The 72,089-nt window shown below is 46.0% G+C and overlaps 1 protein-coding gene across 1 annotated transcript; it reads right to left on the reverse strand.

Annotated features, from left to right (window-relative positions):
- Positions 1-12,823: 12,823 nt before the first annotated feature.
- On the reverse strand, positions 12,824-35,264 carry LOC142463650 (uncharacterized). Its single transcript, XM_075566615.1, has 3 exons — positions 35,192-35,264; positions 34,362-34,828; positions 12,824-12,931 (listed from the first exon to the last, which is right to left on the reverse strand). Exons 1-3 carry the CDS (start codon positions 35,238-35,240, stop codon positions 12,824-12,826), a joined length of 624 nt encoding a protein of 207 aa, XP_075422730.1. The 5' UTR covers positions 35,241-35,264.
- Positions 35,265-72,089: the final 36,825 nt, after the last annotated feature.

Here is a 72,089-nt window from a genome sequence, read left to right on the forward strand (position 1 = left end):
CTGGCTACAGGCAGGGCTTGCGGACCCCCTGGCTGCAGGCAGGGCTTGCGGACCCCCTGGCTGCAGGCAGGGCTTGCGGACCCCCTGGCTGCAGACAGGGCTTGCGGACCCCCTGGTTACCTGGCTGCAGGCATGGCTTGCGGACCCTCTGGCTGCAGGCAGGGCTTGCGGACCCTCTGGCTGCAGGCAGGGCTTGCGGACCCCCTGGCTGCAGGCAGGGCTTGCGGACCCCCCGGTTACCTGGCTGCAGGCAGGGCTTGCGGGTGGGAGGGAGGGTGGGGGGGAGGGAGACAGGGTGAGACAGGGAGGGAGGGAGACAGGGAGGGAGGGAGGGAGACAGGGAGGGAGGGTGGGAGACAGGGTGAGACAGGGGGGGAGGGAGGGAGACAGGGTGAGACAGGGAGGGAGACAGGGTGAGACAGGGTGGGAGGGAGACAGGGTGGGAGGGAGACAGGGTGGGAGGGAGGGAGACATGGTGAGACAGGGTGAGACAGGGTGGGAGGGAGGGAGACAGGGTGAGACAGGGAGGGAGGGAGGGAGACAGGATGAGACAGGGAGGGAGGGAGACAGGGTGAGACAGGAGGGGAGGGAGACAGGGTGAGACAGGGAGGGAGACAGGGTGAGACAGGGTGGGAGGGAAGGAGACAGGGTGAGACAGGGTGGGAGGGAGGGAGACAGGGTGAGACAGGGTGGGAGGGAGGGAGACAGGGGGAGACAGGGAGGGAGGGAGGGAGACAGGGTGAGACAGGGAGGGAGGGAGGGAGGGAGGGAGACAGGGTGAGACAGGAGGGGAGGGAGACAGGGTGAGACAGGGAGGGAGACAGGGTGAGAGGGAGACAGGGTGAGACTTGGGAGGGAGACAGGGTGGGAGGGAGGGAGACAGGGTGAGACAGGGTGGGAGGGAGGGAGACAGGGTGAGACAGGGTGGGGGGAGGGAGACAGGGTGAGACATGGTGGGAGGGAGGGAGACAGGGTGAGACAGGGTGGGAGGGAGGGAGAGGGAGGGAGGGAGAGGGAGGGAGACAGGGTGAGACAGGGTGGGAGGGAGGGAGACAGGGTGAGACAGGGTGGGAGGGAGGGAGATAGGGTGGGAGGGAGGGAGACAGGGTGAGACAGGGTGGGAGGGAGGGAGACAGGGTGAGACAGGGTGGGAGGGAGGGAGACAGGGTGAGACAGGGTGGGAGGGAGGGAGACAGGGTGAGACAGGGTAAGACAGGGTGGGTGGGAGGGAGGGAGACAGGGTGAGACAGGGAGGGAGGGAGACAGGCAGGGAGGGTGGGAGACAGGGTGAGACAGGGTGAGACAGGGTGGGAGGGAGGGAGACAGGGTGAGACAGGGAGGGAGGGAGGGAGACAGGATGAGACAGGGAGGGAGGGAGACAGGGTGAGACAGGAGGGGAGGGAGACAGGGTGAGACAGGGAGGGAGACAGGGTGAGACAGGGTGGGAGGGAGGGAGACAGGGTGAGACAGGGTGGGAGGGAGGGAGACAGGGTGAGACAGGGTGGGAGGGAGGGAGACAGGGGGAGACAGGGAGGGAGGGAGGGAGACAGGGTGAGACAGGGAGGGAGGGAGGGAGACAGGGTGAGACAGGAGGGGAGGGAGACAGGGTGAGACAGGGAGGGAGACAGGGTGAGAGGGAGACAGGGTGAGACTTGGGAGGGAGACAGGGTGGGAGGGAGGGAGACAGGGTGAGACAGGGTGGGAGGGAGGGAGACAGGGTGAGACAGGGTGGGGGGAGGGAGACAGGGTGAGACATGGTGGGAGGGAGGGAGACAGGGTGAGACAGGGTGGGAGGGAGGGAGAGGGAGGGAGGGAGAGGGAGGGAGGGAGACAGGGTGAGACAGGGTGGGAGGGAGGGAGACAGGGTGAGACAGGGTGGGAGGGAGATAGGGTGGGAGGGAGACAGGGTGAGACAGGGTGGGAGGGAGGGAGACAGGGTGAGACAGGGTGGGAGGGAGGGAGACAGGGTGAGACAGGGTGGGAGGGAGGGAGACAGGGTGAGACAGGGTAAGACAGGGTGGGTGGGAGGGAGGGAGACAGGGTGAGACAGGGAGGGAGGGAGACAGGCAGGGAGGGTGGGAGACAGGGTGAGACAGGGGGGGAGGGAGGGAGGGAGACAGGGTGAGACAGGGAGGGAGACAGGGTGAGACAGGGTGGGAGGGAGACAGGGTGGGAGGGAGGGAGACATGGTGAGACAGGGTGAGACAGGGTGGGAGGGAGGGAGACAGGGTGAGACAGGGAGGGAGGTAGGGAGACAGGGTGAGACAGGGAGGGAGGGAGGGAGACAGGGTGAGACAGGAGGGGAGGGAGACAGGGTGAGACACGGAGGGAGACAGGGTGAGACAGGGTGGGAGGGAGGGAGACAGTGTGAGACAGGGTGGGAGGGAGGGAGACAGGGGGAGACAGGGAGGGAGGGAGGGAGACAGGGTGAGACAGGGAGGGAGGGAGGGAGACAGGGTGAGACAGGAGGGGAGGGAGACAGGGTGAGACAGGGAGGGAGACAGGGTGAGACAGGGTGGGAGGGAGACAGGGTGAGACAGGGTGGGAGGGAGACAGGGTGAGACAGGGTGGGAGCGAGGGAGACAGGGTGAGACTTGGGAGGGAGACAGGGTGGGAGGGAGGGAGACAGGGTGAGACAGGGTGGGGGGGAGGGAGACAGGGTGAGACAGGGTGGGAGGGAGACAGGGTGAGACAGGGTGAGACAGGGTGGGAGGGAGGGAGACAGGGTGAGACAGGGTGGGAGGGAGGGAGACAGGGTGGGAGGGAGGGAGACCGGGTGGGAGGGGGTGAGATAGGGTGAGACAGGGTGGGAAGGAGGGAGACAGGGTGAGACAGGGTGAGACAGGGTGGGAGGGAGGGAGACAGGGTGAGACAGGATGGGAGGGAGGGAGACAGGGTGAGACAGGGTGGGAGGGAGGGAGACATGAGACAGGGAGGGAGGGTGAGACAGGGTGGGAGGGAGGGAGACAGGGTGAGACAGGGATGAGACAGGGTGGGAGGGTGAGACAGGATGGGAGGGTGAGACAGGGTGGGAGGGAGACAGGGTGGGAGGGAGGGAGGAAGACAGGGAGGGAGGGAGGAAGACAGGGTGGGAGGAAGACAGGATGGGAGGGAGGAAGACAGGGTGGGAGGGTGGAAGACAGGGTGGGAGGAAGACAGGGTGGGTGGGTGGGAGTGTGGGAGGTAGACAGGGTGGGGGGGAGACAGGGTGGGAGGGTGGGAGGGAGGGAGACAGGGTGGGAGGGTGGGAGGGAGACAGGTTAGGAGGGAGGGAGACAGGGTGGGAGGGTGGGAGGGAGACAGGGTGGGAGGGAGGTTTGACAGGGTGGGAGGGAGGGAGACAGGGTGGGAGGATGGGAGGGAGGGAGGGAGACAGGGTGGGAGGGAGGGAGACAGGGTGGGAGGGTGGGAGGGAGGGAGACAGGGTGGGAGGGAGGGAGACAGGTGGGAGGGAGGGAGACAGGGTGGGAGGGAGACGGGGTGAGACAGGGTGGGGAGGGTGGGGGAGACAGGGAGTGAGAGAGACACACACCCACTTACACACACACACCCCCACTGATACACACACACACACCCCCCTTCACTGATTGTCAGGGCGTGCCCACCACAAACGAGACGGGACCGCGGTGCTGAGGTGGGATAGGATATAACGCCACCCACAGCCACGAGGGCATGTCTTGAGAGTAGAGTGGTCTGGAAGTCCGGATCGGGGCAGGAGAGGTACGGATGGTAGAGGTTGCTGTTTGCCAAGTCCGGTGTTAGAGAGAGGGACGTTGTCGTTTACCGTTTGCCGGGATCGGGATGCCAGAGATGCGGAGAGTCGTGTTGCCGTATGCCGAGTTCGGGATGCCAGAGGTGCGGATAGACGTAGCGGAAGCCGGTTCGGTACATGAGGAAGACTGCAAAACAAGACAGGACAAGACAGGACTAGGGAGGCAGAGAGTGATGAGAACAACTGGTTCTATGCTCAGCCAACGAGTCATTGAGACTGTAAGGTATATATAGGAGAGAGTGTCCAATGGCAGCGCAGCAAGGTGGGAGTGTGTGGAAGAGCCAGGCTACGGTAGGGATAGGTCCAGAATGAGTCCCAGGGGAGGAGCCATAAAGTGTAAAACATACTGGACACCTAACAAGCTCCTATTGAACCCCCAAAATGACCACAACATATATATAAGCATATGAGTGTCACAGAGGAGTGCTACTGAGCATGGCAATATATATTTTAAAACCAGAGACAGAACATAAAACACAGACAAAGCTCAGTTATTAGCACATCCAATGAGACTCATACACGGTACAGTGCCTAAATATATATGTATAAATATCTAATAAGTAAAATGGTCTTTTAGTTTGACATTTTTAGCCAAAATTGTTGTATGCCCCTGAGCCAACGCCAAGGCAGACCACATATTGTGGTATGTGGTCTGCCTTGGCATTGGCTCAGGGGCTTACAACAATTTTGGCCAAAAATGTCAAACTAAAAGACCATTTTACTTATTAGATATTTATACATATATATTTAGTCACTGTACCGTGTATGAGTCTCACTGGATGTGCTAATAACTGAGCTTTGTCTGTGTTTTATGTTCTGTCTCTGGTTTTAAAATATATATTGCCATGCTCAGCAGCACTCCTCTGTGACACTCATATGCTTATATATATGTTGTGGTCATTTTGGGGGTTCAATAGGAGCTTGTTAGGTGTCCAGTATGTTTTACAATTCTTGTCCAGCTAGTCATGGCTGATTGGAGGGTGGCAACCTCCTTCCTAATTTAAGCTCACCCCCTCCCACATTTAAATGGTTATGGGCTCACTCCATAGCATCTTCCACTCAGGGGAACTTGCCTGCTTGCAGTTTGGCTGTGACATCTCTAATATAGAGTGCTTTTCCTGTTAATGTACAGGTTAATAAAAGCTTCAGTCAGACTCAGAATTTTGCAACTAATATTGACAGATTTACTATAAATCATTCTTCCTGTTATTACACAGGTTATTAAGAATTTATATTAGCGTTAGGGACCCCTGATATGTGGTCTGCCTTGGCGTTGGCTCAGGGGCTTACAACAATTTTGGCCAAAAATGTCAAACTAAAAGACCATTTTACTTATTAGATATTTATACATATATATTTAGGCACTGTACCGTGTATGAGTCTCACTGGATGTGCTAATAACTGAGCTTTGTCTGTGTTTTATGTTCTGTCTCTGGTTTTAAAATTTAAGAGGAGCCATAAAGCCCAGTAGTAAGACTGCATTTGATTGCAGCAATGGTTTGAGGTGCTGTGCCTTTAAGGGGTTTGTGCGGCTTCGTGTGGCCGCACCTCCGTGTAGCTGCGCTTGCGGGCGCGTGACCGGGCGTAGCCGTCGGCTCAACAGTAGAAGAGGAGTATTGGCGTGCGCGCGCCCACGTGGAGCTGTGAACGGCGTTCCGGAGAGAGGCTGCCTGCGTGCCACGGGGGGACACGGCGGAGCTGCAGGTGAGTGAGGAGCACGCAGAGGGTGGCGTGACTCACAGACCCTTACAGTACCCCCCCCCCCCTTCAGGGGCGACCTCCGGGCGTCCATGACATGGCTTGGAGGGATTCTTACGATGGAAAGCCTGGACGAGTCGAGGCACGTGGAGATCCCGGTGTGGAATCCAGGAACGTTCCTCTGGTCCAAACCCCCTCCAGTGGACCAGGTATTGTACTCCTCCTCTGGAAATCCTAGAATCCAGGATAGACTGAACCTCGTACTCCTGTTGACCTTGGATCAGAAGAGGAAGTGGAGGAGACGTGGTCTTAGAAAAGCGAGGACTCTGGAATGCTGGTTTAAGCAAAGAAACATGAAAGACTGAAGGAATCTTCATCGAGGGTGGAAGGCGCAGACGATAAGCCACAGGATTAATCCTCCTGACCACAGGAAAGGGACCGAGGAACTTAGGTGCTAGCTTCATGGTAGGAACCTTTAGTCGGATATTCCTGGAAGAAAGCCAAACCCTGTCTCCTGGGACGAATTCCGGAACCGGGCGTCGAAGACGGTCTTCCTGGAGTTTCTGTCTCCCTGTAGCCACCTTTAAGTTCTCCTGAATCCTCGTCCATAAGTCTTTCAGCCGGGAGATGCGCTTGTCAACCGCTGGTACTCCTGAGGATAGAGGAGAGAAGGGTAGACGGGAAGGATGAAAGCCACAATTTATGAAGAAGGGAGATTCTTGAGTGGAGTCATTGCGAAGGGAGTTAAGAGCAAACTCAGCCCAAGGAAGTAGATCCACCCAATCATCCTGTGTATCGGTTATGAAACACCGAAGGTATTGTTCCAAGTTTTGGTTGGCCCTCTCCGTCTGCCCATTGGTCTCTGGGTGGTATCCCGAGGAGAATTGAAGTGAAATACCCATTTTTCGGGAAAAGGCTCGCAAAAATCTTGACACAAATTGGCACCGACGATCAGAGACGATGGTTGAAGGTACTCCGTGAAGACGAAAAATCTCCTGGATGAAAACATCCGCAAGCCTGGAGGAATTTGGAAGACCCCTCAAGGGGACAAGGTGAGTCTGTTTGGAAAAACGATCAATTACCACAAGAATTGTATTCTTTCCTTTGGAGTCTGGGAGCTCTACAATGAAGTCCATAGAATTATGGTTCCAGGGACGGTCTGGAATGGGTAAGGGAAGAAGAAGGCCTGCTGGTCTGACCCGGGGTACTTTGTTGCGAGCGCACGTGCCACACGCTTTAACAAACTCCTCCACATCCTTAGCCCTCTCTGGCCACCAGAAGGTACGTTGAACAAGGTCGTTGGTTTTCCGTATCCCTGGATGTCCTGCTGATTTGGAGGAATGGCACCACTCGAGAATCCTTTTGCGGTGTTGGGGTGCTGTGTAGAGTCTTCCCTCCGGGACCTTGAGCCCCCTCGGAGCTTGTGATTGCTCGGATCGAATCTTGTCCAAAATATCAAAGGAGTTGGTGGACAGAATTCATCTAGAGGGAATAATTGTCTCTAGCTGTTCTTCAGACTTGTCCTCTGCCAGGAACTGTCGAGACAGAGCGTCCGCCTTTAGATTTTTGGAGCCAGGAATAAAGGAGATAAGAAAATTGAATCGTGAAAAAAATAGTGCCCAGCGGGCTTGTCGAGAGCTGAAACGACGTGCCCCTTCTAAGTAGAGAAGGTTCTTATGGTGTGTGAGTATGGTTATAGGTGTCTCCGTACCCTCTAAGAAGTGTCTCCACTCTTCTAATGCCAACTTGATCGCCAAAAGCTCCCGGTTCCCGACATCGTAATTCCGTTCTGCGGACGAAAATTTCTTCGAGAAGAAGGCACATGGGTGTAGTCTGGCTAAGGGAGAGGTCCTTTGGGATAAAACAGCCCCAGCCCCGATGTCAGAGGCATCTACCTCCAAGGTAAATGGAAGTTTCGGATCTGGGTGGGTGAGGATAGGGGCAGACACAAAAGCCTTTTTCAGAAGATCAAATGCCCGTATGTCGGTCTCAGACCATGATGAAGGATCTGCACCCTTCTTCGTGAGAGCAGTTATGGGAGACACCGTAGAAGAAAAATTGCGAATTAAGCGGCGATAATAGTTTGCAAAACCTAGAAAGTGTTGCACGGCTTTGAGAGTGGTCGGACGGGGCCAGTCCAAAATAGCCTTAAGTTTCTCTGGATCCATATTCAATCGATAGTCAGAGATAGCGTATCCCAAAAAAGCACAGACTTGAGATGGAACTGACATTTCTCCAACTTCGCAAAGAGATGGTTCTCCCGGAGGCGTAACAGCACTTGTTGAACGTGTTTGATGTGTTCTTGAGGGGACTTAGAAAAGATTAGGATGTTATCTAGGTAGACAATAAGAAATGTGTTAAGAATGTCCCGAAAAATCTTATTGACGAAATCCTGGAAAACTGCTGGTGCGTTGCACAAACCGAACGGCATGACCAGGTATTCATAGTGGCTGTCATGGGTGTTAAAAGAAGTCTTCCATTCGTCCCCCTCACGTATCCTTACTAAATTGTAGGCACCTCTTAAATCCAATTTAGAAAAGATAGTTGCTCCCTGAAGACGGTTGAAGAGTTCCGGTATCAAGGGCAGTGGGTAGTGGTTCTTGCGTGTGATGTTATTCAAACCCCGGTAGTCTATGCATGGACGAAGAGAACCGTCCTTCTTTTTGACAAAAAAGAAGCCTGCTCCGACTGGAGAAGAAGACTTTCGGATGAAACACCTCTCTAAATTCTCAGCAATGTAAGTGTTCATGGCTTTAGTCTTTGGGAGAGAGAGAGGATAGGATCGTCCTCTGGGAAGAGGTGCCCCGGGTAGTAAGTCAATAGGGCAGTCGAAAGGACGGTGCGGAGGTAGAACCTCGGAACGTGCTTTGTCGAACACATCACGGAATTCCCAGTACACAGAAGGTAGGGAGTCGACCTTCTCTGGCAGGGTAGACAACCCACCAATCTTCTGGAAAATCCTGGTACATGTCATGGCACAAGGAGCACCCCACTGGATGGGTTCCCGATCCGTCCAGTCAATGCGAGGATTATGGAGTTGAAGCCAAGGAAGGCCCAAAATCAGCTCAACCGAGGGAGTGTGGATAACATCGAGGGTAATGATCTCCATATGAACGTCGATGTACTGCAGTAGGAGATGCACCGTCTGGAGCATGATGAATGCCGGCTGTAGAGGTCAACCGTCAATGGCCTCCAGACCTACTGGCATCTTCTTACTGATAAATGGAATATTGTTCCGTCTAGCAAAAGTCATAACGATGAAATTGCCTGCGGAACCGGAATCAATGAACGCACGTGCTTGAGTGTGAAACCCCTCTCCAGACAGTGTTATAGGCAACATTATCCTGGTGGGAAGGACGTCTTTGACGATGGGAGAAAGTGTCAGTATTCCCAACGAAACTCTTCGGGATTTCATTGGGAATTGGCGTTTCCCGGCTTGTGGGGACACTGGGGTAATATGTGACCGGAATTGCCACAGTACAAGCAGAGACCAGCATTGCGCCGACGTTATTTTCCGGCAGCAGACAGCTTGTTACCTCCCAACTGCATTGGTTCCGGGGCATCCCCAGAAGGGGGTGTAGGCGCCATGAACGATGGAGCAAGATGCCTTGAAACCCGTTGACGGTAACGAGAACGTTCAGTTCTCCACTCCTGCAGACGCTGGTCCACTCGAACACACAGCCTGATCAAATCCTCTAGGTCAGTGGGACGTTCCCGCGCTGCGAGCTCATCCTTTAGTGATTCTGACAGACCTTACCAAAACGCTGAAGATAGAGCTTCATTATTCCATCCCACAGCATACCGGGCGACGGGTCGATCTCCCTGGGTTATGTGATGAAGAGACGATGCTGCCGTTAATTGCCGTGCAGGGGTATCGAAGACTCTTCGGACCTCCTCGACGAAGAGATCGATGTCCTGTGTGAGAGGACCATGTTGTTCCCAGATGGGAGAAGCCCATGCCAGCGCCTCGTCGATGAGAAGAGCCAAGATATAGCCGGCCCTGGAGACAGAAGAGACAAAACGAGAGGGCGAGAGTCGAAATTGAATGAGGCATTGGTTAAGGAAGCCCCTACATCCTTGGGGATCCCCGGCATAGTGTTTGGGGGCCGGAATACAAGGTTCCAAAGCAAACGGAGGTGCTGGAAAGGCGGTTGCGGAAGCTGTGGAAGCCACGGGTGAGGGTTGCCGACTGAGAGTTCGGACTTGAACGGTAAGGGAATGAACGCTTTGCTGTAACGTATCCATTCGCCTATCAGCTTGTTCCAGATAAGTCTCTAGCCTGGTGAAGAGATTTGTATGAGCATTTAAAGTACGCTCCACCTCAGCGGGGTCCATGTTTGTAGGGCTGAGCATAATGTCGGGGCGTGCTCACCACAAACGAGACGGGACCGCGGTGCTGAGCTGGGATAGGATATAATGCCACCCACAGCCACGAGGGCACATCTTGAGAGTAGAGTGGTCTGGAAGTCCGGATCAGGGCAGGAGAGGTACGGATGGTAGAGGGTGCTGTTTGCCAAGTCCGGTGTTAGAGAGAGGGACGTTGTCGTTTACCGTTTGCCGGGATCGGGATGCCAGAGATGCGGAGAGTCGTGTTGCCGTATGCCGAGTTCGGGATGCCAGAGGTGCGGGTAGACGTAGCGGAATTCGGTTCGGTACACGAGGAAGACTGCAAAACAAGACAGGACAAGACAGGACTAGGGAGGCAGAGAGTGATGAGAACAACTGGTTCTATGCTCAGCCAATGAGTCAGTGAGACTGTAAGGTATATATAGGAGAGAGGTTACGGCAGGGATAGGTCCAGAATGAGTCCCAGGGGAGGAGCCATAAAGCCCAACAGTAGAAGAGGAGTATTGGCGTGCGCGCGCGCGCACCCACGTGGAGCTGTGAACGGCGTTCCGGAGAGAGGCTGCCTGCGTGCCACGGGGGGACCCGGCAGAGCTACAGGTGAGTGAGGAGCACGCCGAGGGCGGCATGACTCCCAGACCCTTACACTGATACACACACACACACCCCCACTGATACACACACACACACACACACACACACACACACACACCCTCTGATACACACACACACCCCCACTGATACACACACACACACACACACACACCCTCTGATACAAACCCCCCACCACTGATACACACACACACACCCACTGATACACACCCCCCCCACTGATACACACCCCCACACCCCCACTGATACACACACACACCCACTGATACACACACACACCCCCACTGATACACACACACCCCCACTGATACACACACACACCCACTGACACACACACACACACACACACACACAGACACACACTGACACACATACACCCACTGACACCCACACACCCACTGACACACACACACACACACACACCCACTGACACACACACACACACACAGATACACACAGATACACACTGTGGACGGACGTTAACAGAGGTACGCAATTAGGAGGCTTTATAATGTGAAATTATAATAAGGCTTTATTGTGCCTTTTCCTTTTTATTAGGAAAACATCCAAACAAGGGGGGGGGGGGGGGGAACAAAGCTTCCGTTCACTTGGGAGTATTTCTAGTGAAAACACTATGCAATCAATTCACATCTCCCTAGTCAAGCATTTCTCCCCAGCCCCAAACATAGCATGCAATAAGCAGATATAAGCAGTCTCTTAAGAATAAAAGTCTTATCTGTTTGTAAGCTTCTCTGCTCTCCTGGATCCGCACCCATGCGTGCACAGAAAATATCAGCATCCAGGTTTTAGAAGTCTTATTTGGTCCTTGTGGTTTGGAGGGAAAATCTTTACTGTCCCTGCTTCAGCTCCCTTATCTTCAGGGTTTGTCAGCATACAGGTTTAGAAGTTTTCCCTGTGTCTTGAAAGCAGCTCTGCTATCTTTTGGCAGAGCTCAAGACAAGTGTGTCTCCAAGTTCAGCTCAGGTGTCAGCTAAAGAGTTCTCACTTCCTGTTTCAAAAGACAGGCTTTCTAAGCCATCTAATCAGGCAGTGTTTAGTAATTAACTACCAGAGGTTAACCACCACACTGCTGGATTAAAGGCACATTACTTAAAAGGGATAAGTCCCCTGTTACACACACACACACACACACACACACACACACACACACACACACACACACACACACACACACACACACACACACACACACACACACACACACACACACACACACACTCACACACACACACACACACACACACACACACACACACACACACACACACACTGATACACACACACACACACTGACACACACACACACACACACACACACTGAAACACACACACACTGATACACACACACACACACACACTGATACACACACACACACACACACTGATACACACACACACACACAGATACACCCCGCCTCCCCCTGCACCGCCCGAGACCGCGCAGCAACCACTGCCCGCCCCCGAGCCCATCTCCCACACCAAGGGGATGGGGGGAAGTGAGCGCCGGGGGGCAAAGCTGTGAGCGATGGGGGGCAAAGCTGTGAGCGATGGGGGACAAAGCTGTGAGCGCCGGGGGGGAGGGCAAAGGTGGGAGCGCCGGGGGGCAAAGGTGGGAGCGCCGATGGGGTAAAGGTGGGTGCGCCGGGGGGCAAAGGTGGGAGCGCCGTGGGGCAAAGGTGGGAGCGCCGATGGGGAATTGGTGGGAGTGCCGGGCGGGGCAATGGTGGGAGCGCTGGGGCCAAAGGTACAAGGTGGTACAAAGGTAGGTGCACCCCCGCTACCACCTCCTATTACCCCCCCTGGCTGGGACCCGGGACAGAAGGGGGACACTCACCGCGAACAAAGGAGCCGGGAGCGGGAAGACATGTGTGCTCTGCACAAAGCATAAGTCACGCCCCCGGCTTCCTCTGACCTGCCTGCAACCAATCCCCTGCGGGCCGGCCGGCATTCTAAGTCCCGCCCCGGGCATCATCATTCATCCAATCCCATGTGATGGAGGGGGGGGGACTCTCTGGAAGGATTCCACCCGTATTCCTGGGGCTCAGAGATGGAGGCGCTGCACCATTAAATGAGATGGAGGCATTCACCCCAGAATTCCCTGATGAAGAAACCTTACGGTTTCGAAACGCGTAGGATAGTGCTCTATTAGACTCTCTGCCCCCACATATACTGATCCGGCCACCGGAGTAGAACTCTGACGTGACGCGACGCGAGTTGGAGTGACGTCACACCCCGAAGTGCCAGTGAGGTGGGGAGAAGGAGAGAGACCAGCCGTCGCGAGGACCGCGGGACACGGCCGTTCCCCAGTGAGCCACTTGTGGCTGGACACTGTTCACCTTCACCGGGGACATTTAAAGGACTCCTTATCTACCCATTCTAAATCTGGGACTTATCCACGGACTCCAGTAACAGCAGATGACTGCTGATCCGGTCCACAGTGTGATGCAAGATCTCTGCTGAAAACATCTGATCCGGGTCGCAGTGCTGGTGGATGGGTAACATATCCCATAAATGTCTAACTGAATTTTTATTGATGTACGCACAATAATTACCCCATTTATTTGTCGTTTTAATATATCTTTAATGCACTATGAGCGTTGTGCGCTGTGTCTTTTGTGTTTTTGTCTAACGTTTTAGGAGGTGCCCTGAGCCATCCCCGGTACCACAGCTGCAGACGCTCCAATCTGAATATTAGGTCACGTAATATACCTTTAATATCACTGTATTATCACTTCACGTGTGTGGTATTGTTTAATAGTTGCGCACTTTCTGTTCACTTTTATTCACCCCAGAAACCTGATCCTGTCATCCCCCATACCATCGCGGGAGACTCAGGCCCCCCTGTTGCCAGCAGGTATGCACCACACTCAGACACGTAGCCAGACCCTAGTACAGAGGAGGGGGCCCGATCTGCGATTGGCCCAGGGAAGGGGGGCTACATTGGGAATGGATGTTATTTTTCTTCATATTACTGGGTATCCTCAAAGCTAATGATATGCCAAAATGACGTCCATTAGCAAAACTACAATTGTTTCTTTACTTTTTCTGCTTGATGAATAGGGTGACCAGATTTCGAAAATGAAAAACCGGGACACCTTAAAAAATAATTTATTAAACAAATTACATCACGTGACACCCCCCGTTGCCGTGACAACAAGACACTCTGATGCCCCTGCAGTGTTAGTGTGTATAGAGGTGGGGGCTTTGCTTGGGCCCTTCAACTCTTACAGCCAGGGCATTATTGGCCAGGAATGCCCAGTTCGGAGGGGATTACTACTTCAAAATGTATTTGATTCGTAACAACATCAAAAAACTCTAATACCAATAACTAACAACCACAGACAATGGTAATCTAAACCATCAAATAAAATGTCTACGGCCCTTGTTCAAGCATGTTTGCGGTACTTACCAGATAAATCAGTGCCTGCAATCCACGACTGTATCCGCCTCTCCGAACGTCTGTAAGCAATCCAGCGTTCCTGGTGTGTGGCTGAAGAGGTGAGGGACTCCCTCCTCTCAAACGGAAAAGAAGAGCAAAAAATAGAGTTGGAACATACCTATCATACAGGGATGAGAGAGAGAGACACAGAGAGAGAGAGACAGAGAATGAGAGAGAGACAGAGAGAGGGACATAGGGAGAGAGAGAAACAGAGAGAGAGAGACACAGAGAGAGAGAGAGAGAGAGACAAAAGTAATGTACTGTATAACCATTATACCGTACCCCTAGTATTCGTGTAATCATTGTCCCACACCCCCTATTACTCACGCTTTGGCAATACTGAAATGTTCTTTTGACATGCCAATAAAGCTGATTTGATTTGAGAGACACAGAGACACACAGAGAGAGACAGAGACACAGAGACACAGAGACACACACAGAGACACAGAGACACACAGAGAGAGACAGAGACACAGAGAGAGAGAGACACAGGGGCCTATTCAGTAAGCGTCGATAAGGCTGCGTCTATAGTATTTCAGACGGGGGGAAGGCGCACACACGCTGCAATACACTTGCTGAAGCCTGAGCTTTTTATGGCTTTGCAGGGTATGCAGCGGGCGCGATTTAGGGGCGTGGCAATGAATATTTTGAGGCGTGGCAATAACGTTCCGGCGCGGACGTCACTTCCCTACCTCACATCCCAATCCACCGGCATTTTTTCAGATGCAGCATCTGAAGCACTTGCAGACAAGAAGAAAAATGCACATAATGCATTTCCAGATATTAAAATATAGTAATTTATTTATTAATAAAACAAGAAATAACCGAGGGGGATCCAACCCCACCTCAGTACTTTCTTCTCGTTGCTATTGCCACACTATCCGTCTTGATGCGACCAAGACGAGACACCGGATTTACAGAGTGGAATCACAACTGCATACTACAGATTGCCGGAGGACCACACTGCGAGGGGCGCAGCCTATCGAGTTTCCCGGTCATCGTCCAAAGTCTGGAGCTGCGGAGGGACCTCCGGATTGCCATGGAGCACGAGCCTGTCTCATACAATGCTTTTACCAAACGGGCGTTTGTGAGTTTGTTATTTTTATCTTGTCCAGGAAATGAAATTGTTAAACCGAATTTACACATGGAGCGGGCGCTTTCACTTCTTTTTTTTGTTTAGATATCTATCGAGGAGGTGGTTGTTTCCCCGAAGAGAGCTGCCCGGGCTCCAGAGGATGGCCGAACTGGATCCTTTTATGACTGAGTTATAACATAGCTATTAGAGATAGGTTTCTGGACTTTTATTGTGTTTAGGCATAGTGTTTATTATTATTTTATTACAGCTACTTTTTAGTAATTGCACTGTTATTAATTCTGGCCACTAAATCTCACTGTCATTATAATCTCTCTCTAGCCACAATCAAATTGCTATATCAGCTATATTATTTATTGGTTATACCAGGGGAGCACAAACTTTTGCAGCTCGCCCCCCTGCCTTCCCTCTGCTGGTGCTCGCGCCCCCCCCCCCCTTACCTTGATGCGGCGTCACGTGACCTGCAGCGGCATTTGACGAGGGTGACGTCACATGACCCCACGGCGTAATTTAACATACTGTGCTATATGTATGCACACACAGCTGTCTCTTACACATACAAATACTGTTTTTCCATCCGTATACACCAATAGGGACCACAAAGTATCCACACACACTTTTAGTTGTGCTACAAACTCTCACATTTCCACACCCACCCACACCATTTGTATCCACTCCCACGCCACACACACCTTTTTTAAAGCACTGTATATACTGTGGGCTCTCCATTCATTTTCATTCACACTGATACACATACACACTCTTTCATCACTTGCTTTCAGGAACCCTTTGACACCTCTAGCCATAAAACACATCCTCACTGGGGGAAGGACCAGCACAGATAACATTCCAAGAGACACTGTTTTTAAGTATACCTTTTGCTTGCTTTATTCATTGTAACATCGCCGGAAGAAGAGATCAGTGTATCTCGAAAGCTCGCACAAATAAAAGCATTTCGTTAGCCACAGAACGGTATCATCTATTTATTTTTTGATTATTGAAGCTCGGCTAACTAATATATATATATTGCGCGCGCGCACACACACACACATATAACATTTTATCCAACTTTTTCATTTATCATTTGTAGAGAAAATGAACATTGTCGCCAGAAGCGCTATTTTTCAAAATGTAACATCTCTACTAGTGTAAAATGATACTTTATATAAAGCAGGTTATGGGACCCAGTATAAAATGACCATACCGTCTCTTATCACATCCCAGTATATGGATATCTTCTATTATCACAAGCTGCTAACATGTGACAGGGCTCGGTCTGAGCCCAGAATGTGACATACTGAACATTCTCATTCTAAATTTCAAAAAATATTGTGTTGATTTCTGACATGACTGCCGTGGTTACAGCTCATCCACTCTGTTCTACTGCATGTCACCACTTTCTGCCACAACCAGCTGACGGTGGATCTGCAAGGAGTTCAACGCTCATTGGCATCAAATCTGTGGCTTGGTTGACGTATCATTTCTCCAGCTTTTTATTGTATTGTTTCTAAATAGATAATATTTATTTAGTTGAATATTTATTTAGTTTAATAGATATTTATTTAGTTGAATAGATTATATTTCTTAGTTTAATAAGTTATATTTCTTAGTTTAATAAGTTATATTTGTTAGTTAAATAGATTATATTAACTAGTATTTAAGTCTCCCCCTCAGTGCCCCATTAGGACCCGTGCACATATTTCACATCTTTTCGGAGTCGCTTATTTTTTAGACCCTCGGAGCCGAAACCTAAAGGGGTCAGCTAAGAAAGTTCGGATCAAGAGGAGCCGCACAGCTTAAAGACAGAACATTTCCAAGGGAGATGGAGACAATTTGGGTAAGATCTGATTAAAGGACAACCTTTGGGTAAGGAAAGGGTGATGGGGGAGTGTAAGAGGGGGGTGAGAGAGCAAGGTGGTGTGTCAGATTGGGGCAGAGCAAGAGAACGCAAAAATGATGGGGATTTGCTGCACACCAAAAAAAAACAATAAGTAGTGATACTTTTACCGGTGCCCCTTCGTCTCAGGGAAGACCGGCATTTCGTCCAATGTATACAATATGATTGATGGAAAAGGGCACACGGATTTGAATAAAAAAAGATAATTTATTGTGCCACAGACTACAATGTTTTGGCTCCTGGCCTTTATTTTACTGGCTTTAGTGTGTTTAGCCACTTTACCTGAGAAAGGCCAGCAGGCCGAAATGTTGTAGCCTATGGCAGTGCAAGAGAAAACAGGTTGGGGGGGTGGGTTCTCGCAAGGTCGCCGACCCATGGGTGAGTGTCCCCGGTGGAAACTAGTCCTGGACCCCGGGAAAGCTGTCTGTGGCCCATACAAGCTGAGTAACATGTAGAAAGGACACGTATGTTCAGAATGAGTTAATTACTGTGGAGAAAAACCTCGCTCAAAAAAAACCCCTAGGTGGTATTAGCGTGCTGCCAAGGGAGTGTACATATAGGATTGGAGGTATGTGCCTAAAGGAGGCACCAAAAGATCCCTTTTGAAAGGCGCACAGCAAAACCTTATAGTATAATATGGTCAGGGGTGAATAAATGTGTGCATAAAAATAAAAAAGTTTTATTAAATGTCTTTATTAAAAATCTTTATACAAATGGTATTGGAAATACCCTACACTGTACATACCTATAGCGAAAACCTGACCCGTTTTCAGTGCAGAATCCCACTATATTTTGAGGAAGCATACACACCTCTCCTGCCTAAGACCCAGCACTTAACCCTTTGGAGCTGGATATCCAATCCATTATAACTATATCTGGCAGTCACTACATGTGCTAAGAGGAAAACATTTAAAACAGCAACACTGATATGAAGCATTGACTAAGACTGCTACACTAACTGTTTTCCTCTTTGTATCAGTGTATTTGCTCCAAGTTTATAAGTAAAACTTTGAATTTCCTCCGTAGTGTTTTACACCTTACCTGACTATTTTTGCTCCAATGTACATAGTGTTGATCAATACACTGCGCTATATGCGCAGCAAATAATCCTGCAAAAAATAAAAATAGCACAACTCTGCAGAAATTTCAGTTATCAACTGCCAGTAGTAAATATATAGCATTGTTCATCATTGGTAGCTACTAGGGTACCTGAGTAGTACTATAGACTCTCCTAGTCTATTTTATCTATGTTATACACATTACACCACACAATACCATTTGTATAAAGATTTTTAATAAAGACATTTAATAAAACTTTTTTATTTTTATGCACACATTTATTCACCCCTGACCATATTATACTATAAGGTTTTGCTGTGCGCCTTTCAAAAGGGATCTTTTGGTGCCTCCTTTAGGCACATACCTCCAATCCTTCAGAATGAGTTAGCATGGTATTTTGAGAGGCATCATAGCAGGTCAGTGCAAGTCAGTGCAGAGCCCTGCAGGGTCAGTCAATATGAGGAAGGGTCCGATGGAGGAGTTGGAGGGTCCCAGAATATCTCTTAAAGCATGGGTGTGCAAATCGAGGGGTGCGACATTTTCTTGGGGAGGAGGGGCTCGGCGCTTACAGTGGCCCCTCGCTCTTCCCCACAGCATTTAAATTAAATGCCGGAAATCGCACACAAGGCCTCTGTAAGTTCCCTTTCCTTGTCTCCGGCGGCTTCTGGCGACAGCAGCGTGGCGTCACATGATGTGGCATTGCCATAGCAACGTGATATCACATGACGTCGTTACATCAGAACGTCGGAGACAAGGTGGGGAGGGTGGAGGGGGGAGCAGGGAAAAAGGTTGCGCAACCCTGTCTTAAAGCATTGTCTTGCATGCAGATCAGAGGCGAAGAATGGATATGGATATCCGATGTGAAGGAGGAAATAACACTGAGAACAATACCGCTAAGACCGATAAGGTTTCGAGTGAAGAAGGTGAGTGATGAAATAGAATGTCACTGTGTAACTCTTCCCATTACCTGCAACTTCATGCAAAGAAATAGCAACGCTTGTTTTTAACGCATTAAGCGCCTAATGGGGAATTCAACTGCTGCGAGGTTAAGGGAGTTACTCACCAAACTCAGCGACGTTTCAGTGCCTTTGTGATAACTCCCCCAGGACATGCTTGGAAACCAGAGGTAACTCAATGTATTTTTGATAAATACAGTAGAAACATGACCTTCTGGGGAGGGGTATATAATGGGTACTGGGCCTGGTTAGGTGGGTATAACGGCTACTGGGCCTGGTGAGTTGGGTATAACGGGTACTGGGCCTGGGGAGGGGCGTATAGCAGGGTACTGGGCCTTGGGAGGGTTGTATAACTGGGTACTGGGCCTTGGGAGGGGTGTATAACAGGATACTGGGCCTTGGGAGGGGTGTAAAACAGGATACTGGGCCTTGGGAGGGGTGTATAACAGGGTACTGGGCCTGGGGAGGGGCGTTTAACAGGGTACTGGGCCTTGGGAGGGGTGTATAACAGGGAACTGGGCCTTGGAAGGGTTGTATAACTGGGTACTGGGCCTGGGGAGGTGGGTATAACGGGTATTTGCCCTGTGGAGGGCAGTATAATGTGGTATTGCGGAGGGGGTATAAGTGGCACAGGAGCTCTTGCGATACAGAGTATCACTGTCCCTGGTTACAAACACTTCATGTCTCCTGCAGGTCAGGACACGCATGAAGGTGGTGCCCTTTGTGCCACCAGACGACGAGGCGGGCTACGAGGCGGACGATGAGGCATACGACAAAGCGGGCGTCAAGTGGAACAATGAGGTGGGCTACAAGAAGGCCGATGAGGCAGACGTGGTGTACGATGACCAAGGAGCATACGACAGGTGTGGCCGGATCTGCTGCTTCACCTTTTTTAGGCGGAGGAGGAGACCCCGGGAGCAGGTAGGAGAATACGAGAGGTGCGGACAGATCTGCTGCTTCACCTTTTTAAGGCGGAGAAGAAGCCAGGAGCAGGTAGCAGAGGAGCCAGGGCGTAGATACAGGGGTATTCTAGGGGCCCTGAGAAGTTGGTTTGACCGCAGGAGAGGCAGATAAGATCAGGAAGGCTGCGGGAGGGGCAGGTACTAGAGGGAGATAGGGATATTGGGCGTGAGAGGGTGAGAGAGAGAACAAGGAGCAGGGCCGGAGCACGGGTTTCATGCGCCCGAGGCGAAACTTAACATTTGTGCCCCAGTTGTATAAAAAATAATAAGATAAATAAAATAATAAAATAAACAGTGGCGTAGCTATCGGGGCTGCAGGGGGTGCGACCACACCCCAGCGCGACGCAAAATAAAAACAAAAGGCGCCAAAATACTGGATAAAACAAAGAATAATAATTTCAAAAAAAGATAAATAAATTAGAAATAATAAGAGGAAAAAATAATAATGATTATTAACGCGCCCCTAGGACCTCTGCGCGCTAGGCGACCGCCTAATGGCCGGCCTGCCCTGCGAGGTATGCGGGAGGAAAAGGGGTGAATGGGATAGATATGCAGGGGGATGGGGGAGCAGGTGAGTTATACACAGGGGCACAAGGGCCCCATCACCCGCATCTCTATATACTGAGTGTGCCCCTGTGTATAACAACGCTGATCTGTGCTGCTCCATCTGATCTCACTGCGCAGTGATCCAGGGACCATCCGATCGCCATTTAATGGGGTCAGGAAGGAATTTTTTTCCCCCATTGCACAGCAGGGGTTATGTTTCGCCTTCCTCTGGATCACAGCAACAAACTGCCCTTTGTGCATGACTTATCAGTGAGATCTTTATACACCCTGCATTGGTCTTCACTCCTTTGCTGCCAGAGGGGCCTGCAGTGCATTGCTCTGCGTGTTACTATATTGCTCTGCAATGTGCTGCAGGCCCCTACCAGCAGAGAGATTCATTATTTCAATAAAATACTCTCTTTAATCCAACCTATGTGTAGTGTCTTTTCTATCCGTTGTATCTATTGCTAACAGCTCAGTGATTCTTTCCCAGGTCGCTGCACTAGTGTCACACTGCCAAGCCGGGTGTGAGGGAGATTTATAGGGTCACATATACACTTCTGCCAAAACACGAGTGCAAACAGGAAGCCCCTCTGATCTCATATCTTTTATTACACAAAACGGTATCTAAAAAGGTAAAAAGAACATACATGGGATTCTGCTACAAATATCTCTCTAATTACAAACCAATTAGCAAATCATTCAGATTAGAGTCGAGCGAAAAGAAAGGGTTAGGTATCTCATGTACAGTATATGCAGTGCAGGCTGTTCTGCAGCATTACATGCAGGGGACAACGTTTAGGAGATATAAGTAATGCTGATCTCAGAGCTGACCGGCTGACCGACTAACCTGCTCTTCTGGCTGACCGGCTGACCTGCTCTTCTGGCTGACCGGCTTCCCTTCTTCCAGCTAACTGACCTGAATTGTGGCCCCTGTATCTCCCAATTAAACGTTTTATTGGCATATTCTTGTTTGACTCATTTTATACAGACATTTTCTATATATTCATTGTGGGATTTGATAACATCTGTAATATCTCTCAGAATATCACATTCTGTACGTTTGTGTTGGATATTTTTCCATTCTCAATTTACTTAATATTAGTTTTTGGCTTCAATTATTTATATCGAGCCCAAAATACCTTTATACAGAATGCTGTTCCCTTTATCCAACAAATGCTGCTTCATTAAAGCCCATGGGTGGCACTTTATGCATTCTCAGACTTTTAGGCAACATCCCTAACTTCCAAAATTGGGATAAAATCTGTGCATATTTAAATGGTTAATTTTTCCATTTCTCCATTGTGACAAAATATCATTTTTCTCACTCAGACTACAAAATCCCTCCCCAAATATATCCGTTTCACATAAAAGTGTGTGCGCGTCTCCTTCCGCCTAACTGGCACGTCGTCCTTACGGGCGCCACTCCTTGTAACTCCACGCTGCCCTCCAGTGGTAAAAGAAATAAGATACATTTACTGTACTCGTCTGGCAGCTGCTCCCGTATAAGGTGGGTAACTCTGTATTAGGGGTCTTGGTAGAGTATATTTTATACTTATGTCAGATAGATGAGAAAATAATATTCCTAACGGGTTATTGTGAGAGGCCTTAGATCTTATCCTATATGCACGCAGCCCTCGCCTCTCTGACCTTGAACACGTACTTCAATCTGATTTTTTGAGACTTGAAACTGGATTTCCCAAAACAAACTGATTTTAAACACTGACAAGACTGTAACAATGGTATTTGGGACCAGAGCTAAATTGCTAAATCTGCCAATGACAGAGCTTCAGATAAAAACCAGCTCTAATACCATCCTAGCCCCTGTTACTTGTTTGAAATATCTGGGCATATAGTTCAACTCCCATTTAACATTTGGGTTGCACATTGATACCCTGACATCCAAATCCTATGCCAAACTAGGTGTACTTTACAGGAACAAATCCTCCCTAAGGCCCTCAAGCAGTAAGCAGCGATAAGCCACTTATCACCAGCTTATCGCCAAAAAAGCCTACAGTGATTCAGTAAGCCCAGAGAAGTTGGCGATTAGAGCAAAAATAACTGTGTTTTTTTGCCGGAAAATAAATAAATAAATAAATAAAATCGGCAGACGCGCGGTGATAAGTCACTTTTCAGCACTGATCGCCAGTTTTTCAAACACGCTCAATTCTATAAGCCCTGATCAGCTTATTGCGGCTGATCGCCACTTTAAAATTGCTCTTTCTTCTCCAAATTGTCCCGCCACAAAAGTTGGCAAGAAGGTGGGGTGAAGCTGTGATGAAAATAAAATGCATGTGTTCCAGAGCTGATATCCATTAATATCAGCACCAGAGACCCCCGGCATGAATCCGATGCATAAAAAATGAATTTACAGGCAACTTCATTACCGCCAAGGCAATGAAGGGGTTATACACCCGTGCCAGGCTTATTGTGGGTAGCGGGGGTGGGTGAAGGTGGTATTTGGCCCTGGGTGGGTGTTTAGGCCTTGCCAGGGGGTTGCGGGATGACTTAACCTCTTCTTTAACTTCGCGGTTAATACCGCTAAGGTAATGAAGGGGTTAACCCCTCCCGCTACCCCACCACCCGGTAGGCCTAAACACCCATCCTTGGGGCCAATATCCCGTTCACCCACCCCACTACCCACAATAAACAAAAATACACATAACAGCCCCACTGGCCACCTCCTAGGTCCCTAATAAACCATTACAATATTCATAAAACCATTATTTTGTTTACACCCAGGATTATTACATGGGATTAGGGCTGTGTTATTGAGTGAGGGGTTGTATGTTTGTATTCGTAGGGACAGGCAAGGCCGGAGCCAGATGGGTTTCTCCTGCCTCTGTCCTCCCTGTCTCCTGACCCTTCCTGTAGCCGGACAAAGAAGAAGAAGCCGGCACACGGTCTTACTCAAAGGAGGTTTAATATGCCATAAAGTCCAACGTTTCGGCAGTCAAATACTGCCTATCTCAAGGTGAAGGCTGCCAAACACACGAAAACAGTCACAATATATACCAACCCCCTGATACTCACCCCTCCCCGCTCTGCCACATAACCAGGATGTTGACGCCCCCTAGTGACGTCAGAGCTACCATATGGCGCCCCCTAGTGACGTCAGACGTCTAGGTCTAAATCCCTGGCAATACAGCATAGAGCTGTCTTGGAGGACTGCAGCCACAGCCACACCTCTCCCCAGACTGAACACTCCCCCATGATGACGTCAGCATGACCCGGCCGCCAGGGGGGGGAAGAGGGGGGGGGCGTGCACCAATCAAGACTGTACTCACAGGGCTGGACAAAGATGTATCCGTCGCCATGGGATCAGTGTCAGAGCAGGGAGGATTGAGACACTCCTATAAATCACCCTGAAAGTGTAAATAAACCACACACCAAAATATTAATTAAGCATATGTGCACAAAACTAATACAGCAATATACTATTAAAAACAGGTGCCTGTATACTGCTGATGACATCAGTATAATCCTGCAAAGTTACAGAGAAATGCCACATAAGAATATGCAGTACATCGGTATTTAGAATAAACTAGTGTTTATACCTAGTCAGAAATGGGTACACACAGCCGGGGGGTGGGGGGGGGGGAAGGGGAAGGGAGGGAAGGGAAGGGGGAGGGAGGGGGGGAAGGGGGAGGGAGGGGAAGGGGGAGGGAGGGAGGGGAAAAAAAGAAGGGGAAAAAACACACAAAAAGGATAATCTTCCCAATAGGTAAGTGCAGAGCCCATGGATGGTGCAAGATCAAATATGCCTGTAGAAAGACAAAAAATTACCTTCTATTAAGGAAGCATTTTAAATCCTGTTGCTCATTAAGACCCATACCGTTGCTGGTATTTAAAGCATGTAACCAGAATGCTTCACGTCTCAATAAGAAAGTCTCCCTATCTGGAGTGCCTTGTCTAGGTGCTACTGACTCAATACCCATGATGCGTAAAGAGGCTGCATTATGATTGTGTTCCACACAGTGTTGCACAAGAATAGAGGTATCCGTACCTTTTCGAATTACACTTTTATGGTCAATGAACCTTGTCTTTAACATTCTTATGGTCTTACCCACATAAAGAAGACCACATGGACCCTTTATTACGTACACTACATATTCAGATCTACATGTGATTCTATTTTTGATTTTTATGATCCTCCCGCTGTGGGGGTGACTGAATTGACTACCGGTAGTCAGACTGTTACAGACCGAGCAGCTCATGCATCTAAAGTTACCCGGTCTGCCACCCTCCAGAAGATGAGGAGTTCTGTAGTTACCCTCATTATCTGCATGTATCAGGCTATCCGCCAGATTCCTCCCTCTTTTGAATGCCACCATTGGTGGTACACAGCAACTTTCAGATAATATATCATCATTTTGCAGAATATGCCAGTGTTTAAGACTGGTAGATTTAATAAAACCACCAGCTTGACTGTACGTAGTAAGCAGGAAGGAAAAGACTTGGAGCACAACTATGAAAAAACGAGAACTGGAGGCTAATAGAAAAAATAACAAATTATTTATTGGGACATAACTAATTAAAAAGAGAAACCTCTCGCATGGTGCGCTTTATCAAAGAGTAGTTTCACTGGTCTTAATCAAACTCTTATATGGTCTACACCCTCAAAAGCACCGCCCACCTGTGTCCAGGTAAACACTAACCCCCAGGACACAAATTCCCTGTGAAATGAAACACAGGAAAGGGGCATAATGCTCAGAGGGAAGGGATCCACATAGAGTGAATAAACAGATAAAAAATTAATAAAAAAGACCAATCACATACAAAAGAAATATCAATAACACATATATATCAACTGTGGAAACATAAACATACACATGTCCAAATCTATAGTGAATATTCAATGTATATTTAACCCATTGATTTGTTAATTTTAATATCATAAGATGGCATATGAATGGTATATCATATCAAACTCCTAGACACAATAGATATGGTTTAAAGGACATATGTAAAACACAATATTATTCTAGAAAAAAGTAAATATATAGTTAGAAAAAGGAAAACAAATAATAAATAATAAAGAAGAATAGATGCCAAAAGAAAATGTAGGACAATTGAATTAATTAATAAATATATATCTTATTTGATCACTAGAAAGCAGAAAAAAATGACAATAATAAAAAACTTAATAAACAGACAATCATTATTATCATCGTGAGACGGAAGCATAGCAAGAATACTCATACAAAATGTTCATAAAAAATGTTTTAGATCCCATTCTGTATTAATTCCTGCAGGGGATAATGTATCCAAAGAATGGATCCAAAACATCTCCCGCTGGTTGAGGAGCTTTAATCTATCACCCCCTCTCATGGGCATGGACACCAGTTCTACAGCAGAAAAATGAAAATTTGATAGACCTCCTGAAGGACAGTCAGTAAAATGTTTTGAAACTGGTAACATTAAATCTTTTCTTTTAATGGAACGTATATGCTCCATGATTCTGTTTTTAACAGGGCGTATAGTGCGGCCCACGTACCCTTGGCCACAGCCACAGGTAAGAAAGTATATGACAAATTGTGAGTCACAATTAATAAAGGATGGGATCCTATAGTTCTTTTTAGAATAAATAGTCTTAATAGACTTAGGGCCTCATGCAGTAAGCGTTGATAAGGGAAATATGGCCATGTTATAGCCAAAATTGGGTTTGAGATTCAGTAAGCGCCGATAAGTGCTTCATATCGCCAGGTTTCGGAGCCGATAATTTGGTTATGGCCAGTCGCCTGCCGATAAGCCTGTTTTCGACACTGATCGCCACTTTTTTAAATCGGCTGGATTCAACAAAAAAAAACAGCTTATCGGGGCTGATCGGCACTACGAAATTGAGATGTTATGGCCGATTTCTCCCGCCAACTAAAGTTGGCATTTTGGACGGGAGAACGATCGCTAAGGCTGCCGGAACGGCACTTAGAAAAAAAAAATCTTCTGTACATCAATGGAAGTCAATGGAGCGGGGACGTATAACAGTATAGTACTGTTTACGTTTCATTGCTCACAATACAAGGGGGATTTGCATTACAGTGTGGGGGCATTCCCTGCATTGTGTCACAGCTGACGTGTCTTATTTGCATAACATTCGACTTTTACATGTTTTCAGCATTTGCGGGTCACATTACTCATCATGTGATGATGTGGCAAGGGAAAATACTATACTACACTCTTAAAGGAGAACCTCACATCATATCACACATTTTACTCAACTCAGCGACAATTATTTACATGATGTCACACATGTCACACATGTCACTCATACACAGTATATTCATCTTCCTTTACATTACACAATGCTTGTAATGTGACACGCATCTTTAAACGTTCATGTACATCTGTCTTCTCATGTTTACATATACTTTTGGGTCCTCCCTATTTTCATGACGTCACTTATTGGACGCTCAATCACATTGCATGTTTACATTGTAACCGTTGCATTACAAGCACTTCAACCTAACTTATACACACATGTACAGTAATTCATCATTGGGACACCTTGTAAACTCATTCTATACCAACTATCCTCCTTACACAAATGCATGCATATGCACACGACTATTCATTGTTGCCAACATGTCACAATAACATGGATAATTACACATGTTACACAAAACTTTTCCCACGTCAATCTCAGCCTTTTTGTCTCATTACATGACTGACTCTTGCGTTCACAAGTGTTACATGCATTGCACATGCAACTATTTATTTGCAAGCAATCTTTGTACAAAGCTTCACGTCACATCATTGCCAAATATCATCATTCCCTGCAGAATACACACAACAAATACTTAGAACAACAAGTGCACACAGCTTGCCACAGAAGTACTTTATTATGTTAATGTAACACCTTGCATTTTACTATGTCACCTGACATCATCACATACCTATTTAAAGGACGCACATTACCTGCTCATTCACAGCTACTCATTTCAAAATGTTGCGAATGTTTAGGAGACGCAGGAACATTCTTTTCTATGACATGCTTGATGATCAAGAGAATCATATAGGGCAAGGTAGGGACACACCGAGGGACAGTGACAGTGACGCGGATACGACAGGGACAGGGAGAGGGACAGGCCGAGGGACAGGTAGAGGGACAGGAGATCAGAGGAGAAGACAGAGGAGACAACTTGTGCCTCGTCCGCGTCTGTACAGGGAGAGAACCCTGTTAGATGGGATGAGTGAGGAGGAGATTGTAAGTCGCTATCGTTTGAGTTCAGCAGCAATCTTAGCTCTTTATGAGGAGATAAGGGGGGATTTAGATTTTTTCACAGCCAGAGGTCGTGCAGTCCCTGGGCTTGTTAAAATGCTGTGCTCATTACATTATCTTGCTTCCGCGTCATACCAGACAACTGTGGGCATAGTGGGCGGGGTCTCGCAATCTACATTCTCGCGGGCCTTGACCCAGTTTCTCTATGCACTCAATAGACGCGCTAGGAATTATATTCATTTTCCTACAGAGGCGACAGAGTGGCTGGAAGTCAGGACTGGCTTTTATAATATAGCAGGGATACCATCTGTGCTGGGTGCAATCGATTGCACACATGTTGCTTTGATTGCACCTAGTCAGAGTGAGCATGTGTACCGCAATCGGAAGCACTACCATTCACTCAATGTACAGGTGGTATGTGATGCGACGATGAGGATAATGCATGTGGTACCCAAGTTCCCTGGTTCCAGTCACGATTCCTCTATCCTGAGGAACTCTTCAGTCTTCCATGCGTTCGAAGAGGGACATTTTGAACCTGGTTGGCTGCTGGGTGAGTACATATTTACATGTTCTAACACAAAACACATGTTGATTTAGGAATGTTGGCATTGTACAATTTGATCACTAATGTCAGCTTATGTGTGCTCCATTCATTATAGGTGACTCAGGATACGGAATTAGGCCGTGGCTCTTGACTCCGGTGCTAAACCCTCAAACTGAAGCAGAGGACAGGTACAATGCAGCCCATATATCTACAAGATCTGTTATAGAGAGGACATTTGGCCTACTCAAGACCAGGTTTAGGTGTCTGGACAGAACTGGTGGGGCTCTTCTATACAAGCCTCAAAAAGTGTCTGATATTATCCTTGCCTGTTGCATTTTGCACAATGTTGCACTCAGGCACAATGTACAGTCAGACCTAGCTGAGGCTTTGGTAGACGAGCATCCCACCCATGTAGCTGCTGAAAATGAACAAACAGCCAGTGGTGGCCAGACACGACAGAATCTCATCAATTCATTTTTTTCTTGTAAGTACAAACTCATATGTTCCTAGTACTACTTTTATAGTTTAATTATGTTATATTAACAATAATGTTTCTTTATATAACCTTCTGTTAGGACACAGATGAATATGGGTTGCACACCTTTCTTTTCTCTGCTGTGTGCACAAAGGGATGTGGCACCGGTATGTTATTGTTGCACAGGTTATATAATCCCTCTTCAATTGTACTTTAGTTGTGTGTATGTGAATACAACTTGGGTAACAAAGCAATAATATTGTAGCATTGTGTTATTCCTTATGCTAAGACAAAACACATATTATGCCCATAATCATTCATGCTTCTAGTATGCTTACATACAATGTTATTGGTGCAGTGTAACATGTACATCCATATGATGTGTACACCAGGCTGATTTACATTTTGAATGTCATGAAATATACATGGTGTTGTACATTTAACACCAAATACACACTTTGCTGTGTTGTTTACGGTACTGAAGATGGCATGTCAATGTTTGCAATTTATATATTGTTCCTTTGCATTATAGGTATATCTCCAGTATGACTGATCATGGTATGTATATTTGCTGACATCTCTCATAAGATGTGGCTACCTCAATCTTCCTATAATTATTGGAACTAAAAACCCAACATATTGGTTTAAACACAAATGTTACATATATGTACTTTCTGTATCATGTATATGCATTTAGCTACTCTTGAGCTTTCATGTGCATTGTATTACAAAATGATTACTCACATTTCATCACATTTTATGTATGTTTCCTTATAATTTCCATTAATGTAATATAGAGGTGGTTGGAGAAAAGGGGATAACTGTACTTATTTGTTTACTTACGGGAGCACATTCATCACTAGCATAGACACACTTTTTAAGACAACTGTTTGTGTCTCTATCAATTGGTGTAGGATCCATGTATAACACCGACAAATGATAACACCAGCTTTATTATGGTAGCTTATATCATCATATTGACTATACTATGTATTTCTAAACGATTAATAAACACAGTAAACTATAGTTAGTTAGGTTAATGAAATATACACAGAAACGTACTTCATAACATGATGGTGATGTCATATTCAGAACATCATGCATTGGAGGGGACCATAACATCTGGCCAGTAACATTATTTGCTACAGTCCCAAACCATTTTATCTACATACCCATGTAACAAGAGATTTTAAAAATAAATGGCTACTTGGTTGTAAGTGTCCTTTACATTGGGAGAAGGAGTGGCTCACTGAGTAAAGACACACACTGGCACTGATAGTTTGAAGCAGGGGAGTCTGGTTCAATTCCCGGTGTGGGCTCCTTGTGACCTTGGCCAAGTCACTTTATCTCCCTGTGCCTCATGCGGCAAAAAAACATTTGTACGTTCCACGGGCCAGGGACCTCAGGCTGAAACATGTGTCTGTAAATCGCTGCGTACAACTAGCAGCCCTATACATGAACATGCTCATATTATTATTATTATTGTTACATAGTTTCGACAGTCATACGTTCCATTACATATTAGAATACACAAATGTGTTAGCAGAGTGGGAATGGTTGTTATATATAAAACACACCATGTCATAAAATGTTAGTAGTCATTAAAGAACACTCAATAAAAATTCATGAGGCACTCTTTTGCAACATCATTATGTTAATTAAGTGCTTATGCAATATAGGCATAAGGGTATCACATTTTTAATTGTTTGTTAATAAGCGCTGCAAGCAATATAAAATTAGTTCCATATGTAGTATAGTAGTCGGTGGCTCCTCCTCACAATCATCTCATATAAAGGTAGACTCTTCTGAAATCATACATTGATCCGATTGTATCTTCCCCGACATCTCTGAAATACAGCAAACACATGATGGTCAAAGATGGCACCTTACTAGATATGCATCCGTGACAACGCGTTACGCAGCTCTATATGATTGTGTAGATACACACGTCACTCACTTATATGTTAGAAGTAAAACTGTTCATCAGTATGTAATGTTTCTTTAAATTTGTAGCAGGCATAACTATGTATAAGAAGTGAACGTTGCCTGTATACTGAAAGATGTGCGCGCACATCTTTGTGTGCGCACGCACTTCACGCTTGGCTCCACTAACTGTTAGCGCATGCGCAAAACAAAGCGTACGTTGTGCGTTCAATACATGTTGAAAATACCAGTAAACATAACATCTTTATTTCAAATACAATGAAGACGAAACTACATTCGTTCTAAACGAGTACATCTGTATTCTTTTTAAACAGACGTGTTTGAACAGAAAGCACGGCCGATAACACAATGCGCAAATGCAATACGTGTGACGTCATGTTAAGCCAGCGTGAAACGCACGCTAACACTCCTCCCACTCAATTAACATTCGGCTAACGCCCAGGGTACGCCTACAAACACTGAGCCGCACGCATCACACACTGCAGTTACCGTTACTATAACAAAACATGACAGCCAATAGGCTTTGAGGCGCGCACGTCGCTTGGGGGCGGGACTTACATCACTAATCCTTTTTAAGGACGCCTTGGCCCATGACAAGGGTCCCACGTCATACGTGGTGGACCCGGTTTTCAATGTTGTAGATGTTGCATGATAACAAAACAGGTATGTGTTAGAGTAATGGTAAAATGTTGCTAATATGTTTAAAGGGATAGGAAAGTACGTATATTTATTCCGTCAGCAATGTGTACTACTCTTTCAGGTCCTACTATATTGTATTAGGAAACAATTTGTTTGTGATCGCTACATGTTATGCAGTCTGCAATGTTACGCTGTATCCACGCATTGAAAGTGAAAATGGTGGTTACAAAAAAAAAAAAAATTTAAACGCAGAGTCAACGCATAACGATTGTTATATTTACCATTCTTCTAGAATTAACTCTTCGCCTGGCTGCAACTGGTCGCTCCAGAAATGCAAGCCATTTTCATCCACGCTTAACCCAACCGCTGAATCCAGTATGGCACATATCTCCTCCAGGATGCGCTCATAGGAATCGCCACTGCTTTCTTCAAATAATTGGTCGGGAGGTAGGTTCATTTCTTCCGGTTCCCATTCCAATGCAATTTCAGCTGAAAGGCTTGGTACATAATCATAGTACTTTTGTTCTTGTACAATGTGGGTTTCAGGAATGGAGGCTGCAGATATTGCAGCACGTATCGATTCAAACGGATCAGTAGTAGCGGATACATTGCTATTGCCATTAGGAATAAATATGCCTTTCACGACAATATAAGTGCCGTCTTTCAGGAGAAATTGTTTTTCCGGGGCAATCTTCCAGAAACCATAGGTGTGTTGTAGCTTATCCTGGTCACGTTCAAAAAAGTCATTACTTGATAAAGTGAATCTTATTGAGGAATTAAAATTCCGTGCATGCTTACGGTCTTGGTAATAAGGATATTTTGCTCGAATGAAATCATCGATTTGGCGTGTGCTTGCTTTCTGTCCGCGACTGTTCAAGATGGCTTCACAGATCATGTACTTATACCCTAAAAGGGGATTAATATTGTTAACGAATTCATCAGCCATGTCTGAGTAGCACAAAAGCTGTGTGCAGGTCTGTGTTATTTGCTCATCAAAATGAATGTGCTGAATGGCTAACAAACTCCTGTTTTTCCTTGTCAAGGTCAACAAAAGTAACTACTTTGACTCCTTATTTCAAACGCCAATTGGATTTGGTTGTCTAATTGGGTTAACAGTTGTGGTTCGTGATATGGGACTGTGGGAGAAACATTTCTCCTTCTTTTATCTCGTTTGTGAAAAACATCCCTAGACTGTGAATGCGTTCACATAGTGTTTTTTTGAAAACTAACAAAGACCAGTGTGTGAAAATATTTCTTAGCCAGGCATATCAGTAAAAACACACCTGCAAAAAGAAATGTTTTTTCCCCGCTTACATTTCTGTGTGTATGTGAAAGTCTGGTTAACTCCCTGTCTGCATGAGTTTAAATACGTGTGTATATATATATATATATATATATATATATATATATATATATATATATATATATATATATATATATATATATATATATATATATATATATAAATATATCTCTTATAAAAATATATATATATTTATATATAATATTTTTTTTTTTTTTTTATATTGCAGGAGTACACACAACATTGATGGCATTAAGTATACCTTGTATGAAACCTATTTAAATGGTGAGAAACATGATTGAATTAAGTAATAAACATTTGTTTAAGCACAATACTGTTAGAGTCTCATACTTAGGATATTTCTCAAACATTAGGCCTGTATTATTAAAATAGTGTGCTTTCACAAGGAAGCATGAAGTGTATTAGTTTGTGTATACCAGTTTATATAGTACTATATATATATATATATATATATATATATATATATATATATATATATATATATATATATATATATATACACACATATACACACATATATACATATATATATACACATATATACATATATATATATACATATATACATATATATATACACATATACACATATATACATATATATATATACACATATATACATATATATATACACATATATACACATATATACACATATATACATATATATATACACATATATATACATATATATATATACACACTCACACACTCACACTCACACTCACTCAGTGTGTGTGTGTGTGTGTGTGTGTATATATTATTATACATTCTGAGATGTTATAGAAACGAACACACAACTGATTAAAGGACAAAATTACAATGGCCAAGCAAGGCAAAGGTAAGTAATAATTTACACATAATCCTGCTGTACACGTACAAGAAAGATGTTTGCACTTACTTAGGTGTTTTAATAATTGCATGTGACTAATATGCATATGCAATTCTTACATCAATTAACACACCCAAATGCAATGTTTTGCTGCAAAGTCAATGGCAGCTTCTCTAAACTTAGCAACTGGCTCCTGGTGGACCATTACTGAACAGACGATTACAACATAAATATTTATAACACAATTAATTATGAGTGTTAACATTTCCAAAACTTCACGTGTACAAGAACATAGTTGAAAGTTTGGAAACAACACAGTCTTCAGCATACATACAATAGTAATTAGATAATCTGAAGTCAACAAAACAAGGCCAAACACATATTTTCTGAATTATAACATTTATTTTTTTTGTTCCTTTTGCGAGCGAGTAACAGGCCTGCTTGTTGTCTCTTGAATTTTCCTTTTTCTTTTGCCACCAACTTTAGGCACAACAGAGCCACTTTGAGTGGCCTCTGGCACTTCACGGGCAGGGCTTGTGGCCAGTGACTGTTCACCTACGGGGCTTGTGGCCAGTGACTCACCTACAGGGCTTGTGGCCAGTGACTCACCTACAGGGCTTGTGGGCAGTGATTCACCTACAGGGCTTGTGGCCAGTGACTCACCTACAGGGCTTGTGGGCAGTGATTCACCTACAGGGCTTTTGGGCAGCGATTCACCTACAGGGCTTTTGGGCAGCGATTCACCTACAGGGCTTTTGGGCAGCGACTCACCTACAGGGCTTTTGGGTAGTGACTGTTCACGGACAGGGCTTGTGCCCAGTGACACATGTGAGCAAGTTGGTAGACACTGCACAAGTGATGGTTGGTCTGTTTCATGTGTGTCTTGTTTTGTTTTTGTCGCCTCCTTTGTAGGTGTCTGCTGCTGAATTTGTAGAGATGGCAGCGGTAGGATGTCATCAGGAACCTGCACAGCAATGTCTGCTACTTGACCGGTAACATTTGGGCCTGGTGAATGAATCTCAGATGAATGTGGTGAAAACTGACCTGCATGAACAGATCCTGGCTGGGAGGTGTTGAATTGTGGTACATTAGTCATTCTCCAGTAATTAGCTTGTGTTTGCTGAACAACTAATGCTTCGAATGAGGTGTTGATTTTTTGCAACCTTTTAGGCACTTCAATGAAGACTCTGTGGAGATGTGCCAATTGTGATACTGTTTCTTCCTGCAGTCCAATCATCCTTTCCAGCACTGTCATCATGTCTGAATGGCGACGATTTTCTGCGTCCACTATTTTTCCCTCTGAAGCTACAATTGCATCGTATGTGGAAGTTGATGGACGATTTGGCGGTACAACAGTTTCTATTGGCACCTCTTCATGGTCACATGATTGTATTTCAGTCTCTTCTGTGGCGTCATCCTCATCATACTCATCATCCTCATCACCATGATGTTCTAAAAAGAAATGTACACATTATTAAATGGCATGTTAATGTATGCTGTGTTACTATGTAATTGTACTGTGTCCTAAGTAACACCTAACATGTTAGCATACGTTTTATAACCTCATTAAAAACTACCTTGACTTACGAATAATGTTTGGACTCAGTATGAAATATGAATGAATGAAAAGTTGCTCTAAACTCAGAAGTCCTACATGATAATTAACATCACTAACACAATACATGTTGCCTTACACTTAATTTTCACTGACACTAAGTAATCCTATTTAAAGAAGATGTGCAAAACAAATAATGCACATGACAACATAACATATAGAAGAGCACATATTATATGGCCAGCAAATGATACACTCACCTTCTAGTAGTGTTGAGCTGGCTGACCCAGGTGAAGACACTTGTTCCATCTCAGGTGACACATGTCCTCCAGGGGCAACTATATATAACAATAACATAAGTTTTACATTTACATGTGTAAATATTGAACAAACACTTATTGTATGTTCTGTATTTATGATTAACTAACAACATCAGTTCCTTAACCGAAAATGTGTGTGAAAGTGAACATAAATAGTTGTAATAACACTGTACATGCCTGTGTACTTAGAATTTTTGAGTTCCCTAACATACAACATACTATGTTTCTGCAGTAATGCGTGAGGATAAATAGATTAAATGAGTACATAAAAATCATATGTTGTGTAGTGATATCAGTATCATAATGTACATAACTATCATGAGATGACCATTCACAATGGTTATCATGAAGGTGGTCATATTGCAAAAAGTGTTGTTTTTGGTAGAGGATATGTGTGGTACATTAATCGAAGATGTGGCACACCTGAATGTGGCTGTGACTCAACAAGACAACACATGCAGTGTGTGATAATGTGTCTTTCATAGTAGTTCAACTATAGATATGAGTGAACTAATGTGTGACGTACGCTTTGATAAGTAATGAGTTGTTGGGGCATTTAGTAGCTAGAGTTAAGCTTTCCAATGAGTGTGATTAACTTCAGTTGTGCTATTCAGGTTGTAAGAAAGGTATTCCCTTCCCCAAAAAGCCTAATCAGCCACACCTTTCAATGACTTGAAACAGGTGCAAATGGTGTGAACTAAGTTGACCGTGAAATGAGGCTGTAATTAGTGTGTGTGCTGAACCCCACCCCCTCTGTTGAAGTGTATGCTGTGATGAGATATTAATTGCAGCTGCTTTAACACAATGGTAGATGAGCTAAGTAGTCATCTGCAGTGTTTAAGTTATGAAAACAATGACATAACATATGATACGTGTGCCTCATTATGCTGTCTGTATATGACATAAAGCAAAAATGGACCTTTTCATAAGCAACTATAGATGTGTTAGTGCCAGTGATGTTTGTAGGCCGTTACATGCAATTTCTTTGATGCATGCTTAAAATAGGCAGTAATGTCATGTTTGTCGGAGTAAAATCAATAAAATACACAATAATATGATACATATTTCTGTTCTGTACCTGTAGCTACTAATAATTTCTCATGAACATGTGTTACACGTGTACTACCCTGTTGTTCCCCATCTTCGCCCACCATCAATTGCTTCCACTGCAGCTATGCATTTTGGGAATTCACATGTAAATGAGCACGCAATGGCACGTGCTATATTAGTTACTGCTTTTAGTAGGACTACTACATATATGTCTATTTTGAGATATATATATACAGAATCAGACATATACATATATAGATGCAGGTATGCTTATATTGTGAAGACAGTATAAAAAGCAGTGTAAATATGCAAAATAACTGTAAGCAACGACACGCCTAGTACAGTAATATTTATCACCTGCTGGAAATTGTGACGGATAAATTCCAATGTCACGGTCACCAGCCAAGCCTTCCACGACGACGGTAAGTAATTTTGGCCGAAGCAGCTCCTCCAATGGAGTCAATATGAGACGTTGTGGTGTGGGCCCACCTCCAGTGCCAGTAGCATGCACGCGTTGGTCTTGTATTTTCTTTTTCAATTTGGACCTAATATCATCAAATCTTTTCCGACAATGATACTTGTCCCTGACACTATTCCCACAGGCATTGACACCAATGACTATTGTGTCCCACATTTCTTTTTTGCTTGCTGCACTTGTCCGCCCTTGAAAAACATATAAAAGATATGAGGTAAATGAATAATAATATAAGCACCAGTTTCCTACACTGCTAGCTGTTCCAAGTGATAGCAAACATGCTGTTTTATGTGTAATATGTGCAGCACATGAGCATTCACTACTAAACCTATACATGTAAGCAAGGTTGCATTCATATTGTATGCAGTTCTGGCAAATTGACCGCCTGTGTTTATTTGTCCTTGTAAGGCATGATAAAAAGCTGTGTTTCCACACTAATGAACATAGAAAGATATTGTGTACCCATATTTGCATATGAACAAAACTCAGATGACCTAGGATCACATGTATTTGAATAATAAATGTAAAGTTACACTTACCTACTAAATGTCCATATATACTGTCATAGTGCTCCAGAATGCCAGTGACAAGAGCCCTATTTTCCTGGTCATTGAAGCGAGGATTACGTGGCTTCTCCACACGTTTTTTCCGAGCAGGTTTAGGGTCAGAGCTTGGCTGGTGCTGACTGGACTCTCCTTCTTCCAATGGAAGAGCCTCCAAAAGCTGGCCACCAGCAAGCACGCCACCACCATCCACCCCATCAGCAACTGCGCCACCAGCAGCACTCCCAGCACCAGCACTCCCACTCCTAGCACCAGCACTCCCACTCCTAGCACCAGCACTCACACTCCTAGCACCAGCACTCACACTCCTAGCACCAGCACTCACACTCCTAGCACCAGCACTCACACTCCCAGCAACAGCACTCCCACTCCCAGCAACAGCACTCCCACTCCCAGCAACAGCACTCCCACTCCCAGCAACAGCACTCCCACTCCCAGCAACAGCACTCCCATTCCCAGCAACAGCACTCCCACTCCCAGCAACAGCACTCCCACTCCCAGCAACAGCACTCCCACTCCCAGCAACAGCACTCCCACTCCCAGCAACACCACTCGGTGCACCAGCAACATCACTCCCCTGAACAGTACGTTCACTCCGACGCGTACTCCCACGAGTAGCACTCCCACTCCCACCAGCATCACTCTTCCCACGCTTTGCGGGCATACTTCCAGCACTCACAAAAAACAGACAATAAATGTACAGGCAATCACACGACCCACTTCCACATATAAAACAAGACAAAGATGTAAACAAAACAACAAAGGACAAAGCTCACCCAATACACAACAAGTCTCTCAGTCAATATGCAAATGTTCAATCGTCCAGCTCTGTGCGTCTCTCTCTCTCTCTCACTCCCAACAACACAGAGAATGATTAGCAGTACACGTTGCCTTTAAATATGGCGCGCAATCAAAAACATGCTTGTTTCGCCTGATTCAGCAAGATTTGTGATTGTGCAACCTAACAGCACCCCGCCACGCACGCCGATACACCTGTGTGTGATCGGCTCATCATCGTGAGAGTGGGCGGATTTGTTTTCTGGTTGATTTTGAATGTATTCGGCACTTACTGCATACGGAGAGGGAAAAACGCCAATAACATGACTAATCGATAAGCTTGCCGATTTCACATAATCGTCGCTTACTGCATGAGGCCCTTAATTGGTTTCGCATAGCAGCAAACGCAACATTTTCCACATTTAAAAAACCCTTTACATTTAACAGATTTGTTAGACTTCTTAGAGTGAAACAATCTTGGAGAAAGATAGTCAGATAAGGATTTGGATTTCCTAAAAGTAATGGCTGGACCCTGATTAACTGAACTATGTAGGTCCTTATCAAGAGTGAGGGTCCCCCAATGTTTATAAATGATAGAACGAATCTGTTCAGCCTGGCGACTAAACTGGGTGACAAATAGAGGAGACGTCACTCTATCCAATTCATGTTTCTTCTTGAACTTCACAGATGAGTTCGATAACAAATCGATCCTGTTTGTAGATTTGACACACAGATATGCTGCTTCAATATCAGTGTGATTATATTTTCTTTGAGCAAGTCGAGTTTTTAATTCCTCTGCTTGATGCTCAAATAAATCGTCATTTGAACAAAGCCGTCTTAGTCGAAGGAATTCAGCCTTGGGTATACTTCGAATGAATGATTTAGAATGACTGCTGTCTGCTTCCAATAAAGTATTACGTGAATGAGGCTTTCTAAAAATGTCCGTTTGAATAGTGCCTGTCGTGTCAATAAATAAAGTAATGTCTAAATAATTGATGTGATTCATGTGTTCTTCATAAGTAAATTTAAGATTTAAAGAATTAGTATTACGTGTATGAATAAAGGCATGCAGTGATAATAAATCCCCATCCCAAATCATAATCAAATCGTCAATATACCGTTTATAGAAAATAATCTGATGACGAAAAGAATTATCAGCACCGAAAATGTGTGTGGATTCCCAAAGACCCATAAACAAATTAGCATAAGAGGGGGCAAATGACGTCCCCATAGCAGTACCCCGTGTCTGAAGATAAAATTGTGCATCAAAAGAAAAATAATTATGGGTGAGCAGAAACATAATAGAATCCAAAAGAAAGGCACGTAATGAAATGGACAATGTAGAAGCATCAAGAAAAAATTCCACTGCTCGAATCCCTTGCTGGTGATCTATGATTGAGTAAAGTGACATCACGTCCAATGTCACCCATCTAAAAGTCTTTTTCCAACTAACATTTTTTATAGCGGATAAAAGATCCATAGAATCTCTCAGAAAATCAGGCAGATTTTTTACCAGTGGCTGTAAAAACCCATCAATGTAGCGTGATAACCCATCTCCCAAAGATCCAATACTGGCCACAATGGGCCGCCCAGGAGGGTGGACCAGTGACTTATGGATCTTTGGGAGAAGGTGGAAGATGGGCACAATAGGTGAGGCATTGTAGAGAAACTCATATTCCTTTGTGTTAAATACAAATAGGGCCTTTCCTTCTTCAAGAATCTCTTTCAAAAGCTGTAAAAACTCACATGTGGGATCATATGTCAATTTTGTATAAGATTCAACATCCTCAAGTAATCTAAGTGCCTCTGCCTGAAAATCTGAAGAAGAGAGCACCACAATGGCCCCTCCCTTATCAGCCTTTTTGATTGTAATAGACCTATCTTCCCTGAGGGTAATCATCTCCTGGAAGTCAATATCTGACAGATTCGTTTTATTTAAAGAGGGAACCCCCCGGGGTACAATACCCCTAGCCAATAACCTGAGATCCCTCTCAACCAGCTTCTCAAAGGTCTTAATATTATGATTGTTAAAAATTTGAGGGCAAAAGGTTGATTTCTTCTTAAGACCTGAGTGTAATTGCCCAAAGAAGCTGAATGAGGAAGGGATCTCAGGCTCCAAATCCTGATTTTGTTCATCCTAAAGATCTCTAAGATCTGATAAAGCACATTGTTCACGAAATAAATGCAAATCCAAATTCTCCATTGAAACATCAATACCATCAACATTCTCAGCTAGACCTCTATCAGTGGAATATACTGGAACCTCTGTTGTCCCTTTTCTATTAAAATATTTTTTAAGAGACAATTTGCGAAATAATTTTTGGAGATCAATGATGGTATTGAATAAATTAAAATCTTGGTATGGGGCAAAATGTAAACCTCTATTTAGAACCGCAATCTGGTCATCTGTAAGAGTCTTATGTGAAATGTTGATAACATTATCCACAACTTCTCCTATGCATGTTTCTTTCTTTTGCTCGATCCCCCGAATCCCCCTCCTCTTCTTTGACGATCTCCTTGTCCTCTTTCGTTTTTTGACTCCTTTTGAAACAAGGAGTATGAAGGTTTATCTTCTTTCCGAGAGGGCATCATAACAGATTTTTGTGAAGAGTTGGTTTCAGGGGAGGTAGATCTAACTCGCCAATTATCATCATCATCACAAAGGAAACGCCTAGTGAACGACTCTCATAGTCAGAAGCATCTGACTCAAAACTGGAAGCGTCTCCATGGCGTTTTAGGATGGATTTATTCGGGTTCTTGGAGTCACCTTGTTTTTTATTATTCTGATATTTAGAACCAGATTTTGGTTGTGGCTTTTGTGCGTTTGTAGTGTAGCGTTGCCATAAATAAACTTGCTGCTTCTCATAGTCTATCTTGTCCCTATCAAACTTTTGTTGTTTCTTAATCATTAGAGACTTTTCCATAGCACCCACGTTGCTTAAAAGTGTTTGGTCATATTTAATAAAATTCTCCAGTTTTCTGCAACCTTTCAATTTATAATGTAGGACTTTCACATTGGCTCTCACTTTCTTTTTTTTAATTTAGCTTATACTTAATGATCAATTTGATTAGCTTAAATGAGCAATGATCTAATATGGCTTTCCAGTCATTCTCAAAATCTTTATTAATAAAGCCAAAGGACGGTACCTTTTTCAAGCGTAAGCCTCTCGGAATCCTTTTAACTCTAGCATAGTTCTCAAGAGTGGTAATGTCCCACCAATACCTAATGTCCTGTGATAACAGTTTTTCCAATTTAAGGAAGTGGGTAATTAAGTCAGCAGGCTCTTCACAGATGAAATTAGCACCTTCATCAAAAACTGACTCTGCCCTCCTCTGACGGTGAGTGTCTCCACAGTTAAAGGCATAGGTATCAGTAACCCCTTCCTCATCCTCCACTTGTACATAATCTTCCATAATAAAAAACACACAGGATAGGTATAGCACGAATACTCACTCCAGAGAAATAAAAAAAAATGTTCCACAGAAAGAAAAAATGTGAATAAATAGATGCCACAAAAAATAAATAAATAAATGGTTAGAAAAAAAAATAACGATAGCACTCCAGTTCTCAAATCACCAATTAAGTGATTACATACATATTCACGGGGTATACGCCTCTTCTTATAATGTCAATAATGAAAGTCTTAATTGCAGGCTGAGCAGCCGTGGCCAAACCAGCAATATGCGACGAAGAGGAAAAGACCTCCCAGCCCGACGCTACAAGCCTGGTAGACAGCGTGTATCACGCGCAGGCTGTATTAACCCCCAGCGAAATTAATCCTTAGGGGGACCAAGGGCCCATCGTGTCCAGTGTTTTCCCGTTCAATGTGATCAAGGATTCATCACAGCTACAGTGCTTATTCCTACATGGTTGGTCTCCGATGTGCTGGGGGTTAATACAGCCTGTGCGTGATACACGCTGTCTACCAGGCTTGTAGCGTCGGGCTGGGAGGTCTTTTCCTCTGCTTCGCTTATGACTGTACGTAGTGGTAAATACAAGCCTGTCCTCCTTATTTTTGGTAGCACTTACCTCTTTATCCAGTGCCCGGTCTAACACAGCAGGAGGATATCCCCTAGCCAGGAAACTACTATGTAGTTCTCCAATAGCTGGTTCAATATTATCCTTCCTGCTCATGATTTTGCAGACCCGGACTTTCTGTGAAAAAGGTAATACATCAATAAGAGAAGGAGGATGATGGCTATCTGCCCTTAAAATGGCATTTCTGTCTGTATCCTTTCTAAAAAGATCAGTATGTAACTCCCCATTAGTCTGTGTAATGAGGACATCTAAAAAAGAGAGTTGCTGTGTACCACATCATCTGTAAAACACGGTGGAGGCAGTGATGGCATGGGAATGCATGGCTTACAATGGCACTGGGTCACTAGTGTTTTTTGATGATGTGAACGAAGACAGAAGCAGCCGGATGAATTCTGAAGTGTATAAGGATATATTGTCTGCTCAGATTCAGCCAAATTCAGTGAAGTTGATTGGACGGCGCTTCACTTTACAGATGGACAATGACCCAAAACATACTGCGAAAGAAATCCAGGATGTTTTTAAGGCAAAGAAGTGAAATATTCTGCAATGGCCGAGTCAATCACCTGATCTCAACCCGATCGAGCATGCATTTCACTTGCTGAAGACAAAACTTAACGCAGAAAGACTCACGAACAAACAACAACTGAAGACAGCTGCAGTAAAGGCCTGGCAAAGCATCACAAAGGAGGAAACCCAGCGTTTGGTGATGTCCATGCGTTCCAGACTTCAGTCATTGCCTGCAAAGGATTCTCGACAAAGTATTAAAAATTAACATTTTATTTATGATTGTGTTAATTTGTCCAATTACATTTGAGCCCCTGAAATAAGGGGACTGTGTATGAAAATGGTTGCAATTCCTAAACGTTTCATACGATATTTTTGTTCAACCCCTTGAATTAAAGCTGAAAGACTACACTTCTATTGCATCTCAGTTGTTTCATTTCAAATCCATTGTGGTGGCGTACAGAGCCAAAATTATGAAAATTCTGTCAGTGTCCAATTATTTCCGGACCTAACTGTGTGTGTGTGTGTGTCTGTGTCTGTGTGTGTGTGTGTGTGTGTGTGTGTGTGTGTGTGTATATATATATATATATATATATATTTTTTTTTTTTTAATGATAGGGATGTAAAGTAGGTTTGTAAATTTAAGAAAAAAATATGAAACCCTTAATACAGCTGAATCCCGTTATAACGCAGTGCTCTTGGTCCACATAATGAGCACGTTATAACCAGGATCGCGAAATGGTCGGCGCAATCAGGAAGAACGGTTCTGCGAGGACTTACCCGGCATCTGCAGCTCTCTCCACTTCATCAGGCTCCGAGGCGCTTACATACGCTCTCCCAAGCTTTCAATTTGACTGACTTTTGAGCGCAGGAGGGTCACATGATCCTTCTCTGATCAATGACAGCCAAACAGTGAATACATTTTATATAATACACATGCGGGAATTGAACCCTGATCACCCATGGACTGCACTGTGCAGTAGATGTTACGTTTGTTTATAGAGTCAGATTCATCACACCAACACTGTGGTGTAGCAGCTAGAGAATTGCACCAGCATATGAAAGATCATGGGTTCAATTCCCGCATGGTGTAGGGGTGTGTGTATATTTGTGTATCAGCGTGTGTCTGTTAGCAATAATGCATTGAATATTATATAAAAATAAAACCTTGGAGATGTTTCTAAATCGGGAGCCACGCTCAAACAGCATTAAATGCGGATTCGCGCTATAGCAGATTGCGCTATAACGGGGTTGAGCTGTACTAATATTTTGACCACAAGGTAAATGGGTTGGAGTAAGCCATGCTTCTTATCTGTACCAACATGAAATACCCAAGGGTTTAAAGATTGGTACATGTCTGGAGTGTTTATATCTAGCTAGCACCAACACTGTCCTGGGTTTCCATTACTCAATGCAATATAAAAAAAATGTTTTAAAGCACTTTACTACATTTGTGAAGTAAGGCTGTAACCGAACATGAAAATCAGTATTCTGAAGGAGCAAGTCACATGCTTTTTATAAAAAATGTTTTTTTAAAAAACAGGATTGAAGCAGGGGGTCTCCCCAAGCTGAACCGCATTCATTTCAACTCTGGGACCCCCCCATTTCCCATAATACTTCCCTCCAAAGGGGGTGCCAGGCTATACGATAAAGGGGGTAACCAGGCTATACAATAAAGGTTACCACTGGAACGGTGGGCCCCTGGCAGCTACCTGGCACCGTAAGCCAGGGGCCAGGCATTATAACATGTGAAAGTTAAAGTGTCCCCTGCCTTTCCACTTTTCATAGAAAAATGGAAAAAAAGTGTGGTGCTCTGAAAAAAAGCCTCAAAATATGTAGTACAAAAATTGTAAAGTTCAATAAATGTATATAATGATTCCTGAAATGAAAACCCCCTGGATAATGGATAAGGGATAGCCAATCCATAGGACACAGAACAATCATGTATTAATCACTGCTCCATTGTAATCTGACTAGTGGGCTAGGGCCCCCACGAGCACTGTAGTAAGGGGCCACACAATAAAGTGTCCCAGCATATAATGTCAGAATGGAGAATGTGCTTGTGATAAAATAACTCACATTTAGAGTTGGTAATGTCCTTTTGGCTGTCCAGTTTTCTTCTTTCACAGTAGGGGGCGTGCTTCCGTTTTTTCTGGATGACTTGACACGAAGCAAAAGGAAAAAGCAGGCACTAATACTCAGGAAAGTAAAAAAAGGTTGAATGAAATCCAGGAGAGCGTGTGCCCATGCGTTTCGAGCCGCGTTGGTGGGGGTCTGTGTACCCCGTAATGTAGCTGTATTTTTTTTGTGGTTTCCATTAAAATAGTCTTTATGGGCACACGCTCTCCTGGATTTCATTCAACCTTTTTTTACTTTCCGGAGTATTAGTGCCTGCTTTTTCCTTTTGCTTCGTTTCCACTTTTCATGTTCCCTGAGCCTAAGACTCATGAAACGTTGTATATGTAAGTTTTAGGTGAGATATTTGGGTAGAAATGCAATCATGTTGTTTGCAGGAGTTGGGGGGGGGGCAAAGATATCAGTAGTCTCCTAATTCTCCCTGGCGTGCAGGCATGATTTGCCAGTACGTGGGTTGAATTACACCGGGGCTGCACAGTGACTCCTGATTTTCAAGTCCAGATATCCCAGTCCTATTTCCCTTACAGCTATGAGTCTGCCCAAGTTATCCTACAGTATGTATTAAAGTATGTTTTATTTCATTTGTGCTTTTACTATAAATGACTATTCAGCCAGCTCAGGCATCCATATAGGTGCCGGGAAGTCTGCATAGACATCGGAGAGGAGATGTTGAGAGGTGTCGGGGTGTGAAGTGGCCAGGGCAGGGCTTAGTACTGGGTCCTGAGAACAGAGACCCCCTGCGGGGAGGACACACTGATCTGCCAGACTCAGTGGAGTCTGCCCAGTAGGTGGCAATGGGTTGACTAGGGGAAGCGGCAAAATGTCGGCGCGTTTTCCCATTGGTCAATCCTTATGTCCTGCCCACGGGTCATCCTGAGCCGGCTTAGCGCGTCCCCTCTTCTGGCGTCAGCCAAAGGACGAGCCCATATTCATATCGGCTGGCGGCAGGGGTTTCCCATGCTCCAATTGGTCGCTCCTTCCTCCATGCTGAACATAGAACAGTGGAGGGTATGTAAGGAGAAAACCCAGTCAGAGAACCAGACGATCTAGTGACTTGTGTCGATGAAGCTAGGGTGGACTTTTCAAAGTTGCTGTCACGAAAACTAGAGCAACCGGCTTCGTTTTGAAGCTAGGAAAAGTCTGCCCTGCAGAGACTAAGTCAGACGTGAAGTTCAAGTTCTCATTTGGAACGTAGCGGTCGCGGCTAGGAACTGAAGCCAAAAAGAGGACCAGAAAGCCCGGGTGTATATCCCAATCAGGTTAAGTGTACCGAAGCATACGCCCTGCACCTAGTAGAGCCTAGATTTCACCCCCAGTAAGTGTGCTTTTAGCTGTATTTTGTGTATTCATTGTGTTGTACGCCGGTTTACCCGAATAAACTGCATTTTGTTCTTACCACCTTGTTTGCCTAGCGAATGATCCCGGTACAAATAAGTGACAAATCTCCTGGTCTCCCGTGAGAGACATTAGGTCCTAGGTTCAACAAAGTATCCGGCCGCTCCTCCTCATAGGCCTTCATTACACCACCGGCGGCGGGACACGCGCGCTACCTCAGTGCGATGCGCTGCCCGAAACTTGCACTGCAGGCAGGAGGCATGGGAGGCGAGGCCATGATGTCACGTGAGTGGTTCACTCTCATTGGCTGAACCGCTCACATGACGCGGCCATCGCTCCAGAAAATAAAATTCTTGTATCTGTTCGAAAATTTGTGCACTTGGCCGCCTCGTTGGTCACCCATTCTTAGTGTGCGCTCATAGGAAAACTTTTATTTGTTTTAGTGGCGCACAACGTTCTGCGCTCCGCCGCTTCGGGTATAATCACGGCCTTACCGTGCACCCCAAAACTGGAACAACCTACCAGAGACTCTTGCAGATGCCACCAGTCTAAGTTCTTTCAAAACTAAGGCTGTCTCACATTTTAATCTGGTCTGTAACGGTTACATGCGCCTATAATATATATTATCTCTAACTGTGCATGCAATGTCTTGTATATAATGTATACCCTGTTCACTTAATGTAACTATGGATTTGTAACCATGTATCTGGCATCATAACTCTGGCTTGTAATCCACTCATAGCCAGTCTCCACACAAGTGTTTTTTATTGATCGCGATCAGTAAACGGAAAACAGACAGGCATCTTCGGGACTACTATTGGGGGCTTCATTCGCCGCGCATGCGCGTCACGCGGACCAGCACGCCGACACTCGTGGAGGTCTGAACACGCAGCATAGCCAGAGACACAGTCCCAGCGCGCGGGACTAGTTTCTAAGAACTGAAATTACCCCCTGTCACCCCATTTGATGCCTGACCTTAGAAGTCACGATCGAGATCAGGATCATTAAAGTTTTTATCCATGTAAGTGTTTACTATTTTTTATCTGCTTGTATTACACTTTATATCTCAATTTTGGTGCGCTCTTGTGTTTTTCTTTCTTCTTGGGACTTGGTGTTGCCGTCGGAGTTCTCCGCTGGGATCCACTTTGGAGGTGGGGGAAGACGCCTTCAACATTAAGAGCAGCAAAAGATTAGAGAGGAATAATCATTCCAAATCCATAAAGAGCAAGAGCGCGGACTGGACACTTTTCTACATTGTTTAGGATATTTACTAAATTGTACTAGGCCAGCAAGGCACTTTACAATGCTGTACAGTAACTAAGACTCCTTACAGATTACTCCTACATGCGGATCCCCCCGGTTACTTGGCTGCAGGCAGGGCTTGCTGACCCCCCCGGTTACCTGGCTGCAGGCAGGGCTTGCTGATCCCCCCGGTTACCTGGCTGCAGGCAGGGCTTGCCCTTGGGCACCCGGTCGGCCCCACACACGGTGAAGGTGTGAGTGTCGTCGCTCAGCCGCACGGTGACGCTGCGCTCGGGCCGTACGTGCAGCACCCGGCCCTGCATCCACACCAGGCCCACCTCCAGCCCGCCGGCTCCTTTCTCCAGCCAAAAGGAACCGGGCCGCCGTCGCACGCATTCCCTCAGGCGCCCCGCTAACATCTTCACCGGCGGGGAGGTAAACTGGAAGCCGGGCCGCGCTGCAGGCCGATCTCCGGCGGCCGCCATGGTCGCCATGGAGACAGCAAAACTGGCGCGCCTTTTCTGACATTGACAGGGGACCAATCGCGGCTCCTGTACGAGAGCAGCAACCAATCATAGGACAGGGGGGCTAGGCTGGTGACCCTGCATTAACCCCTTACAGGCTGTTAGTGTGACAACCCTCTATAAAGACGTGTTTTTGTGTAATAAACCAATTTCAGAACAATACATGGCATGCCTGTGTTTGTGTTTATTAAGCAGCAGTGTCACATATTCCACCATCTTTTTTTTAAATGTCAGGGGTCAAGTCTGCACTATGTCTGACCACCATACAGGGGAAAGTGGTTCTTGGGTGAGCCATACTCCAGCTAACAGTAAACAATAATAATAATGACAACAACAAATATAATAAAGTTAATAAATAATAATAATGAAAGATGAATAAATAAATCCTAATGAAAAAGAAATAAGTAGCACCAAACATAATGACAATATATGTTTGATGTTAACATTTAATAATATGTAACGTATAAAGCAGCAAACCCCTACTCTCTCCACCAGAAGTACAATGCTAATTTCATTTAAAATAGATTTGAAGCAAAAGGTGACACTGTGCTCATTTGCATGTAATTTCCCAGAGTCCCTGGCTGCAGTGGAAGCTGTATGAGATAATGGTGAAAAGCAGGGTTGCAGACCTGTCTGAGACATGTGAATGTGCTCACAAGGGAGATTGTTATTTCTCTTTAGTTCATAGTCATTTTTAGACCAAAGATCAGCAACATTTTGCCTAAGAAGACATTGTTTAGGATATTTACTAAATTGTACAAGGCCAGCAAGGCACTTTACAATGCTGTACAGTAACTAAGACTCCTTACAGATAGGGTGACCAGATTTTGAAAATGAAAAACCGGGACACATTTTTTTTTTTTAATATATATATAACAGTTTATTTATTGTAGTATACTTATACTTTACTACCATTAGAGAGAGTGTGAGTGTGTGTGAGTGAGTGTGTGTGTGTGTACACCTCACTAATCGAACAAAAAAAAAGCCAGATGTGAATGATTCTGAACCCCTTAACCAGTGTCAGGACACCCCCTCTTCCCAATTTCTAAAGCAGCAATCCGGCCTGGGATCTTACCTGATCCGCAGTCCCTCAAGGTACAATACTGGAGGGGAGGTGTTCCCTACCTGTCTTCCGAGGTCTCCCGTGTGAAATTTGAGTCAGATCTGGAAGAAAGCAGGGTAGGTTACTTCGGTGTAGGTATACGGCAGTTAAGATAAGACAGAGGGTGAGGGAGACAGGGAGGGAGGGCGAGGGAGGGAGGGAGACAGGGCGAGGGAGGGAGACAAGGCGAGGGAGGGAGACAGGGCGAGGGAGGGAGACAGGGCGAGGGAGGGAGGGAGACAGGGCGAGGGAGGGAGGGAGGGAGACAGAGGGAGGGAGGGAGACAGAGGGAGGGAGGGAGACAGAGGGAGGGAGGGAGACAGGGCGAGGGAGGGAGACAGGGCGAGGGAGGGAGACAGGGTGAGGGAGGGAGGGAGACAGGGTGAGGGAGGGAGGGAGACAGGGTGAGGGAGGGAAACAGGGAGGGTGAGGGAGGGAGACAGGGAGGGTGAGGGAGGGAGACAGGGCGAGGGAGGGAGACAGGGAGACAGAGGGAGGGAGGGAGACAGAGGGAGGGAGGGAGACAGAGGGAGGGAGGGAGACAGGGCGAGGGAGGGAGACAGGGCGAGGGAGGGAGGGACACAGGGTGGGAGGGAGGGACACAGGGAGGGAGGGACACAGGGTGGGAGGGAGACAGGGTGGGAGGGAGACAGGGTGGTAGGGTGGGAGGGAGGGAGACAGGGTGGGAGGGAGACAGGGTGGGAGGGAGTTTGGGTGGGAGGGAGACAGGGTGGGAGGGAGACAGGGTGGGAGGGAGGGAGGGAGACAGGGTGGGAGGGAGGGAGACAGGGTGGTTGACAGGGAGGGAGGGAGACAGGGTGGGAGGGAGACAGGGTTATTGACAGGGTGGGAGGGTGGGAGGGAGACAGGGTGGGAGGGAGACAGGGTTAGACAGGGTGGGAGGGTGGGAGGGAGACAGGGTGAGACAAGGAGGCAGACAGGGTGGGGGAGACAGGGAGACAGGGAGTGAGAGAGACACACACCCACTGACACCCCCCCCCCACTGATACACACACACACACACACACCCACTGATACACACACACACACACCCCCACTGATACAACCCCCCCCACTGATACACACACACCCCCCCACTGATACACACACACACACCCACTGATACACACACACCCACTGATACACACCCACCCACTGATACACACACCCACTGACACACACACACACACCGACATCCACACACCCACACTGACACACACACACCCACTGATACACACACAGACTGTGGACGGACGTTCACAGAGGTACGCAATTAGGAAGCTTTATAATGGGAAATTATAATAAGGCTTTATTGTGCCTTTTCCTTTTTATTAGGAAAACATCCAAACAAGGGGGGTGGGGGGGACAAAGCTTAAGTTCACTTGGGAATATTTCTAGTGAAAACACTATGCAATCAATTCACATCTCCCTAGTCAAGCATTTCTCCCCAGCCCCAAACATAGCATGCAATAAGCAGATATAAGCAGTCTCTTAAGAATAAAAGTCTTATCTGTTTGTAAGCTTCTCTGCTCTCCTGGATCCGCACCCATGCGTGCACAGAAAATATCAGCATCCAGGTTTTAGAAGTCTTATATGGTCCTTGTGGTTTGGAGGGAAAATCTTTACTGTCCATGCTTTAGCTCCCTTGTCTTCAGGGTTTGTCTAGCAGGTTTAGAAGTTTTCCCTATGTCTTGAAAGCAGCTCTGCTATCTTTTGGCAGAGCTCAAGACAAGTGTGTCTCCAAGTTCAGCTCAGGTGTCAGCTAAAGAGTTCTCACTTCCTGTTTCAAAAGACAGGCTTTCTAAGCCATCTAATCAGGCAGTGTTTAGTAATTAACTACCAGAGGTTAACCACCACACTGCTGGATTAAAGGCACATTACTGAACAGGGATAAGTCCGCTGTTACACACACACACACACACACACACACACACACACACACACACACACACACACACACACACACACACACACACACACACACACACACACACACACACACACACACACACACACACACACAGATACACACACACACACACACAGATACACATACTGATACACATACACACACACACTGATACACACACACACTGATACACACACGTACCCACTGACACACACACACACACACACACACACACACACACACACACACACACACACACACACACACACACACACACACACACACACACACACACACACACACACACACCCACCCACTGATACAAACACCCACTGATACACACACACACACCCACTGATACACACACACACACACTGATACACACACACACACTGATACACACACACACACACTGAAACACAGACACACTGATACACACACACACTGATACACACACACACACACACACACACACACACACATACACACACACACACACACACACACACACACACACACACAGATACACACACACACACAGATACACATACTGATACACATACACACACACACTGATACACACACACACTGATACACACACGTACCCACTGACACACACACACACACACACACACACACACACACACACACACACACACACCCACTGATACAAACACCCACTGATACACACACACACACCCACTGATACACACACACACACACTGATACACACACACACACACTGATACACACACACACACACTGAAACACAGACACACTGATACACACACACACTGATACACACACACACACACACACACACACACACACACACACATACACACACACACACACACACACACACACACTGATACACACACACAGAGATACACCCCGCCTCCGCCTGCACCGCCCGCGACCTCGCAGCAACCACTGCCCGCCCTCGAGCCCATCTCCCACACCAAGGGGACGGGGGGAAGTGAGCGCCGGGGGGCAAAGCTGTGAGCGACGGGGGGCAAAGCTGTGAGCGACGGGGGACAAAGCTGTGAGCGCCGGGGGGGCAAATGTGGGAGCGCCGGGGGGGCAAAGCTGTGAGCGCCGGGGGGACAAAGCTGTGAGCGCCGGGAGGCAAAGGTGGGAGCGCCGGGGGGGGCAAAGCTGTGAGCGCCAGGGGGGGGGGCAAAGGTGGGAGCGCCGGGGGGCAAAGGTGGGAGCGCCGATGGGGCAAAGGTGGGAGCGCCGGGGGGCAAAGGTGGGAGCGCCGGGGGGCAAAGTTGGGAGCGCCGATGGGGCAATGGTGGGAGCGCCGGGGGGGGGGGCAATGGTGGGAGCGCCGGGGGGCAAAGGTACAAAAGTAGGCGCACCCCCGCTACCACCTCCTATTACCCCCCCTGGCTGGGACCCGGGACAAAAGGAGGGCACTCACCGCGAACAGAGGAGCCGGGAGCGGGAAGACACGTGTGCTCTGCACAAAGCATAAGTCCCGCCCCCGGCTTCCTCTGACCTGCCTGCAACCAATCCCCTGCGGGCCGGCCGGCATTCTAAGTCCCGCCCCCGGCATCATCATTCATCCAATCCCATGCGGGTCGGCCGGCATTCTAAGTCCCACCCCCGGCATTCTCCTTCATTCAGTCTCCCCGGCAGCATTCACACACGCACATAGAAAATACTTACCGGCCGCCGCATTCTCCTCACCTCCGCTGCCCCGCAATACCGGGTCCAGGGACAAAAACTGGGACATAACCGGGACGGAGCTAAAATCGGGACAGGGCAGAAAAAAACGGGACTGTCCCGGCAAAACCGGGACGAATGGTCACCCTATATATATAGGAATGGTCCAAGAACAACCACAGAAAAGAAATCCCATAGATTTGCACTCAACTCAACTTAATTATATCTCTGAGTAGATGGAAACAAATTTCAAAACCATATAGGATACCAGAAGGTTTAAAAACACAAAACAAAAAAATTATTTATTAAATACTAATTTACTCTTCTAATGAAAACACACAAAAAATATTTAAAATGTTTTAACTTATATATAAAATAACCTAAAAGTGCTCTAAAGAAAGTAGCGACGGAGTATGCCAGCATGCAACAGTGTTTGGTATATTGCGCATATGTGTGCCTATGATAGGTACACGCTGTATTGTGAATAGATAATATAATCACACAAATACAGAGCTCCTTAATATGCGTCTATATATAACACCAAGACTGATGGCTTGAATGTCAGCGCGAGCAGGCTATAGTATGCCTCCCGTGCGGCGTCTTGACAAACAAAATTAGCAGGCTTTAGTGAGCCCAAAACATCTCTAAAGCATCACCACATTCTATGCAATAGTTGTCCCATATTATGTACTCCTCACAATGGAATCAAATTATTTCCTTAGGTGTGCATAGTTAGTATAGTGCGCATATAAACCCATTCGTTCATACAACCAGTCAGCTGCAGGGTTTCTGGCATTATCTCGTGCTCCGTCTCATACTCCAAAACAGCAACCGGCTGACGTCATTAGTTAGCGCGTCGCCTATTCACAATAGAGCGTGTACCTATCATAGGCACACATATGCGCAATATACCAAACACTGTTGCATGCTGGCATACTCCGTCGCTACTTTCTTTAGAGCACTTTTAGGTTATTTTATATATAAGTTAAAACATTATAAATATTTTTTGTGTGTTTTCATTAGAAGAGTAAATTAGTATTTAATAAATAATTTTTTTGTTTTGTGTTTTTAAACCTTCTGGTATCCTATATGGTTTGGAAATTTGTTTCCATCTACTCAGAGATATAATTAAGTTGAGTGCAAATCTATGGGATTTCTTTTCTGGGGTTGTTCTTGGACCATTCCTATATAGAGAGGGGATTTGGCCCGGGATTAAAGGGGTTACACCCCATTTGGCCACCCTCTACTCTCACCTGGGAAGCAAGGGGTTAACTGGACTGGGGTCCAGTAATGTGGTTTTGCCTTGCTTCAGCCATCCAACTGTTTATTCCCCTGTAAAAATGTATTGTTTCTGTTCCAGTGACTGCACCACACAAACACTGGGATCCATCCGGGAGGGCAAGGGTTAATAGTTGAATAGTGATTCTGAGTTTTGGAGGGGTAAGGGGGAAACATGTACCTGACATATTTTATCTGATACATACAGTTATTGCATATTTTCCCTGTTTTGTCAAAACCAGCTATTCCCACCTTTGATCAGAGAAGCAGTTTTTCTTTGGTGCTTTAGATCATTAAACCGTTTAGGGGGGCTTAGATAGGGAGTTAGGGATGGAGGGATGGGGGGGACATGGCTAGGGGAGGGAGAGGGGGAGGGCAGGATTCCTATTTATTACATCCACATTTTTCATACAATATGACCTTTTGTATTTTCTGATATCAACCATATCAGTTTTGATCCGAAAGGCATTTTTTCTACGGGCCCTTTAGATACTAGTTCTTTATGAGAGGGGAGTAGGGGGGAGGGGTAGGGATAGGGGCATGGGGGTAGAGGAAAGGTACAGGGGGGAGCATATGGGCGGCTTCTCCCCTTAGCTTATGATATATAGCTTATAGTGGCGGGGGGGGGGGTGGGTAGGGGGAGGGGAGAGGGGGGAGTGTAATGGGGATTGATTTAACGATTAACTTCTGCACACGGATTAACAGTAATGATAATCAGCTGGGTTTCAAAAATTACGGCCTTATAACTTTAATTGGGACTAACATCCGTTGTCCAACTAGGCCTTTAAACTAAACTGGGTTACAGACCGGTTCAGTGTGCGCCCTTCGGTCTGGGTCCCATAGGATTCCGAGTTCGGGAGCTAAGTAGTTCCCGCAGGCTTTCTGTGGCCCAACTCAACGTCACTGTCGGCTGACTCCCGCCTCGGTCCTTGCAGGCGAAGAACAAGACGGAAAGTAAAAGAAAGGGGGGCGATGCGGCCTCTCTCCCTCCATTCCTGAGAGGTAAGGCTAGCGCGCCGGGCAAGGATGAGGTGGGTCGCGGTCTCGCGAGGTTCTCGTTGACCTCCGGTGCCGGTGTGCAGGGGCTGTTGGTCGCGCAGGGTTGCGGTGGCCTCCGTCTCGGGTAAGTGCCTCTGGGGTTTTCCCTTTTCCACAGGGGGGGTGTCCTCGAGAGCTGGTAAGGAGCGTCCGGCGCCTCCACGTCCGTGGAGATGCAGCGCTTCACAGGGGCTGCTACTTCGTGCTCGTGTGCCGTTGCCCCGCGAGTCTTTCCGATGCTCGCACAGGAGGGTCCTCAGGCTCCTGGTTCTGGGGGTGGCGCTCTTCAGTTTCCCAGGAAGCAGGGGGGGTTAATCCGAGGGCTCGGACCAGCGGGGTCATGTCTTCGGGGTATCTAATATTGTAGAACTTTCCCTTGTGATGGATTGTCAGTTTAAAAGGAAACCCCCATTTGTACTTTATTCCCTTCTCACGCAGCAATAGGGTTAAAGGGCGTAATCCTTTGCGTCGATCCACGTTTTTTTTGGATAGATCGGTATAGACTTGGAGGGCCTCCCCTTGGTACTGTATGGGGTCCATCTCACGGCATGCAATCATGATTTTTTCTTTGGTCGTGTAACTATGTAAGCGGACGATCACGTCCCTTCTTCTGTTGGGGTCCTCTGACCTCGGGCCTAGCGCGCGGTGAGCTCTATCAATTTCAAGCTCTCTCTCCTCCAGGTCCTCACACACAGTTGTAAAGAACTCTTTGAGGTAGCCTCGGATCTGGTTGGGGAGGACCTCTTCCGGGACCCCGCGCAGTCTGATATTCTGGCGGCGGTCCCGGTTCTCTTGATCCTCGAGGCCGTCTTTCAGAAAGTTCATCTCCGCTCCCAGTCGGGTGATTTCCTCATCCGTTTCTTTCTGGTTTGTTAGGGCCTCTTCCAGTCTAGCTTCCAGGGACGCGGTTCATTTGGTTAACCCTGTTATGTCCCATTTCAGCTTGTCGACCGCCTCCCTCAAATCAGACTGCAGGGATCAGTAAAGTTTTCCGTGGAGCTCCTCCAAGTATGCCTTTGTGATCCCTTGCTCTGTAGTCATTGTTTCGGTTGGGCGCTCTAGTCTTATTTCTGCCAGCTTGGCAGCTCGTGCGCCGGGCGGGGAGGCGCCATCTTTTTTTTCCCGCCGGCATCAGTGCCCTACTTAGGCGGGGTAAAATACTTCGAGACTCCCAGTCCGGGCTGGCGTTTTGCTTTGTGGGACATCCCTGTTTGCTTGGGGATCTGTCCCGTATATTTTGGTGCCTTAAATTTCGGGGTAAATCTACTTTATATTAGTTTTATCCATGCGGGTCTCAGGAGCTCTCCTCTTACCCTTCCGTCCTGGATGACGTCATCGGCATGCCCCCCCCCCTCCATCATCTTTATTGTCCCCATCTTGCAGCGCCGTCCATAGCTGCAGTAATAGCAATGCATGCGAATTGGGCCAATAGTATTTCAGACACAAGGAGCAAGCTAGCACTCTAATTTTTGGAGTGCAGCTAGCTAACGATGTACTAAGCCCATAAATATTGTTTGGGGTCCCCCACACATACAGAATATATATATATATATATATATATATATATATATATATATATATATATATATATATAGTGACAAACGGCTTACTCCGGGGCTCCGCCGTCTGTCCAGGACTGCTAGAACATGGTCTTTTAGGGTAGGTTAAATGACGAGGCGTAACGTGCTGTTCCTTTAAACTGGCTATGCCTGGCTTATTCAGTCCCAGGCACTGAGACTGCCACACGGAATACAAAAGAAAACACAAGCAAAACAAAACCCTGCTCATCTGAGCAATAACTTAACTGAGGTTCACCCTGACTGGGGTTGGGGCGGCTTGCCCGCTTCCAACAAACAAAAATAAGAATCTTTACAATTTGAGAAAAGTAACAGAATGAGTTAACCTGTTTGGGGAGAGAGGCTTTTCCCCTCTCTGCTTTCAGCAGCCTTCCTGCTTCCAGTCTCTTGGGGAGAGGGAAGAGGAACCAGGAAATCAGCCTTAAATACCTGATTTCTATCTAGCAGGACAGGTGATAGAAAACAGGCAGCAGACAAGCTCTGGTCTTAATCCCTCATCCCTCAGTTCCAGCACTTGCCAAACTGTGGGATGGAGTGCATATATTCTGAGGCTGCACTTTCTAGCCTAAACAGGATAGAAACTATTCAGTATACTGGGAGCCCTATATATGGAATTTATTACCATACCCTGGTTTCTGTCACATATCCTCCCCCCCAGCTCAGACCTCGAGGGATGAGCGACCATGGATATTAGGGAGTGCATCCTTGACAACCTGTCAGCATTGCCATGTTTGTGCCCTGACCTGTGCTCCACAGAAAATTTAAAGGGTTGTAGGATTAGGAACCACCTGGTCACTCTAGCATTCTTCTCTCTGTTTTGACACATCCAGGTGAGGGGTGCATGATCTGTGACCAACCGGAATTTTCTCCCCAACAGACAGTATTTGAGCGTCTCTACAGCCCACTTTATTGCGAGACACTCTTTGTCGACTATGGAGTAATTTTTCTCCTGGGGATTTAGTTTCCTACTTAAATAAAGGATGGGGTGCTCCTAACCTTGAGACTCCTGGGAGAGTACAGCCCCCAGCCCTACCTCAGATGCGTCGGTTTGGAATAAAAACTCTTTAGAGAAGTCAGGTGTGACCAACACTGGTTGGGCACAGAGAGCTTCTTTCAGGCTTCTAAAGTCCTGTTCGGTTTCGGGGGACCACTTTACCATTAGCGGCCCTCTTGCTTTTGTGAGGTCGGTTAGTGGGGTTGCGTTAGTTGCAAAATTGGGAATAAAACTTCTATAGTAGCCAATTAATCCCAAAAAGGTCCTTACTGTTTTTTTGTAACTGGCCTTGGCCATTTTTTTATCGCCTCTACTTTGAGTGTTTGGGGTTTGAGTAAATCTCTGCCAATAGAATACCCCAGATACTTGGCCTCCTCCAGACCAATAGTGCATTTAGCTGGGTTAGCAGTTAGTCCAGCAGACCGAACTGCATCAAGCACAGCTTGGACCTTTGGAAGGTGGGATTGCCAATCTTCACTATGGATTACCACATCATCCAGGTAGGCGGCAGCATACCGAGCATGTGGCTTTAAAATTTTATCCATCATTCTTTGGAATGTGGCGGGAGCTCCATGTAAGCCAAAAGGCAGCACCCTATACTGAAAGAGGCCGTCCGGGGTTGAGAAGGCTGTCTTTTCTTTTGCCCTTTCTGTGAGGGGAATCTGCTAGTACCCTTTTGTAAGGTCTAGGGTCGTGAGATATCAGGCTTTGCCCAGTCTCTCTACCAGTTCATCAACTCTGGACATAGGATAAGTATCAAATTTTGACACAGCGTTTAGTTTACGGTAGTCATTGCAAAACCTTGTTGTACCGCCTGGTTTTGGGACTAAAACTATAGGGCTGTTCCACCCACTTTGGGATTCCTCAATTATGCCTTGTTTTAGCATTTTTTTAACCTCTAAACTTATAGCCTCTCTTTTGGCCTCTGGGATTCGGTACGGTTTAAGGTTAACTTGGTCCCCCGGTTCAGAGACTACAGTAGGTCATGTTCAATTACCCTAGTTCTACCTGGCTTTGTAGAGAAGACTTCTTTGTTTCTTCTCACTAGGTTCTGGACCTCTCGTTTCTGATGAATGGACAAGGGTTTCAGCTATGCTAACCTCTGGGAGTTTCTTGATTCTCTGACGGACCTGGGGGTACTAGGGTTAATAAGACCTCTCTATCTTTCCAGGGCTTAAGTAGGTTTACATGGTAAATTTGCTCAGGTTTCCTCCTACCTCACTGTCTCACCTTGTAATTTACTTCTCCCACTCTTTCCAAGACCTCATATGGCCCATGCCACTTAGCAAGGAATTTACTCTCTACGGTGGGAACCAGAACTAGCACCCTATCGCCTGGCTAAAAAAATCTGACCCTAGCACCCTTATTATACGTATTCCTCTGTGCCTCTTGAGCTTTTTCCATGTGTTCCCTCACTATAGGTAGAACTGCAGCTATGCGGTCCTGCATCTGGGCAACATGTTCTATTACACTTCTGTATGGTGTAACCTTGTGTTCCCAAGTCTCTTTGGCTATATCCAGTAAGCCCCTTGGGTGTCGGCCATACAATAGTCCAAACAGGGAGAAGCCTGTGGATGATTGGGGAACCTCCCTAATGGCAAATAACAGGTATGGTAACAAACAATCCCAGTTTTTCCCATCCTTATCGACCGACGGCGTAACATGCTTTTGAAGGTTTTATTGAATCGTTCCACTAAACCATCTGTTTGTGGATGATAGACTGAGGTTCTGAGATGCTTGATGTTTAGGAGTTTACATAACTCTTTTGTTACTTGGGACATAAATGGTGTTCCCTGGTCAGTTAAGATCTCTTTAGGAATTCCGACCCGGGAAAACAGGACTATTAACTCTTTTGCTATGTTTTTAGCAGAGGTGCTACGTAGGGGAATTGCCTCCGGATATCGGGTGGCATAATCTAATATTACCAATAGAAGGTAAGGGAAGGTTCCCTATAAACAGTGCTACAGCAAAATGGGGTACAATGGCAATTGTTGCTCAAAAATATATAAATAAACAGGTTAGGACAAGGTCTAAATCAGTGATTGAGAGTATTGGACCCAGTGCATCATAAAGCAGGAAGTGGTATAATAGAGTAATCTGTCTTTAATGAGGGTACATTTGTAATGCTAGAAAAGTACCTCACTAGACTAGAAAAAACTCTCTTACCTGCGGCACTGTTACTGGTCAGCAACTCCCCCTGAATCCATAAGTGGGGAGAATCAAAACTCTTCTTTGAAACCTTGATCCATTTTTTGCGTGCATCACGCTGGGTGAGTAAGCATAGTGAAGATTATCCAAGAATAGCAGCGGAGCACAGCTGAAGGATGGGGTCAACACCAGCAATGAAGGGGTTAAAAATACTTCTTTAATGAGACATGGTGCAAAACGGGGGGAGACAGCAACAACTCTAACGCGTTTCAGGCTATGCAGCCCTTTTTCAAAGAGTGAAATCGCGTCTCCACTACCCGCAGTTATGAAGGGGAAACCCCGCCCACCTTTCCCAGAGATGCCGTGCGGTTTTCGCACGGATGCTAGCCAGCTCTCTCATTGGTCAAAATAGATCTCCAACCAGGAACTGATTTGGAGAGGCGTCTCTGGTGGCTGTGAGTATCGCGCGATTTTCGCGCGAGTACCAGCTGGCGTTCTGATTGGTCAGAATTGGTTTCCAATCAGAATATTGGTTTGGAGATGCGTCTCTGGTAGTCAGGGTTACCCGTTCAGCCGCGGGAGTGGGAAAGACAACAAAGGGTATAACACACAATAATAAGTGGAAACAAACATATAATATAATAAAAAATCAATGAATACGCAATCAGTTTCCTCATATGGATAGACTCAGGATATGGAATAGCATACGGCTTATTAATGGTACACAGTGTATAGTTTAATCAGAGGAATATAATTAGATCAAGCCCCTCATTTGTTTCTAATCGATATACAGGGCAAAGGATTATTCATAATAACATTATAGTGATGAACAGTTTGTTCCTATTCTGTGTAGAATAATAGATATATACTGGATCCATAGGGAATTGAATTCACAAGTGCAAAAGAAGGAAAAAGGAAGTAGATGGGAAGAAGAATAGGAGGGGGAGAGGGAAAGGGGGGGGGGGAAGACAAGGGGAAAAAAAAGAATAAGAACATAATATACATAAAGAAAACAAATCGTTATAATAAATATAAACCTTATGGGTATATTGAACATAACCCATAAACAAATCAAGTGAGAAAGTGTTTCAATTCCCAGTCCTGGTTCATGCCCCTGGGTGCCATTGTCCCAAGGGCATAAATCCAGAACATCTCTCTACGGTTGAGCAAAGCTTCTCTATTGCCTCCCCTGACATGAGTCTGAATGTGCTCAAGAGCACTGTATGTAAAAGATCTTAATGTTCCTACAGGGCAGTGATTGAAGTGGCGTGCGACCGGGTATCTGTCATCACGTTTCTTTATACTCCTGATGTGTTCATTAATTCGAACTTTTAGCGAATGAGATCCCTCATTCGGGGTATTCCAAAGGGACAGTTTCTCAGACTAAGGAGGATTTGCTCCACGGAACAATCTTTCCTCCTTCAGGCTGAGGAACTCAAAAAAAGATTTCTGAGTCGGGGTTATGGAGAGAAGGACCTAGAGATCGCGTTTGAGAACGCACTCAAAATGGATAGAGCAGAGCTCCTAAATAAGAATAGAAAAAACACTAGAAAGAAAAGAGGAGAAATTAACATTAAGGGAGATACAACCCCCCAGGTACCACTCTTCATAACCACTTATTCAAAACAGGCAGAACAGATTAGGTGCATCCTACAAAAACATTGGTCTATTCTAAAACTAGATAGAGATCTAGAGAGTTTAGTTAAATCTAACCCCAAAATAGTCTTCAAAAAGGCTAAAACTATTGGGAACCATATATCACCGAGTTTGTTCTGTTCTACTAAGAAACCCACCCCGACAACCCCAAGGGGATTTTTCAAGTGTGGGAACTGTAACACATGCAGATACGCTAAAGAACATAAATCTATCAAAAATATACATACTAATCAGATTTATCGTATTGAGAAATTTCTTACATGTAACACCAACTTTGTAATATATCTACTTAACTGTCCCTGTGGGAGTAATTATGTGGGCCGTACAATAAGACCGCTAAAAGTCCGAATTAATGAACACATCAGGAGTATAAAGAAACGTGATGACAGATACCCGGTCGCACGCCACTTCAATCACTGCCCTGTAGGAACATTAAGATCTTTTACATACAGTGCTCTTGAGCACATTCAGACTCATGTCAGGGGAGGCAATAGAGAAGCTTTGCTCAACCGTAGAGAGATGTTCTGGATTTATGCCCTTGGGACAATGGCACCCAGGGGCATGAACCAGGACTGGGAATTGAAACACTTTCTCACTTGATTTGTTTATGGGTTATGTTCAATATACCCATAAGGTTTATATTTATTATAACGATTTGTTTTCTTTATGTATATTATGTTCTTATTCTTTTTTTTCCCCTTGTCTTCCCCCCCCCCTTTCCCTCTCCCCCTCTTATTCTTCTTCCCATCTACTTCCTTTTTCCTTCTTTTGCACTTGTGAATTCAATTCCCTATGGATCCAGTATATATCTATTATTCTACACAGAATAGGAACAAACTGTTCATCACTATAATGTTATTATGAATAATCCTTTGCCCTGTATATCGATTAGAAACAAATGAGGGGCTTGATCTAATTATATTCCTCTGATTAAACTATACACTGTGTACCATTAATAAGCCGTATGCTATTCCATATCCTGAGTCTATCCATATGAGGAAACTGATTGCGTATTCATTGATTTTTTATTATATTATATGTTTGTTTCCACTTATTATTGTGTGTTATACCCTTTGTTGTCTTTCCCACTCCCGCGGCTGAACGGGTAACCCTGACTACCAGAGACGCATCTCCAAACCAATATTCTGATTGGAAACCAATTCTGACCAATCAGAACGCCAGCTGGTACTCGCGCGAAAATCGCGCGATACTCACAGCCACCAGAGACGCCTCTCCAAATCAGTTCCTGGTTGGAGATCTATTTTGACCAATGAGAGAGCTGGCTAGCATCCGTGCGAAAACCGCACGGCATCTCTGGGAAAGGTGGGCGGGGTTTCCCCTTCATAACTGCGGGTAGTGGAGACGCGATTTCACTCTTTGAAAAAGGGCTGCATAGCCTGAAACGCGTTAGAGTTGTTGCTGTCTCCCCCCGTTTTGCACCATGTCTCATTAAAGAAGTATTTTTAACCCCTTCATTGCTGGTGTTGACCCCATCCTTCAGCTGTGCTCCGCTGCTATTCTTGGATAATCTTCACTAATATTACCAATATATGCTGATGTCCCCTAGCAGACTTTATTAGGGGTCCTACTAGATCCATAGCAATCCGGTCAAATGGTACATCTATTATGGGAAGGGGTAACAATGGGTTACGATACGCTTTGAACGGGGCGGTGATCTGACATTCTGGGCATGAGGAACAATAATTTGTAATTTCTGCCAGAACCCCAGGCCAATAGATGCTTCGGAGAACCTTTTATTTTGTCTTTTCCACCCCTAAGTGTCCCCCCAATGGGTGACTATGTGCGAGGTGTAATACTACATTAGGGAATGTCCGTGGCACCAACAATTGTTTAGTTATAATGGATTTCCTCCTATCAACCCGATATACTAGGTCATTTTCTACCTCGAAGTAGGGGTAGGCAAGTGACCTATCTGGATGGCCCGAAGTACTATTCTGGTCCCGTATATTCCCCCTTGCTTCCGCTAATGTGGGGTCCCTCTGACTGACCCAACGGCGTAGGGCAGAGGAAAGTTTCCTCAAGAACTGGCCCATGACCAACCGTTCCACAATGTGGCTTGCTGAGTTGATCTCGGGTTGTAGCCACTTCCGGGCGAGTTGGATGAGGTCATACATCTGGGATCGTGTGGCTTTATCCAACGTGAAGGACCATGCGTGGAACCTTTGGGCGCAAATAGCCGTGGTTACGCTGAGGCGGGCGAGGATCTCGAACTTCAACTTTGCATAGATGTTATCTTCGGCTGGCTCTAGATCAAAGTAAGCCCTATGGGGTTCGCCGCTTAAGGCCTCGTCCAGGGTTACTGCTTGCTAGCGGAGGCGCGCTGAGGCGCACTTCTGCTCGGCACTGAGCCCCTACAGCCGCAGTGAGAGCGGTTTTAGTAGGGGCTCACCTACGCTTCCGAGGGCTTGCGTAAGCGTAGGTCTTAGGGAAATTTTAAATTTCCCTGCTTGCCGGCGCGCAGTGCCGGTCATGTGAGCGTTTTGCCCAATGAGGGCGAACCAGCTCCGTGTCATCACTGGCCCTCCCCAACACGCCCCCAGACGGCGCGCTGTCTAAGGCCAGGGAAAGCACCTGCTTTCCCTGAGCCTCAGCGCGCCTCCGCCAGCAAGCAGGAACCCTGGCCGAGGCCTAAGAAGGGTGCGATTAGACTGGTCCACTCAGCTTCTGCCCAACCCTCTCTCTGTGCGTGTGTTCAAAAGTGAGAAGATAGGTTTCAACATCATCCGAGGGCCCCATTTTCTGAAGGTGGCTTGCCCTGGTCATTTTCGGGACTGGGGCTGCCTCTGGCAGTGGAGCCTTAGTGATAGCCTCTCTCAGGGCCTCGAGTTCCTGATGTATGACCTGGGCGAACCGTTGTTGCTCCTCTCTCAGCAAGCGGTTTGTCTCTTGCTGGGTAGCATTTGTCCCTAGCTGGGCTATTAGCAGCTGTTGCTGGGCTGCATTCGTCTCTTTCTGGGCAGCGACATTGCGTTCCAACGCACTCACCACGTCTTCCATCTTGTTTGGAAAAAAAACTTTTTTTTTTTAAGTTCTTTTACCCGCAGATCTTTTAGTGTTCTGCCCGCATTCTCCACCATATGTGACAAACGGCTTACTCTGGGGCTCCGCCGTCTGTCCAGGACTGCTAGAACACGGTCTTTTAGGGTAGCTTAAATGACGAGGCGTAACGTGCTGTTCCTTTAAACAGGCTACTGCCTGGTTTATTCAGTCCCAGGACTGCTAGAACACGGTTGTCATGGGAGAGGGGATTAAGCCTGGGATTAAAGGGGTTACACCCCATTTGGCCACCCCCTACTCTCACCTGGGAAGCAAGGGGTTAACTGGACTGTGGTCCAGTAATGTGTTTTTACCTTGCTTCAGCATTCTAATGTATATTTCCCTGTGAAAAGGTATTGTTTCTGTTCCAGTGTTTGCACCAACACATAAACTGGGATTGATGCGGGAGGGAAAGGGTTAAGGTTAACTTAGCGGTTATAGCTCTTTGTTTAATGTTCCTGCCATTTCAGGCATCATTTTGCAGAGTCCCATAGGTCGCCATTGGGGCTCCATGCTTTCCAATGGCAGAAGTAGCGGTTTTGGACCTGTTTCCAGCAACGACCAGCAGGTGGCGTCTGAGAGGAGGAGCAGCGGTTTCCCATTGTAAGTCAATGGGGCCATTGACTTCAATGGGGATTCCTCGACGTCGGCCTCCAGGAAAAGATTGGCAGCCATCCAAACCGCAAAACCGCAGAAGCGGATACAATGTCATTGAAAAGAGATTTTATGACTTGGGTCAAGTTCAATGACAATTGGCGTGGGAATCTTAGGTTCTAGGGCACCTGGGAATAAAATTCTTGTTGCCCCTAGCCCCTAGGAACCCCCATACACGACCCCCACCGGGTCCAGGAATGAGGGACCCCCGTAAAGGGTCGAACGGAGAAGGAGGGTCGCGCCATTGACTTTAATGGCAGAGCGGAGGTCCCATTGAATCCAATGGCGGCGTGCGCCCATGCATTGTCTATGGCGGCACCGGCCATTGATTCCAATAGGGAAAAATCCGCGTGGCGTGAAAACGGCTAAGTCCAAATTATTGAAAAATGTAAGTCCATATCTCCGGTTCTGGAAGGACCAGAGGGCTGGGATTTGGGTGGCCTATAGCCAAGGTTCCGCATGAATGCATGACCATTCCCAGCCCACTTCGAACAACCAGACGGAGTGTGGGCAAATGTAAAGATTTTTGGTTTTTCCATAGACTTCAATGGCGGGAACCCCATTGACTTCAACGGCGGAGCCGCGCCATTGAAAGCCTATGGCGGTGGAGACCGTTGATTTCAATGGGAAAAGATTGAAAAGCAGAGATTCATTTTTAAAGTGACGAATCCTGTATTTTAAAAGTGTTTTAACCTGCATTTGTGTATCTACGGTTCTGGGGGTCGTAGCGGCCTGAGATTTGGCCACGATTGAGATACTGTTCCAGCAACAAACGCTGGCAAGTATAAGACCACTGGACCCACCGGAACCGCTTATATTAATATGTGAAGATATTAAGCTATGAATGGTATTTTGGGGCTAGTATGAAGACTAGAACCCATCTGCTATGTTAATAGGTCAGGAGGGCAGACAAGTTGTCTAGCATAAGCCCTCTGATCAAAGGGTGACCGCCCTGATTGTTTACAGTAGGGCGGAAGAACAAAGGAGCTGAGTGGTCTGTAAGTGTCATAGTTCACACTTGCAGATAAGGAAGATTCTACTTCAAAAGACTTTTGCTAGCCAGCTAGGCGCCTAGGGTTAAGAGATGGGCTTGAGATGGTATATAAATGAGGCTCAGCCTATGCTCTTGTGTCTTGTGTCATTCTGAGATTGCTGTATGAACGCGAGAGGACGCAACCCGGAAGTACCATCCGAGTATTGCCGAGCCAGTTGGTCCCAGCGCGCGGGACTGATCCGTAAGCCTCGGTGTTTACCCCTGTGTCTACCATCTACTTGTGCCAGATGTCCCTGCACTGTCTTCTACAGGACTAATTTTATTATACATGCAAGTTACTACTTGCAATCGTTTTATGTGTTTAATACATTTATCTTGACACTTGGTGAGCTTCTGTGCCTTCTTTCTGCATGTCCATCTGCCGTTGGAGGCTTCCCACAGCGGACCTTGGTGAAGGAGGGGTGCCATCACGTTACAGCAGCAGCAAAAGGGGAGAGTGGATCTATTTCAAGATCAACATTTTAGGAAGCAACAGCGCGGATTGATTTTTCTTCACTGGGATGTGTAGTATTCTTGGAATGGTAAAGGGGTCCCTAGTTTAAGAGGTGATGCCAAGATCACCAAGAACCTGGTATAGGGGTTCTGGGGGTGCTCCAACCATACATGCAAGAAGTTTTCAAATCTAAGTCCGGTATAGTTTGTGGGGAATAAGGCTAGTGAGAAGAGAAATGCAGGAATATTATTCTATTCACCATAACCAAAAGACTTAGAAAAGTATACATTTTATTAAACACTGTGTGTTTAAAGGGTATATATGCTTGTGCACGATATATGAGCTGGGACTTCCAGGTCCACGGTTCCAAGATATCATGTGGTTACCAAGCTTGGTGCCAACAAGTCTGCTCGGGTCCCGAACATGAAAGCCGCAGAGGTTGCCAAGTGTGAAAGCCATTTGGGCAGCGGAGTTAGCCTCAAGTACTCACGTCCTGGGATGAATGGAAGTCATCGGACCACCTCAGACTTTTAGGAGCCTAACTCCGTGGGTGGCTTCTGCATGACAAGCGGCAGAGGTGCCAGGTTGACACATGCCTTTGTCAGATTCTGAATCCACGCTTGCCCGGCTTAGATAGACTGGCAACACTCTGATTGGCATGTAGGATTTTTCCCATCTTCGGATTGGCTGTAATACTATAAGAAACCCTCAGCCAATCCGGAGAGCAGATTCTAGGCACCAGAACAGTAGCTGCAAATTTGAATGTATGAAAATATGCTCTTGGAGAAATAGCAGTGAGCCGGCATCAGATATTTCAGGTCAAATTTTTTTCTAAGTCCCACTTTTTGCGGCCAAGTTCTGAGAATTGAACGTAGCGTTCGTGGCTAGGATTGCAAGCCAAAAATAGTTCCAGGACGGTTGGGTCTACCTCCCGGTCTAGGGATTTCGGCATCTCCGAAAGAAAGAGAGCGGTAGCGTCAGGAACTTCATGCTGATTTGAGTTCCAGGACTTTGTTTTATGTTCTATTTTACCTAGGAAAGTCTAGTTGTGTTGCCCAGACCCACAGTATGTGTGTTGTCTTATGTATTTTGTGATCCACTGTGTGTATGTATATTTTAAGGAAATAAATGACAATTTATTTTACCAACTTGTTTTGCTCAGTGAATGATCCCAATAAAAAGGTGTAAATACCTGGTGTCTCGTGACTAGGTAGCGGTTTTTAAAGACATGACCTGTTTATTGGTCCTAGGAACTGGCCACTGAACTATAGCTTCTACTTTAGCTTGTTCTGGCTTCAGATGCCCTCCACCCACTCTGTGCTTTAGGTACAACACTTCTGCCATACCCACTAGACACTTTGTAGGTTTCAGTTTCAGCCCTGCTTCCCTGATCCTGCTCAGCACTGCTGCTACATGTACTAAGTGCCCCCCCATGTATTGCTAAACACTGCAATATCATCCAGGTATGCCCTTGCATAACTCTGCATTCCTTCCAGTAACCTATTGACCAGGTGTTGGAAGGTAACCAGAGCATTCTTCATCCCAATTGGCATAACTAGAAATTCATAGAGGCCACTTGGAGTAATGAATGCTGACTTCTCCCGAGCCTCCTAGGATTTGCCAATACCCTTTGGACAAATCCATAATAGTCAGATACTTTGCCACGCAAGCTCATTAAAGAGCTCTTCCATGCTGGGCATGGTATAAGCATCTGACACCGTCTGATCATTGAGCTGCCGATAGTCCACACATAACTGAGTGGTGTCGTCCTTCTTGGGCACAAGGACTAACGGACAAGCCCAAGGGCTCTGAGATGGGACTATAACCCCTAGGGACAGAATGTCTTCCACTTCCCTCTCTATACTCCCCTTCACCTCTGCAGATACCTGATAGACATGCATATGCAAAGGTCTTTGATCACCAGTGAGCACTGGGTGATAAGTAATGTGTGTCCTGTCTGGCTTATCTGTGAACAGGGCCCTATGCTGCACTAACATAGCCTTTGCCTGCACTCTCTGCTGTACACTTAGCTGAGACCCTATCTCAACCTGCTCTACTGTGACCCCCTGCCTAGATTCCCCTAAGATGTCAGGCAGAGCATTGCTCACCGGGTCCCCCATCGGTGGGCTACAAATAACCATCACTGATGCCACACTCGGTTGAAAATATTCCTTAAGCATATTTATTTGATAAGTCCTATATCTTACGGTCTCTCCATCTAGCTGTACAATGTAGTTGCACTCATTCATGCTCCTGAGTACCGTATATGGTCCAGGCAGCCATTCGTTTGTTCTGACGAGTGGGCTTCAGAACAAGCACTTGCTGCCCAGGGCTGAATTCTCTACTACGGGCATTCCGATCATACCAAGTCTTCTGTTTGGTCTGAGCCTCCCTGAGGTTAGCCTGGGCCAACCCCATGAGCCTTTCTAACTGGTCCCTGAGATCTACCACATACTTCAGCACAGAAGCATCAGTATTGGTAGTCTCCCCTTCCCATCCCTCACAAAATAAGTCAAGAGGTCTCCGTACCCTGCGACCATATACAAGCTCGAAGGAGAGAAGCCTGTGGATTCATGCGGTTCCTCTCGGTATGCAAACAGCATACATATACCCAGAGACACTGTAGCAATTTACTCATGAATTGCGACCCTTGATCAGTTAGAATCTCACTAGGGAAACATATGCTAGAGAAAATTACTAACAATGCTTTGGCTACTGCCCTCATCTCAATGGAGGCCAGCGCTACAGCCTCAGGGTATCTGGTGAAAAAGTCCACCACCATGAGTATGTAATGCTTGCCAGACCAGCTAGGGTCATCAGAGGCCCTACTATGTCCATGGATACTCTCTGGAAGGGTTCCGCTATTACTGGTAGTGGGTTCAGGGGTGCCTTCACACAATCACCTGCCTTACCTACTCGATGGCATGCATCACAGGACCGGCAAAACTCTGCCACTGCCCTCTCGTGCGAGTGACCCCCTGATGCACTGCTAGTGGAATGGAGTGGGCTACCTGCAATAACTGCTGCTTATACTCCCTGGGTACCACTAACTGTCTTCTACGAGTCCACAATCTATCCGGAGCAGTAGAATCATGCTCTCTCTATACAAGAGCCTTCGGTGTCATAAGAACCGAGCTGACCCACTCTCCGAGGCAGACCCGGCCGCCCGAAGCATCATACTCTCTAAGCTGGGATCGGATCGCACTAAGTTCCTGAACTGTGCCCCTAGCTACGGCCACTCTCCCCTAGTCACTAAGTCAGGTGATGGGGGAACAGGTAAATGGGTAGGCAGGTTAATACATGTCTCGACTCTGTCTAGCTTACCTGCCTGGTCTCCTCAGAGAAGGTGGAGTATTTGGTGTGTGCACGATGTAGATATAGAAAATATATATTGAAACACACAGTTAGTGACAATAGTGCTCTTAAACCAATATAATAATAGAACAATGTATTTAGGATGGGGTATGGGAATATATATAATAGCTCTACTCCCACGGCCATGTGTGAGCCTCTTCCCATCACTATATTTCTTTGTACATAGATGGTGCCCCTCTGGATCAGTCACTCAATGGGCCGACAACTGTAGTGGTGGACGACCCGCGTCCCTCCAGCAGTCCCAATAAGGATGACAGGCACAGATAAAATATATGTAGTTTAATAGTAAAACATGAGTATATAGTAACTCACATGTACAAAAACGCTCCAGCACAGGAAGCCGCGTTGAGTCCTCCGTTGCGGATTCCTCCCGCTTCCGCGTTCATCAGCAGGACCGCTATCGGAGAGCTCGTGGAGGCTATGGTGGCTTACAATGGACAACAGGATGCACATACCGACAGGGAACAACGCGTTTTGCAAATGTCTTTGCTTCGTCAGGTTCCTGTCGGTAGCATGCCATTGACTCGGTACTTATACCCTGTGTTAGTTGGTTACGGTGTTTGATTGATTATAATCCTGATTTGTTTTTAGATTTATTACTGTTGAAAGCACAAACGGTTCCACATACTACATTAATATATCGGAGAGTGCGCTATAGGGGGATCGATGCAATAAAATCCAATGTACATTATAAAATCCATTGCAGGGGTTCAATTTCCTGTTAGGGTCAATGGACATATAGTGTTGTCAAGATATTTCATTGCTGTTAAATTGATACAGCAAAATGTATATGGATACTTCTCTAAATATAATACAACCACTCCATCTAGTGGATACATAGGAAACTTACACATACAAATAACAACTACTGTATATTAGCATTGTGCTGCCTTTCTGAAAAAAAATCACTCTGGGATATTCAGGCAGATCTTTTAAAATTGAGTCCTTTTGGAGGAGGTGCCAATGTTTTTTATAATGGCCTAAATCTTACTCGCCTCTGGTACTCTTGGCTTTTGTTTTGAGGATGTCTGTTTTCTTACGTGCGCTGGTTTTGTTGATCGCTATTTCCAAGGCCCCACTATCATAGTTCCTTTCTATAAACCTTTAATTTAATATTTCAGACTGTCCTCTAAAACCAACTCATCTGTACAATTTCTCTGTATTCTCGTGAATTGGCAGGTGGAAGGTTCTTTAGCCATCTTTGGTGGAGTGGCTATTTTTAAGAAGGTAATTATTACAATAATAATAAGTTTTCATCTTAATCTGATTGTTCGACGTACAGTCATGTGAAAAAGAAAGTACACCCTCTTTGAATTCTATGGTTTTACATATCAGGACATACAGTAATAACAAAGTTCCTTAGCAGGTCTTAAAATTAGGTAAATACAACCTCAGATGAACAACAACACAAGACATATTACACCGTGTCATGATTTATTTAACAAAAATAAAGCCAAAATAGAGAAGCTATGTGTATACCTTATGATTCAGCAGCTTGTAGAACCACCTTTAGCAGCAATAACTTGAAGTAATCGTTTTCTGTATGACTTTATCAGTCTCTCACATCGTTGTGGAGGAATTTTGGCCCACTCTTCTTTACAACGTTGCGTCAGTTCATTGAGGTTTATGGGCATTTGTTTATGCACAGCTCTCTTAAGGACCCGCCACAGCATTTCAATCGGGTTGAGGTCTGGACTATGACCGGGCCATTGCAACACCTTGATTCTTTTCTTTTTCAGCCATTCTGTTGTAGATTTGCTGGTGTACTTGGGATCATTGTCCTGTTGCATGACCCAATTTCGGCCAAGCTTTAGCTGTCGGAGAGATGGCCTCAAATTTGACTCTAGAATACTTTGGAATACAGAGGAGTTCATGGTCGACTCAATGACTGCAAGGTTCCCAGGTCATGTGGCTGCAAAACAAGCCTAAATCACAACCCCATCACCACTGTGCTTGACAGTTGGTATGAGGTGTTTGTGCTGATATGCTGTGTTTGGTTTTCACCAAACGTGGCGCTGTGCATTATGGCCAAACATCTCCACTTTGGTCTTGCCTGTCCAAAGGACATTGTTCCAGAAGTCTTGTGGTTTGTTCAGTTGCAACTTTGCAAACCTAAGCCGTGCTGCCATGTTCTTTTTAGAGAGAAGAGACTTTCTCCTGGCAATCCTTCCAAACAAACCATACTTGTTCAGCCTTTTTCTAATTGTACTTTCATGAACTTTAACATTTAACATGCTAACTGAGGCC

The sequence above is a fragment of the Ascaphus truei genome, chromosome 11, assembly GCF_040206685.1.
Source record: "Ascaphus truei isolate aAscTru1 chromosome 11, aAscTru1.hap1, whole genome shotgun sequence".
In the NCBI taxonomy this organism is placed as follows: Eukaryota; Metazoa; Chordata; class Amphibia; order Anura; family Ascaphidae; genus Ascaphus; species Ascaphus truei.

Bases quoted from the DNA above. Each gene is read 5' to 3' on its own strand.
- LOC142463650 (XM_075566615.1), bottom strand. From the start codon at position 35,240: ATGGAACAAGTGTCTTCACCTGGGTCAGCCAGCTCAACACTACTAGAA. The intron at 34,829-35,191 runs GTGAGTGTATCA...ATTTCTTTTTAG, and splicing joins CAGCTCAACACTACTAGAAG to AACATCATGGTGATGAGGAT. The intron at 12,932-34,361 runs GTAGCAGACATT...CCCATCCACCAG, and splicing joins GCCCAAATGTTACCGGTCAA to CACTGCGACCCGGATCAGAT.